The 71,879-nt window shown below is 39.9% G+C and overlaps 2 protein-coding genes across 5 annotated transcripts; both read right to left on the reverse strand.

Moving 5' to 3' along the window:
• Nucleotides 1-10,300: 10,300 nt before the first annotated feature.
• LOC110312629 (uncharacterized) lies at nucleotides 10,301-30,744 on the reverse strand. Its single transcript, XM_029471113.2, has 4 exons — nucleotides 28,697-30,744; nucleotides 21,073-21,164; nucleotides 16,314-16,440; nucleotides 10,301-13,596 (listed from the first exon to the last, which is right to left on the reverse strand). Exons 1-4 carry the CDS (start codon nucleotides 28,833-28,835, stop codon nucleotides 11,918-11,920), a joined length of 2,037 nt encoding a protein of 678 aa, XP_029326973.1. The 5' UTR covers nucleotides 28,836-30,744; the 3' UTR covers nucleotides 10,301-11,917.
• Nucleotides 30,745-53,087: 22,343 nt separating this feature from the next.
• Nucleotides 53,088-68,587, reverse strand: LOC110312601 (uncharacterized). 4 transcript variants are annotated; one of them, XM_029471108.2, is made up of 5 exons: nucleotides 68,532-68,587; nucleotides 66,416-66,499; nucleotides 62,311-62,402; nucleotides 56,866-56,992; nucleotides 53,088-55,288 (listed from the first exon to the last, which is right to left on the reverse strand). In XM_029471108.2, exons 2-5 carry the CDS (start codon nucleotides 66,441-66,443, stop codon nucleotides 53,187-53,189), a joined length of 2,349 nt encoding a protein of 782 aa, XP_029326968.1. In that variant the 5' UTR covers nucleotides 66,444-66,499; nucleotides 68,532-68,587; the 3' UTR covers nucleotides 53,088-53,186. The 4 variants fall into 4 exon arrangements, with proteins under 4 accessions (XP_029326968.1, XP_021041981.1, XP_085688889.1 ...); XM_021186322.3 differs by having other exon boundaries at nucleotides 68,518-68,587; XM_085832763.1 differs by having other exon boundaries at nucleotides 66,416-66,586; nucleotides 68,518-68,573.
• Between the last annotated feature and the right edge of the window lie 3,292 nt (nucleotides 68,588-71,879).

The raw sequence follows: 71,879 nt of genomic DNA on the forward strand, positions 1-71,879 counted from the left end.
GACTATTCTATACTCAGTTGTATAGTGTTTGGATTTAGTTAATTTCAGTGTGAGATTTTGTTTCCAACATGCTTTATTTATAATTAAGTTAAAAATTAACAGGAATAATTAAGTTAAAATTATCAGGAATAGGAAATTAAAGGATTGTAATGTCTGAAAATATAACATTTCTAGAGAAGAGGAAGAAGAAGAAGAAGAAGAAGAAGAAGAAGAAGAAGAGGAGGAGGAGGAGGAGGAGGAGGAAGAGAGAGTGAGCGAGGGAGCAAGAGAGAGAGAGAGAGAGAGAGAGAGAGAGAGAGAGAGAGAGAGAGAGAGAGAGAGCGCATGACTACTGACCACTACTGAGCTGGAACATGCTAATTAAAGAATCAGCCATTTTTTCTGTTTCTCTTCTTTGAGTTTCTTCTTCAGGAACAATGAACTTGCTGCCCTTTTATATCAAAGGTTCAAAAAAAGCAATAATTAATACTGAAAGCTGTTAAAGAACAGTTTTAAACCACATAAAAAGATCCAAGCAGCAGAATACTACTAAGTGTCCTGTCAATGATCACATGGAACCACATTTGAAACCTGGAGAGAAAAATCACTGCCAACAATATCGTTGCACCAATAAATATAATCTCCTTAAACTGATGGAGACATAAGTCCATTTGAACATAATCACAAATTAAGACAATTCACATCATTAAAGAAGCACAGTACATAATAAATTAGAGGCAAAATGTACACAGGGGAATCAAAGGAATTATCTATGACAATATATGAACTAATAAACTTCATGTGAAAAATAGATAGATACAGGAGAACTAAAAAGTAAGACATCTCTGGGCAAGACAAGAAAATATTAATACTTACAGACAAGGAAGCAGAATACCAATAATCCAACCAGAAACAACAAGAAAAACAAAAGGATTGGGGGAAAAAACATGAACAAAAAATCTAGCCACAAAAACTCAAAAAATCAATTGATTTTCTAACAAAACCACCATCAGACATGAGAAGCCTTTGAAGTTGTTGGTTATGGTGTCTAAGAGACTCCCAATACATTATAAGCTATTGTTGTTGTCTATGGTTGTCTTAGAGTTAGAAGGTGAGTCTTTCTTGTTGAAGAAGCCACGAGCTACAGATACAGAACCCAGAGACCTTGAGATGAATTTAATCTAAAAGTATTCTCCCTGGGGACTAGTTTTCATAGCACTAGAAGGCAGCATGCAAACTTCCAAAGGAGAGAGATTATTACAGAAAATGACTATCAGTCAAAATGCAGAGTTGTGGTCATCTATCTAAATGACATATAAGCAACACAACTCCTGCACTAAGGCTCAGGGATCACTGAGAAAGGGGATTGGGGGTAATGGATATTGTTAAAGCCAGGGGAACAAGAGTCTGCTGTGACATTGTGTCTCCTAGAAATGTCAGAGAGGCTACATGCATGAAATCTTACAAACATGGCTACCCAAATGGTAGCTGAACAAGGACAGCAGCAAGATGTAGAAAGGAGAAGTCTCCTTAATGTTTGTGTAGGTCTCAACTCTACACAAACATTAAGGAATTCTGGAAGCTGGAGAAACAGTCTTCATTAAGAACTTCCTTAAGAGTACATGGGACCTCATTAAATTGCAAAGCTTCGGTAAAGCAGAGGACACTGTCAATAGGAAAAAACAGCAACCAAGAGATTGGGAAAAGATCTTTACCAATCCTACATCCAATAGAGTGCTAATATCCAATATATACAAAGATCTCAAGAAGTTAGACTCCAGAGAATCAAATAACCCCATTAAAAATGGGGTACAGAGTTAAACAAAGAATTCTCAACTGAGGAATACTAAATGACTGTGAGGCACCTAAAAAAATGTTCAACATCCTTAATCATCAGGGAAATATAAATCAAAACAACCCTGAGATTCCACCTCACACCAGTCAGAATGGCTAAAATTGAAAACTCAGGTGACAGCAGATACTGGCGAGGATGTGGAGAAACAGGAACACTCATCCATTGTTGGTGGGATTGCAAGCGTGTACAACCACTCTGGAAATCAGTCTGGCGGTTCCTCAGAAAATTGGACATAGTACTAACGGAGGATCCCACAATACCTCTCCTGGGCATATATCCAGATGTCCCAACTGGTAAGAAGGATACATGCTCCATTATGTTCATAGCAGCCTTATTTATAATAGCCAGAAGCTGGAAAACATGTCCTTCAACAAAGGAATGGATACAGAAAATGTGGTACATATACACAATGGAGTACTACTGAGCTACTAAAAACAATGGATTTATGAAATTCTTAAGCAAATGGATGGAACTAGAAAAATATCATCCTGACTGAGGTAATCCAATCACAAAAGAACACACATGGTATGCACTCATTGATAAGTGGATATTAGCCCAAAAGCTTGAAATACCCAAGATACAATTCACAGACCACATGAAGCTCAAGAAGAAGGAAAACCAAAGTGTGGGTACTTGGGTCCTTTCTTAGAAAGGGGAACAAAATACTTATGGGAGCAAATACAGAGACAAAATATGGAGCTGAGACTGAATGAAAGGCCATCCAACGACTACCCCAACTTGGGGATCCATCCCATATACAGTCACCAAACCCAGACACTACTGTAGATGTCAAGAAGTACATGCTGACAGGGGCCTGATATAGCTGTCTCCTGAGAGACACTTCCAGAGCCTGACAAATACAGAGGTGGATGTTCACCTCCAACCATTGGACTGAGTACGGGGTTCCCAATGGGGTCCCCAATAGAGGAGTTAGAAAAAGGAATGAAGGAACTGAAGGGGTTTGCAACTCCATAGAAAGAACAATAATATCAGCCATTCAGACTTCCCAGAGCTTCCAGGGACTAAACCACTAACCAAGAAGTACACATGGAAGGATCCATGGCTCCAGTCCAGTCATATATGTAGGAGAGGATGGCCTTGTCAGGCATCAATAGGAGGAGAGGCCCTTGGTCCTGTGAAGGCTCGATACCCGAAGTGTAGGGGAATTTGAAAGCAGGGAAGCAGGAGTGGGTGCGTGGCGGGAACACCCTCATAGAAGCAGGGGAAGGGGGGAGGGGGTTCCTGGGGTGGGGGAACCGGGAAAGGAGACAACATCTGAAATGTAAATAAATAAAATATCCAATAAATTTTTTTTTGAAAAAAGAAGAGTATACCATATGGGTTATACAATAACAAATGTTCATCCCTGAAAACATACAGACTGAACAGGCTGTAATTTTATGTTTAGGAACCCACACAAACATACAACAGTAGTAAAAGAAAACTTATTAAGAAATAGTAAATTCCCATGTAAAGTCAAGGTTTTTGATCATCTAAATAAAAAAAAAAACTACAATAAAAAACTGAACAAGAATGGCTTCATATCATTTTCTATCATTATTACTCATATAAATAAAACTTAATAGGGTGCTAGAGAGATGATTCAATGGTTGTGAGCAACTGTTATTCTTTTAGAGATATTTCAACAAGAATGGAACAGAAAATAGAAATTAGTAAAGGGAGAGATAGAGAGAAAGAAAGAAAACATAAACAAAAAAATTTAAAATCCCTGAATGGACTAACCAAGTGTATGAAAGGTCTGTACAATGAAAACTTTGAATGGTGGAAGGAACTGAAGAAGACACTAACTAAAAAATGAAAAGTTACTTCACACAGACATAATGAGACATAGTACTGGGAAATCTGGAAGTGGTATATAGGACCAGCTCAAACTCCATGACACTGTCCTCAATATACTTCACAGTTACAGTAAAGAGAGCCTAGAATTTATATTGATGCACAAATTCCCAGGTACAGAACAACCTCAAGAATATGTTACAATGCTCATGTAATCCTAGTGCGATTCCAGATCAGCTCAATGCGGTAGAGCAGCAAATCCAGAACCTGCCCAAGAGCAATGACCATGGGAATGCAATCGAAACACCACAAACGTGTTGCAGACCAGACAGCCTCTTCAAACAATGGTACTGGGAAAAGTGTCTATGGGCATATAAAATATGAACCTGGGTCCAATTCTCTCCTATCATACAAGGAATCAGACTTTCATGTGTGATCTGAAACAGTGAATTCTGTAGAGTAACAGAAATAGGCAACACTTGATATAAGAACTGACTGACAAAATATACTATGTAAAAATTTAAAATTTAGGAAAATAGTAAAATTAAGTATGAAGAGATAGCCTATCCAGCAGATATATTTACTTTATGTGTTTATAGTATCTACATATTATATTTATTATATTATATATGGTATAGTATAGTGTAGAATAATGGACTAAAATCCAGAATCTATTTAAAAGCAAATAAAAATATAATCAATAAATAAGTAAACTCTGCTTATTTATTTTGCTCAGCATCTGCTGGAAGGGAAAATGTGCACATATTAAAAAGCTCTGCAGTATACTTCATAAGATATAAAAGATATATAATATAGAGAGATTCCAGTTCTACCCAGTCAGTGTCCATACACAGTAACAAATGAATTTCTTTCAATTAATATTCCCTATACTAAACAGGTAAACAGACTACACTACTCAAAAAAGAAAAATGACAGCAGATATTAAAAGATATTTTCTACAAAAGATTTCATATCTAAAGATAAAAAATACTGAGAAAGATTTTTTTAAATGCCATGAATATGGAGTTCAGTAAAGATGGTTAGTGATCATAACTATAGTAGTGACAGAAAAGTCAAAAGTATTAACATACAAAGCAGAGAGTATTAGGAAGTGGTAAAGAGTTCGTTAGATAAAAAGTCCTTGATCAAGAAGGGTGCATCCAAACACAGAATGCATATATCCGCATCAGACAGTAACAGAAAAGTATGTAAAACCTAAAAACTGGTTCATTGCCTCTTGTGCTTTTCAGACATAACTAATATCTAAAAGTTCTACAGGGATGCCAAGTCACTAAGTATATATATATATCCCCTGGTATAACATGGGAGTTAGTGTGGATGAGTGTAAATTCCAAGAGCTTGGTCCGTTTCACCTCATCAAAGAGAACTGATATTCTCTTAGAGTATTCTAATAAGAATATTTTGGTAATCAGAAGATCAAAACAAAAAACAAGCAAACAAACAAAAACCAGGATTACTCCACTTTATATGAGCTAAAATGTATCCACAAGGGAAGACATCCACTGCAGAATTTCAGAGCCAGCTTCCTCAGGAACAGTAAAGAAACTGCTTCTGCCTGTTTCCTCGCCCAGCAGCACTGGTAGCCTGGCTGCAGTTCCAGCTGCGTTGCTGATTGCTGACTCTCCCAGGATGCCCCGCGGCACCCGCGGCTGCCAGGAATTTTAGCTTCCCCCAAGTCCACCGTGTCTTCCGACCCCTGGTCTGCACCACGCGATTACCCACGGTGCAGGCCCGCGTGCTCGGAGGAAAGCTGTCGAAGCGACTTCTGGCTTTGGCTCTAGGTAAAACTTCTCTAACCTCAGTAATTTAGCGTCCCAGCTTTCACCCACGTCTTTCTCCTAATTCCTCGCACTCTACACAGTTCCCCTACACATCTCCATTAAGTTGAAAATCCTCCCAATGTGCTTCCGGATCTCCAAATATGTTTCCGGGTGAGCATCTGCGCCCCCATCAGAGACCAGTCCTTCCCACTTTGCCTCAGGCTGCCTTTCACACAGCTCCAGCTTTCAGGCTGCTCCGGCTCTGCACAGCCTCCACACACTCTTGCTGTGAGCCCAGACCACAAGTGTTTTTGGTAGGACGCTGCACCCGGTATCTGAACCCCACTCGGGGTTCTAAACCCTTTAGATAAACGACAGCTCCCCTCCCCCCAAAACTGGAGCAGGAGCTGTCCCTGAATTAGTTGAATGCCTGTGGATTCCTTCCCCTAATCCAGTCGCCAGGATGTGCTTAGTCCTGCAGTGACTTATGTGCTGCGCGGGAGGGGCTGGGGGGCGCTAGTGAATACAGGTGTGGTGGGAATCCCCCTTCTCAGAGGAGAATGGGAGCGGGGAGGGGAAAAGCTGCGAGGGACTGGGGGAACTGATTTGGGTAAGGTGAATTATAAAAAAGACAAACAGAGCCGGGCGTGGTGGCGCACGCCTTTAATCCCAGCACTCGGGAGGCAGAGGCAAGCGGATTTCTGAGTTCGAGGCCAGCCTGGTCTACAAAGTGAGTGCCAGGACAGCCAGGGCTACACAGAGAAACCCTGTCTCGAAAAACAAAACAAAAAAAAAAAAAAAAAAAAAAAAGACAAACAGCCTAACATCTCCACTGGATTACCAACCTCTGGCTTATATATTTCATAACAAACAATAATAGACTAAATTCAGAAGCGAGAGTCCCATCCCCAACATATAAACATTAAAAAGCCAAAACAAAGTTCTGAAATATCGACTTGGGGAGAGATATTTAAAGAACTTGGATTTTGCTAACAGCCTAGGGGTGAATTAATCCCGCGCTGTACTGCTTTCCCCATTAGATGGCGGTCTTGTCATTTAAGTCTTCTGTGACAATGGTGCTTTGAGAGGAAAAAAGAGAACGTTCTGTTTTCCTTCTTTTTTTTAAATGGAGTGGTGAATGCAGACTCTTGGCTGTCGCAGATGCAGAAAATAAGTGAAGTATGTGTTCCCAGGCCTAAAAAAGTCAGCTACACCATCCCATCTCTAGCTCTGGGAACAAGAAGAGGTGGTTAGAAAATAAGGGAACGGCTAAGACACACCATTCTCTAGACTCCATACAACTTTTGTAATCAGTAACCAACAGCAGCTGTCTCTACCTGCACTGGCCTCACACAAGACCACAGTCAGTCTAGGAAAGGGAACAACAGCTCACTTTACCTCTCAAACATTGGCTATGGATAGACTGTAGAAGAGTCACTGTCTTTAGTTGTTATCCTGTGCTGAGCACATCAGGTTCCAATACATAGCTCCAAACCCAGTCTCACAAATGGCTCTGGTTTATCTCAGTGCATCACAAGCAATATGAATAGAGATGAACACAGTAGAGTGGCTGTTGGAATTGTGGACCAGGATAGTGGAGAGGTGGGAGGTGAGAGTGGGCAGTATTAGATATGCCCATATGCACACACACATTCTGTGTGTATATTCATATGAGTATGAAACAGCTAATAATAGAAATTGGGGCTCATTCATTCATTTATTGAATGTAGACAGGATTTTCTGTGTAATCCTCTGTTTAATGGTATGTGCTACCATGCCCAGCTCAAGTTTCTTTGAAAAGACATGAGTGTGTAATTTTTGTTGTTGTTGTACCAGTATCTGGTGGGATTTTTGTTTGTTTGATAATTAATTGGTGTGTTTGTCCATGAGGGAGATATTCCACCATACCAGGATCATTATTTAGTTTAATGTAAAGGAATAGTTAGAGTAAGGAAGTCTTGATTTTTGTGTGTGTTTCAAGAAGTATTAAATGTTAAGTAGCTTTGTGGTTAGCTCTTCTTTGCAGTTCTGATAGAATCCTGTTGATCTAATTGTGGGGTTAATTTCAGGGTTACATTTTATTTATTTTTTTTATTTTTTTTTAATTTTTAATATTTTTATTACATATTTTCCTCAATTACATTTCCAATGCTATCCCAAAAGTCCCCCATAGCGCCCCCCACTTCCCTACCCACCCATTCCCATTCTTTTGGCCCTGGCATTCCCCTATATTGGGGCATATAAAGTTTGCAAGTCCAATGGGCCTCTCTTTCCATTGATGGCCGACTAGGTCATCTTTCGATACATATGCAGCTAGAGACAAGAGCTCCGGGGTTCTGGTTAGTACATCATGTTGTTCCAACAATAGGGTTGCAGATCCCTTTAGCTCCTTGGGTACTTTCTCTAGCTTCTCCATTGGGAGCCCTGTGATACATCCAATAGCTGACTGTGAACATCCACTCCTGTGTTTGCTAGGCCCCGGCATCGTCTCACAAGAGACAGCTATATTTGGGTCCTTTCAGCAAAATCTTGCTAGTGTATGCAATGGTGTCAGCGTTTAGAAGCTGATTATGGGATGGATCCCTGGATACGGCAGTCTCTAAATGGCAGGGTTACATTTTATAATTGCTTAAGTCACATTGCTACTCGTCATCTTGTTTATATTATTTATTTCATGTTATTTACATTTGGTGTCTTATATGCACCTGGAACCTCATCTATTTCAAGTTAGTGATTTTGTGCAATAGAAGTATTTAATGTGAGTAGAAATAAGATCTACTTGTTAACTCATTCCTATCAAGTGAGTTGTGCCTTTACTTTCTGGAATTGTCAAGACATTAAAAGCTGGGCAGTGGTTGTGCAAGCTTTTAATCCCAAGGACTCAGGAGACAGGCAGTCAGATCTCTGTGAGTTCCAGGTCAGTCTCTGTGTGTCTCTTCAAACAAGCATACCAACAAACAAAGTAATCAGAAACAGTTATGTTTCATTGGGCAAGGTCATGCAAGCCTTCAAACCTAGAACTCAGGAGGTAGAAACAGGGCAAGTCTATGTTCAAGGCCAGCCTGGTCTACATATGGAATCTAGGCCAGCTAGTAATACAGACAGACCCTATCTCAAAATACACCAAACTCCTCTCAGAGAATTAGCTTGTGTGATACCAGAAGAAGCAAGTAAGGCTCTAGAGGAAGAATCTCATGAACAGTCCTACCCAGCTATAATGCCCTTGAGCCACATTGATGATCATCTTGTCAGGAGAGCTCTAGAGGTTCAGTAATGGCAAGTTCACCTTGGTGAAAACCAACAGCTCTCTAATTGGACTTAAGATACTCATAACAACAGGGAAACTGACTGGTACTGGAAAGCTAGCTAACGTCTCACTGCTGGTGAAGTTACGAATCTTGGAGGAGAACCAACTACCACCAATTTACTAATTCAGATTTGTTCCTAATAAAATTTAAATATTTTTTTCTCGTATCCACAAATAAATATAGTTTTCTTCCCTCAGTAAGGAAACTTCCCTTCCAACAGAGAGACCACTACAAAAAAAATCTACAACTGCAAAATGTAGAGTTGTTGAGCCCACATATGATGGATATATCTACAAAACACTCATGCACCTAAGGCTCAAGGAATGTTTTTGAAGATGGGCTATTAATATTCAAGAGGCAGAGGATCAAGGAGTTTGCTGTGAGATTGTTTCACCTAGTAATGCTAGGAGCTATATCCATAAAATTTCAAAATCATGACTGCTCAAACAAGAACTGAACAAAGACAACAACAATGGACATGCCAAAGTGGATGGGGAAAAGCCCACAAGGCCTTAATCACTATGGACTGAACTACAGGCAACTGCACAATGCTGGGAACCGGAGTCTCCCTCGGGGAGAGCATACCAACGAGTTATCCAAAGCTAAATGGTCAGCACTGGAAACATATACACAAGTAGCATAAGATAGACAGACAAGGTTAGATTTAGGAATATATATCAGTTATACATAAATTATACATACATACACTCATACATATTATACACACAACAACAATGAAATGACAAGCCATGAATTTAAAAGAGAGCAGGAAAGAATATATGCAAGAATTTGGCAGTAGGAAAGGGAAATGAAGCATGATGTAGTTACACTATTATTATAAAATTTTACAGTACAAAAAAAAAAAGAACAGAAATAAAACAAATACAAGAAACCCAGACAAAAATTTTAAAAAAAAGTTTGTAAAATTATCAGTGGAATTCAGACAAGGATTCCTTTAAGCTAACATCTTTATCACCTTTAGTTTCTGGTGAATTTTTGTAGGATAGAATGTATCATCTCCCATAAGAACATCCATTTATTTACCTCTGTTTTAATATCCTATATTTTAAGGAACTTCCTCCACATTGGAAGGTTTAATCTCAGTAGAAGCTGATGTATAACCATCACTCCTGGGCACAACCTCCAAGGCCTCTCCATCTTTACCAAGGAGCACTTGCCCATCATGCTCATTGTACCTTTATTCACAGTATCTAGGCAATGGAATCAACTCCGATGTTTCTCAACTGACACATGCATAAATAAAACTGTGATACTTATGTTCAAAGGTGTATTACTCAGGTGACAATAAAATGAAACTGGGGAATCTGGAAGTAAAAGTAGATTACTAGAAATTATGATGAGTGCTGCTGCCTAGTCCCAGCAGTCAAACATCACATTTCCACTCATGTGCATCTTAGCTTCAAACTTTTGTTTTGTGTGTCCTAGTGAGACTTCATGTGGAGGTCAAGATGCTAGAAATGCACCTGTTGTAAAGGGATTCAGGGAGAGAGGGTGGATATTAGAATATAGGTGATGTGAAAATAGAGTGGGAACACTGGGTGCATAATGACTTAAACATATAGTGGAGTGATGGGGAAGAAAGGGGGCTGCTAAAGCTCCACTCAAATGAGAGATCCAGGAATAACTACATGGAAACTTACTGTTTTGCATCCCATGTAAAAAATGTAATCAAAGGGGAGAGCAGGACACATGTGCTATAAAAGAATGGGGCACTGGACAATGTGTAATGTGTTTAGCTGGAGATGAGGACAGGAAGAAAGAAGAGTGGGTGGGTTATCCAAAGTAAGGCTTTATGAAGAAGCCTTATGAAACAAAACTATCTTACAGGTTATAAAGGAAATATGATTTTAAAGCCATTGAGCAGCTGTGTCACACTTAGTTAAATAATGCTACTGCCAGATGCCAGGGCTATTAAATGGAGCTCTCTGTACCAGATATTTGTATCTGCTTAGGACTTACTCCTCAAGGAGGTCATAGAGGCACCCCAAACAAAACAGGTCATTGTCAGTTCTCTTGCATGGCCATCGTAAGCACATGGTGCTATTGATGACAACAAACACGTTGGTTTCGAGACAGACAGAGAACAATCTTGAACTTACCAGGAAACTCTCCGAACTGGCTAGCTTTTGTAGCATTACAAGGTCTAGTACAGGCTGCTGGAAGAGAAATGATGTCATGGTCTTACCCTTGAACCATGTACCCTAAAGTACCAATTCACTATCCAAGATGTGTGAACTCATACAGATGCACCTACCTCTGTGTACAGAGCATTGCGATGGACGGTGTGGCATCATCGTATCCTTAGCCTTTGAGGTATTTCTAAGTTGTATGTCAGCATTCCAGCTATCACTTGCACAGCCTATCTCATTACAGTTTGTCTCTTTCTTGATATTTGTAAGGATTAACTCTATTATGAAGATTTTGTAAGTGAATGAAAGATGAGAATTAAAACATTTTCCTTCATGATGAATTTTCTTTAATCTCTTCAATTTTAGCACTATTTTGTAAAGCATTTGTGCAATTCAAAATATCTGTGTGAGATGTAATTTCCAAAGAGACATGGGAATTATATAAAATATACTTTAACATGGTTTCTCAGAACTATGAACTTTGTGATATACACTTTAATTACATACATGTTTGCCAATTGCTTATGTTATCATATGTTATTCTTATTTACCATTTTTTTATTTTGATTTTTAATTTTTTTGAGACATGGTCTATATAATCCTGGTAGTCCTGAAACTCACTATGTAGACCAGGATAAGTATATCTTTGTTACAGTTCTTTCCAGGGATGGGAGAGAAAACTCAGTGGTTAAGAGCACTGGTTGCTCTTACAGAGAACAGGTCCAATTCCCAACATATAAATAGCTACACAGAACTAGGTGTACTGCCAACTTCAGGGGATCTGATGCTCTCTTCTGGCTTCTACCCACACCAGGCATACATGTAGTGCACAGAGAATACTTCCAGGCCTGGCAAACATACACATTAAAAAAATAAATAAGAAGCTTTTTCCACAGTTGTAATTACAGAATTTTTATGTTAATATAAACTTTTATTTATTTATTTTTTAAATGTAAACCTTAACTAGAAGCTTTCAAAAGCTTGTTATTTTTATGTTTCTATGACTTACACTGTTGTGATTTGTAAGCAGGGGACACCAAATAAATGCTATGTCACAATAGTTACAATGGTATGTTTCTCTCCAGTATGAACTCTCTGATGTCTTCTCAGATTTGAAATCTGGATAAAGGATATGTCACAGTCTTTGCATTTGTAAGGTTTCTCTCCAGTATGAATTTTCTGATGTGCTCTAAGATATGAGCATCGAGTAAAAGATTTGCCACATTCCTTACATCTGTAAGGTCTCTCTCCCGTATGAACTCTCTGATGTGTTCTAAGATGGGAGGCCTGGGTAAAGGATTTGTCACATTCCATACATCTGTAAGGTTTCTCTCCAGTATGAATTTTCTGATGTATTTGAAGAGTTGAACATTTAGTAAAAGATTTGCCACATTCCTTACATATGTAAGGTCTCTCTCCCGTATGAACTCTCTGATGTATTCTAAGATTTGAACGCTGGATAAAGGATTTGTCACATTCTCTACATTTGTAAGGTTTCTCTCCAGTATGAATTTTCTGATGTGCTCTAAGGGTTGAGCACTCAGTAAAAGATTTGTCACATTCCTTACATCTATAAGGTTTCTCACCAGTATGAACACTCTGATGCCTTCGAAGATGTGAGCACTTGGTAAAAGATTTATCACATTCCCTACATTTAAAAAGTTTCTCTCCCGTATGAATTTTTAGATGTGTTTTAAGAGTAGAATTAACAGTAAAAGATTTATCACATACCTCACATTTGTAAGGCTTTTCACCAGTATGAATTCTATAATGCCTTTTAAGATGTGATAATTCAAGAAAGGACTTACCACATTCTTTGCATTTGTAAAATTTATCTAGAGAATGAGTTTTCTGATGCCTTCTATATGATGCATAGTGGGTAAAGGATCTGTCACACTCATTGCATTTGTAGGGCTTCTCTCCAGTATGGAGTCTGCGATGGCTTCTAAGGTGTGAAAGCTGATGTAAGACTTTGCCACACTCTGGACAAGTATAGTGTTCCTCAGCACTATGGGTTTTCTGATGTCTCCTGAAACTGGAACAGTGGGCAAAGGATTTGTCACACTCCTTACATTTGTAAGGTCTCTCTCCAGTATGCAATTTCTGATGGCTTTTAAGTGCTGACAACTGAGGAAATGACTTTCCACATGCATTGCATTTGTAAGGCTTCTCCCCGGTATGAAGTCTTTGATGTGTTTTAAGATTTGTGCACTGGGTAAAGGATTTGTCACAAACACTGCACTTGTAGGGTTTCTTTCCAGTATGAATTCTCTGGTGTACAGTTAGGCTTGAAGCGGTACTGAAGCATTTCCTGCATTTCTCACATTGGTGTGGTGTCTCTCCAATGTCGATTGTTTGTTGCATGAGACTGTACACAGAGCTGAAATCATCATCATATTCTCTCTGACTTTGCAGTTTGTTTGCAGCATCGAGTCTCTGATCTTCACTAAGGTTGGAAGACAAACTTAAAGATTTCTCACAGTCTTCAGATTTGCAAAGTTCTTCTCCAGTGTGTGTGCTTTTATGTCGATCTGGATTTAACAAGTCAACAGAGCCATCCCTGTCCTTACAGCATCTGTAGTTATTAGAGGTTTCTGTAGTGTCACGTTTTATATAAAGTGCACAGTTGGAGGGTTCATGAAGCATTTCACCAAGCTCATTACACTGACAAGACTCCTTTTCAGTCTTCACATGTTGATGGACAGTATCACTTATGCAGTAGTTCTCTGAAAATAAGTACAATTCAGATTAATAGGAATTGTCTCCAGATGACACTTGATAAATGACTATTTCTGTAAGTTCTCTATTAAAATAAGTCAACCTGCAACTATTTAAAATAGATCTCCCAGTAGCTGACACTTTTAATTCACTGTAGCTGTATGGATCATCACAAAAACAGCATGTCAGCCTTCAGTGTCAGTGATTTCTAATAGAAATCTCATCTTTACTAAAAATGTCTAACTTGGTACAAGATGGAACAAACAATTCTAAGTATGTAATTAGCTTTGGGATGGAGCTCACTCAGTAATTATATTTAGAATACATCTCTATCTTTTTTTTTTTTTCAGAAATAGATTACGACTTTAATCCAATCCCAGGTCAACAGTGTTTGTAATGTATGGCAATGAAGATTACTGTTCGGACGACCCATTTCCTTTTAAGATAAAGGTGTACCGAAAATCACGAAAGGGTCTGTTGCTTTTCTTTAAAAGAAAAAAAACAAAAGGTGTTAGATTCTTTAAAAATAATGGATGTCAAGCAAGTATTTTGCCAGATATCCAAAGCTCTAGATCATTTGAGGCAGGGTTTTCACAAGCAGCTATTGCTCATATCTTTTCCTCCATTGTCTAAGCTCCACACATGTTTCTTAACTTTCCTTATATGGTTATTCTGAGGCCTAATCTGTACCAACTCTTAAGATTGTTTTCTAAAAGGATGTCTCTGCATCCTCCACTGGAATGAAAATCAAACATGAAGACATACAAGCAAGTTAGGCGATTACAGAATAACCCTACTTCATGGACTCACATTAGACTTATAATTTGTAAAAGTAATTCTAACCTGATGGCTGCAGTCAAGAAAAAAATGCACATTGTACTAGTATTAAGTTCCAACACAGGTCTACAGGTCTAATAAGTCACAACAACTTCTAAGAGTTACAACAGGCGGGATGCATCTTGAGGACAGGAGACTGTAGTAAGTGCAAGGATCGGGAATCCTTTCAAGTAGGATTGGATACAGCAAAGGCAGTTTCAGCTCTTGCTTTCTCTTTCACTTGAATCCTTCACTGTTGTCCTGCCCATTTACTTGCCCTCCCTGGTTTTGGCTACTACAATTATCAGTCTTCCAGGGCAACCTCATTTGCTCCACGCAGGTGACCAGGCCTACTCTGCACTCAATAATCCATGTTTTCTGTGAGGAAACCTATGACCAATGCTAGAATTTTTAGAAACAATACAGATGTGTGAGACAGCGCTGTACTCAGTACATGAGAAGAACACAAAATAGAGGAATCTAGGAATGAATTCCCAAGTACTATTTCCAGTCAGCATCTCCAGCATATTCTGGGAGAATTTTAAGTTTGCACATCTTAAGTTTTCCTTATAATTAAAACAGTGTGAACTGCAATGATGTCTTTGGAGCTTTAAGACATGGGTGGAAATAGTATATGCTACTGAATTTCTGAGTACATACTGAAACCAAAATTAAGGGTGCATGGCACCTCTAAAATGAAAAATAAAAATAAAAATACTATGAAAATGTTCTTTTTTTCTCCTTAACATTTTTTTTACTGACTCTTTGTCAATTTCACATCATGAACCTTAATTCCACTGATATCCCAGTCTTTCCACCTTTGTAATCTACCCCTAAAAAGAAAAGAAAAAATGTAAATTTAAATTTAAAAAATTCTCTTTAACCCTTATGGAAAACTATGTGCCCTTGTATCAACTGCTATCTTCTCTCACTGCTGTGCATGTACAAGTCCACTCTTCCAACACATATTTGTCATAGTGACATTGGAAGCTGTGGTTTGTCACACTGTATACCCTTTTACCCAAACATTTTTAACTAGAAATGTTTGTTGCAATGAGTCATTAGCTCATTCCTGGCCTTTGGCTTCTCCAATGCCACCAATACTAGACCCTAACCTAGGCTGCTCTTGGATATACTGTTGTTGCATAACATATAACGTGTTATGGAGATCCCTGCAGCTTTGGTTCACCAGGACTGGCCTCTTTGTGTGCTCCAACAGTTCATAGATGGTATACATGTTGGGGTGGGTTAACTCAAAGTCCTGGAACTGAGCCTTGGTGGTAGTTGAGTTGGCCTGCCTACCACATTTACTGCACCCATGCCAACAGTGTTAGCTCTCCAGTGCAGCCTAAGCAACAGATGGGGTCAGCTTCCCCATGCTCAAGTCACAGCCTGCTCTACCATGTGGTAGCTGATGAGGGGTAGGGCCAGCTCAGGGAGTCCCTCAGTCATCAACATGGACTCAGGCAGCAACCAAACAACAGACATCCACATGGCCTTTGGTGGTAACATGGGCCACAGACATCCACGTAGACCCCTGCTGCTAATAGGGACATGGACCCAACATGGTCATGGATGAAAACATAGGCTGGATATCAATATGGCCTTAGGTGGCAGTGTAGGCCTCTCACATGTGGCTGTTCCTTACTATGGTCTTATCTCAACTTCCACTGCTTCTTCATAATGCACAAACCACTATGGTTCTCTTTGTCCCAGTCTCTCTACCACATACTTGCTCATACTAGTGGTGTCCTTTGGCTGTCTGCTAGCAGACATCTTGGTAAAATTCTTTTTTACTACCAAACTAGTCTTCTGGTTTTTCCATGACAGCTTAATAGAAAGTTTACAACCTATAAAGTCAGTACTTACAAAGAATGAGTTAGGAATTGTACAAGAAGAATATTCTCACCCACAGAGACCAGGTTAGTGTAATTCTCCAACATCACATCAATGTACAGAGCCCTCTGAGCAGAGTCCAGGCATTCCCACTCCTCCTGGGGGAAGTCCACAGCCACATCCCCAAATGTCAACAGACGCTGAAAAAAATTATATTTTGATTTGGGGTTACAGGATACTTTTTGTTGTTACTTATATCCAGGATACTTTTCTGGATATGAGGAGATGGCCTGTTGATGAGTGAAGACCATTATCATCACACTTCATCAGAAAAGAAAAAAAAAAAGAAGATAACTTGTAATATAGTCTCATTCTATAATGAATTTTTAAAAAGATTTATTTATTATGTACACAGAGTTCTGCCTGCATATAGGCCTGTACACCAGAAGAGGGAGTCAGATCTAATTATAGATGGTTTTGAGCCACCATGTCATTGCTGAGAATTGAACTCAGACTTGTAGAAGAGCAATCAGTGCTCTAAACCTTGGCTCCAGCCTATAATGAATTTTCCAACTGTGAAAACAGGATGACACAATAGTTTAACAAGCAATCTACATGAAACAAGATTCACATTTAAGGTCTGAACATGGTTCTCTATCTGTTATGTACACAGTATACATATCTCAGCAGAACAATTTGTGATGAGGACAAGTGCTTTTTAATGCTTTGACTGAAGATGATCCTAAAATATAGACAATGAGTCAATCTTGTCTGTACCAGGTCTTACATAACGCTATTCTAACAGGCTCAAGTATGATTTTTAAACTCTAGGTATAATGCCACATCATTAAATAGCAAAGGGGTATGGAAGGCAGAACGCATGACTGACTTTTTTGGCAAAGAGTTTTTTTTTCCATAGTAGCAAGGATTGGAATGACACTACATACTGACATCTTTCTTTTTTTTTTTAACTGTACCATATTAAAAAAAAAGCAGTAGTTTGCTCAATTAATGTTTTAAGAATATGTAGGCCACTAATATGAAGAAGGAAATTTCTGTATCAGCAACATTTAATATAATCTAAACTTTTCCTAAGAAAATACAAGCGCCACCATAGATAAATAACAGTTTCAGTACAATGCAGCTGCAGGGTAGGCATGGAGAGTTGACTTTCAAACAAAGTATTTAGAGCAAGGCCATCATGAGGGATAGTCTCTCTGCATCAAATGTAACTGCTTATGCACATGTCAGTCAATGCCCACAAGACATCTGTATGGATGCATTCCACATAATTCTACACAATGAGTCCAAGCCCAAGTTCTCTGCACAGTGGCAAAAAAAAAAAAAAAAAAAAAAAAAGAAAGAAAGAAAAATAAAAATACTGATCTCTCTGCTTTGGGAAATTACCCCTGAGCTTCTTAACCAAGTGAGTGATTCTCCTGAGACAAACAGATTATCAAGTGCCAACAAACACATGGACACATCACCACCATCATGATATTAAACCCCAAAGAGAAATACAAGTAGACTACTATCTCAGTCTATACTCAAGAACGAAGCTTCATGGCACAATTAAGCCACATATGCCTGTCATTTTCAGCACTCTACAGTGTGCTTAAATCATTACTAGTAGGATCCAAGTTTATTTATGATTAAGAATCAAGATGCCCCAGTACAGGGAAATGCTGGGCCAGGAAGTAGGAGTGGGTAGGTTGGGGAGCAGGGCAGGGGGGCGGGTAATAGGGGGCTTTGGGGATAGCATTTGAAATGTAAATGAAGAAAATATCTTTAAAAAAAAAGAATCAGGATGTCTCTTTTAATTCCACATGTTGCTCATACATTGTAACAACTATTCCATGTGTTCCAATATGCATGTTTAGGACCACGATTCAAGGAAATATGACAGATCCCATAAATAAAACCTGCACAGCACAAGCTCTCACTCCATCCATTACACCAAATTGATATCAGCATACTTTTTTGTTAATGTGTCAAAGTCTTTTAAAATTACAAGTTCATATAGAATACTTGTCCTGAAAAATAAAAAATCTTGGGAGAAAGAATAGAGAAAAGTTCTATACGTGTAGATTTTGGGTATTATACTGTATAGTTGTAGACATAAAGACAGCCTGGTGCAGTCTTAAAATAAGAAAGGAGTATGACAAAATAGAATAAAGGGCCCAAAACTAAAATTACAAATGTATGCCTATTTTAAAAATCTCAAAAATATGGTTCTCTCAACAAATTGTGCTGCCAAAACTAGATCAAGTAGTAGAATAAAATTAAATTCTTATTTTCCATTTTGTACAAAAATCCATTCAAAGTGGAAAACCAGACACACAAGAAAGAAGCCGAGAAAATATAGGGATTACACATCAGGATATTGGGACAGAAAAGAACTTGTTGAATAGAAAGAAAACAAACAGCACAGGAAGTAACCCCAAGTATCAACAGAGGGCAGGGCCTGAATATAAAGTTTCTGTCCGTCAAAGGAAATAAGCAGAAGATCAGAAAGGTACCCACAATGTGGGATAAAATTTGTAATGGCATCATTGTGGACAGGTGCTTTTTTTCTTTTTCTTTTCTTTTTTTTTCTTTTCTTTTTTTTTCTTTTTTCTTTTTTTCTCCAGAGCTGAGGCCTTATGTTTCCTAGGCAAGCGCTCTACCACTGAGCTGAATCCCCAACCCATGGACAGGTGCTTATATCTAGAATTTACAAAGAATACAGAGATAAACTCCAAGAAAATAAAACTGCCAATGATCAAATAGGCAAATATACTAAATAGACACTTTGAGTAGATAGGAACACGAATTGCCAACAAACATGGAGAAGGTGTTTAGGATTCCAAAAATGCTATCAAGGGAATAAAATTTAAACCACTCTGAAATAGTGGCTCACCCCAGGCAGAAGGGCTGCCTGTCATCTACTCTGACAACAAATGTTAGCGAGAATGTGGAGAAAATGGAAGCCCTATTCACTATTGGTGTGTGGGGTGTGTGTGTGTGTGTGTGTGTATGCCATTATAAAAATTAGTTTAGAGATCATTTAAAAAAATAAAGCTACAACTAATCTATAATTCAGCTCTTTCCTTCTTGGTAGCATCCTGGAAAACTCTACACCACACAAAAGAGATATTTCTATACCTATGGGTTGCTGCTTACTCACCATAGAAAAGTATTGGAATCAACCTAATTGTCAACAGATAAATGGATAATGAAAATGTTATAAAATGAAATACTATTCAGATGAAGAGAAAAATGTAATAATTTGCAAGAAATGAAACAGATGGACTCAGAATGTGTAATATTAAGTGAGGACATACTGGTAAGAAAGAAGAGATGACATTTTCCCTCATATGCAGAATCTAGCTTATAATATGTGTAGGCTTCAATTTTTCAAAACTTACTAAGGGTTATTAAATGCTTCAACCTCCCTTCTAGCACACTACCCACCAGAGGAAGCAAACAAGAAAGATTAATAGAAAGCAGGGGTTGTGGACATGTTTAGAAATAGTTCTCTGGGGCTATTCCAATCCTTATTGTCAGCAGTCCAGTCCACTAGCAAAACACCAACAATAATCAGCAGCAGCCATCCAGTCCCCTCACAAGCACCACTCACAAATCAGCAACTGCAGTTAAATACAGAAGAAACAGCAAGGCTCTGCTAATCTCTGACAATTGGCCTGAGACCACGGATGCCACAAGAAGCTGCTGGAATATCACAAGTTGTTTGGCCAGTTATTCTCTACAAAGTCACAACGAACATAGATAAGCAATGTGATACAAGGCAAACCAATATAGGAACATCATCAGCAAAGACCAGTGAGGCTGAGTAAGGCAAACCAAGGCCAGAGCCTCCTCTCACTGTCTGTGGGGTCATATTTATATTCTTTCTAAACATCACACATCCTCTCATGCATCTGCTTCACCAAAACATTCTCTCACCTGTGTCTGCTTTTATTATTATTATTATTATTATTATTATTATTATTATTATTATTATTATTTTGGTGTTTTTGAGTTAGGGTTTCTCTGTGTAGCCCTGGCTGTCCTGGAACTACTCTGTAGACCAGGCTGGCCTCGAACTCAGAAATCCACCTGCCTCTGCCTCCCGAGTGCTGGGATTAAAGGAGTGTGCCACTACCACCTGGCTTCCTGTGCCTGCTTTAGGAAAACATCCTTAGTGTCTGCTTCAGTAAAATATCCTCTCACCTACGTGCTTAAGTGAAACATTCTTTCACATGTCTGCTTCAACATTCTTTCATGTGTGTCTGCTTCTGTAAAACAACCTTTCACCCATCTGCATCAGCAAAACATCATATGATATAACTGAGTTTCCAAAGAAACCAGAAATTTCCACTTCTGATATGTATAGATGGAAACAATGCACATGTGGGTACTGTAGAACACAGAGAAAAGAGAACTTGAAAGGTTAAATATGAGGTTGAGTTAGTACTGAATGCAGGTAACAGTCACCAGTTATGAGAAAGGATAAAAAGGACATAAAAAGATATAGAATTTTCTAGTTCTAATTCTGACACAGGTATTTTGTTTTTTGGTGGTGGGTCAGTTCATAAAGATATATTTGATTGTGAAAACATAAAATCACATCTGAGGCTCCAGAGCTTCTGTTACCAAAGAATACTGTAACTGCAAAAAAGTGCATTGACTTGACGAGTCTCTGAGTTCGGTGAATTGCAATGTGATTTTCTTTATCTGTTTGTAACAATTTTCAGAATAAAAATTTTAAAATTTTCAGAAGCAGAAAATTAAAGGCTTACAATGTATCAGACTACAACATTTTTAGAAATAGAGTAGACATGGCCACTGACCTGTGACATGATTAATGGAGAATCAGCCATTTCTTTCTGTGTCTCTTCTTTGATTTTCTCTTTGAAGAACAATGAATAGCTGGCTTGTGGTCCTTTAATATCAAGAGGTCAAACAGGAAAAGTAAAATTAATACTGAATGTGGATAAAGAAAATGTGAAAACAACCAAGTAACAGAATTCTATCTGTGTCTGGTCAGTGATTCCAAAGCCAAGAGAGCATGGAAAGACATTTAAACTGTGGAGAGAAAATCACCATCAACCATATTGTAGCACTCAGAAAAATACTCTTGGGCTGGTGAGATGGCTTAGCGGGTAAGAGTACTGACTGCTCTTCCAAAGGTCCTGAGTTCAAATCCCAGCAACCACATGGTGGCTCACAACCACCCGTCTAATGCCCTCTTCTGGTGTGTCTAAAGACAGCTGCAGTGTACTTATTTATAATAATAAATAAATCTTTAAAGAAAAATACTCTTTTGAAATTGATGGTGAGTTAAGTGCATTTGAAGTGAGTCACAAATTAACACAATTCGTATTACAAAAGCAACATAGCACATAATAAATTAGAGGTAAAACATGCAGGAGAATTGAAGGAATTATCTATCAGAACATGGGAAATAATACATTACATGCAAAAAATAGATAAATACAGGAAACTGGGAATGTTCAAGACAGCAAACCACTCTTTCACACAGTAAAGATAGAAGAATAATACAAATAATCCAGCCATCAACAACATAAAAAACAAAATCATAGGGAATAAGCACACTATGAACAAAAACAGGTGCCTACTCTAGAAATCACATGGCTGTTCCACTCGTTGGCATATGCTCAAAGGACTCGACATCCTACTCTACAAATACATGTCAAATACTACTATATTCATAACAGGGACAAAATGGAAAAAATGTAAATGTCCTTGAACTGACAAATTACAATGTACATATAAACTATGGAATATTATTTAGCTGTATAGAAAATTGAAATCATATTTGCAGGTAAATGGATGGGCCTAGAAAAGATCATACTGAGTAGAGTAATCCAGACCCAGAAAGACAGACTCTGAATGTTCACCCTCAAATGAAGGTCCTAGCTCCAACTCTTCAGATGTGAATTCACAACCTGGAGTAGCGCAGTAACCAGAAAAGTAAAAACAGACCACGTTGAAATGTAGAGGAGTGACAGACAGTCAATAACAGAGAACGAGTGATCTTAAGGGTAAAACTGAAAATGTATTAGGGGTCTTTTGGACAGATATAACTTTAGGAGGACAGTAAAATAACAGTAAAGATTTCTAAACAGTCATAAGGCACCATAATATTATCCATCTACTACAAAATGCCTACCATACATATAAGACTGTGAATGCATATACATTTGGAGTGTGAAGGAAAACTTCCCATAGGGCTGATAATGCTCCCTATAAGAGCCATATACTTTCTAACAAAACCACCAACTAGAAGCTTGCTTTGAAGTTGCTGTCACAGCTGTCCAAGAGACTCCCAAAACATTACACACACTATTGCTATTGTCCATGGTCATCTCCCAGACATAGAAGATGAGTTACTATTGTTGAGAAGCCATACACTTTGGACATAGATCCCAGGAGGATTCAAGAGATGGATCTGACACTAAAACCTCCTCTCTAGGGACTAGCTTACTTGGTAATGAATGCAACATGCAAGCTTACCAAAGAGGGAGCTAACCTGCAATCCTATTCACATAAATAATGCTTAACTGGCAGCAAGATAGATGGCTCAGTGGTTATGAGTTCCCATTGTTCTTGAAGAGACCTGGGTTACACTCCTAGAACCCAATGTGTGGCTTCCAACTCTTCATAACTCCAATACTAAGATACACATGATTTACAGTCGTACTTGTAGGCAAAAATATGCAAAAAATATATGAATCTAACTTTAAAGAAACTGAATAGCAGATAAATGTTAGTAAGATGATGGAGAGAATAAAAACTCTGTAAATGGAATATCTTGGTTTCTCCATCTATGGTAATTGAGAGTTTTGCTGAGTATAGTAGCCTGGACTGGCATTTGTGTTCTCTTAGGGTCTTGGCATTTGTGTTCTCTTAGGGTCTGTATGACATCTGCCCAGAATTGTCTGGCTTTCATACTCTCTGGTGAGAAGTCTGGTGTAATTCCAATAGGTCCGCCTTTATATGTTACTTGACCCTTTTCCCTTACTGCTTTTACTATTCTTTGTTTTATGAATTTGGTGCTTTGATTATTATGTGATGGGAGGAATTTCTTTTCTGGTCCAATCTATTTGGTGTTCTGTAGGCTTTCTTGTATTTTCATGGGCATCTCTTTTTTTGGGTTAGGGAAGTTTTCTTCTATAACTTTGTTGAAGATATTTACTGGCCTTTTAAGTTGGGAATCTTCACTCTCGTTTATACCATTATCTGTGGGGAATTGCAGGCTGGTATCCAGTCGAGCTGAGGTCTGAACCCCGATGGTCATAATTCACCTACATGACAAGGTAGGCCCTCCCTCATGCTCCTGGAACTCTGGCCCCTGCCTAAGTTACTGCCCACCACAGCCCCCACAAGAGAAGCATGGTCAGTAGTCATGAAAGCAATGGCCCAAGCTTCTGACCTTCAGGCTAAACTCCTCCCCAGTTACCTAGCAACAGTAAAGACCATAAAAAGGGGTGCTCAGCCCCCACCTCGCTTTCTTACTCTTCCGCTCTTACATCTTACCCCTTACTCTTACCCTCTCTCTTCCCTCTTTTTGTCTTCTCTCTCTCTTCTTCCCTTTCTCTTTGTCCTCTCCTTTCTTCTTCCCTCCCCTCCCTTCCCCTCCCCTCCCTTCCCCTCCCCTCCTCTCCCCTCCCTTCCCCTCCTCTACTCTCCCCTCCCCTTTGAAGAATCTAGTGGCTCTCTCTCTCTCTCTTCCTACCTTCTCTCTTTCCCCCTGCATTTCTATAATAAAGCTCTTAAACCATAGACAGTCTCTGCTCCTTCAAGGCCCGCTGCACACTCTGGTCGGTGTTGGGAACTTCTTCCCCCATTCCCTCTCTCCCACAACCCTGGGGCTCTAGCAAGGTAGCTCTGGGGGGGGGGGTCCCCGGTCGGGGGCTGCCCCTTTCTCACTCCCCCCCCCCCACCGCGTGGGTCAGGCATGCTCACCGGGGGCCGAGTGGAAAAGCTCCTGGCAGTCTCCCCAAGTCCACTTGCCCAGAGTACAGGAACTCTGACTGGACGTGGCATATTTTTCCTCCCAACTTTTCCACAGCCCCCCTCCCCCCACTTTATTTTGTTCCCAACAATGATCCTTAGGTTTCATCTTCTCATTGTGTCATGGATTTCCTGGATGTTTTGGGTTAGAAGCATTTTTCATTTTCTTTGACTAATGTGCCAATGTTTTCTATGGTAGCTTTTGCACCTAAGATTCTCTCTTCTGTCTCTTGTATTCTGTTGATGATGCTTGCATCTATGACTCCTGATCTCTTTCCTAGGTTTTCTAATTCCAGGGTTGTCTCCCTTTGTGATTTCTTTATTGTTTCCATTTCCAGTTTTATAACCTGGATGGTTTTGTTCAATTACTTCACCTGTTTAGTTGTGTTGTCCTGTAATTCTTTAAGGGATTTTTGTGTTTCCTCTTTAAGGGCTTCTAGCTGTTTACCTGTGTTCTCCTGTATTTCTTTAAGGGAGCTGTTTATATCCTTCTTAAAGTCCTCTATCATCATCATGAGATGTAATTTTAAAACAGAGTCTTGCTTTTCTGGTTTGTTGGGGGTAGCCAGGGCTTGCTGGGGTAGGAGAACTGGGTTCTAATGATGCCAAGTTGCCTTGGTTTCTGATGCTTATGTTATGCCTTTGTATGTTACTTGACAATTACTACATAGCAATAGTAATGAAAGTGGCATGGTATTGGTATAAAAATAGACTGGATGATCAATGGAATCTAATTAAGGACCCAAAAATAAATCCACATACCTATGGAAACTTAATTTTTGACAAAGAAACCAAAACCATATGTCATAGTTAGGGTTGTACTGCTGTGAACAGATACCCTGACCAAGGCAACTCTTATAAAGGATAACAAACAATTGGGGCTGGCTTACAGGTTCAAAGGTTCTGTCCACTATCATGAAGTTGGGAGCATGTCAGGATCCAGGCAGGCATGGTGCAGGAGTAGCTGAGAGTTCTACATCTTCGTCTGAAGGCTACTAGGAAAAGACTGGCTTTTAGGCAGCTAGTACAAGGGTCTTAAACACTCACAGTGACACATTTCCTCAAACAAGGCCATACCTCCTAATAGTGCCACTCCTGGGCTAAGCATATTCATTCTAATCCCTACCCCTGTAGGCTTGTTCAAACACTTGAGTCTGTGGGGGCCTTACCTAGCTATAGCATAATAAAAAATACATTTAGTCCAACTTCCAAAGTGCCCACTGTCTATAGCCTCAACAACATAAGAAGTTCAGTCTCTTCTGAGATTCATTCAATCACTTAACTGTAATCCTCAAAGCAAGACAGAAAAATATCTTGGCAAACTCCAAACTCTACATCACTATCTAATGTCAAAGCCCTCTGCAGTTCTCCAACTTCTTTTTTATCTTTGTTGATTGCATCAAACTTCTTTCTCCTGGACTGGTTACACTCCCTCCTAGCAGCTTTCCTTTGCAGATAACTCAATGCTTTGGTAACCTGAACATCTTGGGGTATCCAAGGCAATTTCAACCTCACAGTTTCTTGTTTCAGTGTTTGGGATCCACACATGATCTTCTGGACTCCTGTAAAGAGGAGCTGGTTCACATCTCCAGCTCTGCCCTCTGTAGCACTATTGACTCTGGTTGACTCTACTCCACTGCTGCTGCTGTTCTTGGTACTGATATCTCCAACACACTGGGGTCTTCTGCTACAATTAGGCTTCACCAATAGACTCTCATAGACTCTTCATGATGTGAAGCCTCAACTTCTTTACATGATCCCTTCAGTCTAGGATTGTAAACTGCAACTGAGGCTGCATCTTCACTAATGGCCTTCCTTGGCCTTTCACTGTGCCAAATCTCAGCTGCTCTGTTTGACCCCTTCATACCTTCAAAACCAGTACCACCTGAGTGATTCTCACACATTACCAAGTTCAGCTGCAGCATGAGGTACATTTTGGCTATCTCTGGAACACAGCTTCTTGGTTCTCTCAGAAAACATTTTTCAGAGATTTTCACCTCAGGGAGGCTGGTCTATTCTTTTTTGTTTGTTTGTTTGTTTTGTTTTGTTTTGTTTTGTTTGTTTTTTCGAGATGCCAGGATGGTGCAGGAGGAGGCTGAGAGTTCTATATCTTCATTTGAAGGCTGCTAGGAGATAACTGGCTTCCAGCCAGCTAATTCAAGGGTCTTAAAACCCACACCCAAGGAGACACACTTCCTCCAACAAGGCCACACCTATACTAACAAGGCTATACCTAATTGTACCTATTCCTGGGCCAACCATAGTCGAATGACCGGAAACTTGATGTACGATGGGGTAGTGATAGTCCCCCTTATGAGAGGAGAAAGGGAGGAGAGGATGGGGGAAGGAGTATCACCTGTATGAGGGGGTACTTGGTGGAGGGGGGCTAATATTGGTTGTAAAGTAAATAAATTAATTAATTTTTAAAAAGAATGGGGTATATTATTGTGTAATTTGCTGTATATGTGAAAGTGATTTATATCTTCATTTCAAATAGCATTATATTTAAACTTCCCACAAAAACCTTCAGAGAATTAGAAAAGAGAAACCCTGAATTTATATTGATCCAAAAATTTCCTGGGTACAGAACAACCCCAGGGAATTGTTGAAATGCTTTAGTTATCCCAGTGTGGTTACAGATCAGCCCAATGGAGTGGAGCAGCAGACCTTGTACCTGCCCAATAGCAATGACCATGTGACTAAAACCAAAATCCCTCAAGCATGGGTTGCAGACTAGACAGCCTCTTCAAACAGTGGCACTGGAAAAATTATCTATTCATTTATAAAAACATGAACCTGGGTTTAAGTCTCTCTTAGAATCACAGACCTTCATGTATGATCTGAAACAGTGAATATTGCAGAGTAACAAAAAGGGGGAAACACTTGATATAAGAACAGCGACTAACAAACAGTATTGTGTAAAATGAAAAACATCCAGGGAAATAACAATAACTAAAAGTATAAAGAGACAGAATACACTGTAGATGCACTCATTAGCTACCTATTTACAGAACAATGAATAAGAATCCAGAATCAATCAAAACATTAGAAAGGAAGCAAATGATAATATAACCATTAAATAAGCAAATGAATTGAACCCTCCATGCTCAACAGCAGCTGAAGTAGCCAATATGTACCTATTAAAAAGCTCTACATCGGCTGGGTGTGGTGGCGCACACCTTTGATCCCAGCACTCGGGAGGCAGAGGTAGGCAGATTTCTGAGTTTGAGGCCAGCCTGGTCTACAAAGTGAGTTCCAGGACAGCCAGGGCTATACAGAGAAACCCTGTCTCGAAAAACCAAAAAAAAAAAACCCCAAAAAAACAAAAAACTCTACATTACAGGCCATAAGATCCTATAAATTTAATATATATAGATTCCAATTCTGTCTAGTCAGTGTCCACACTCCTGTTCCTAAACAATAACAAATGTATCTTTTCAGCAATTTCTTGAAATGTAAATGGATAACATTTCCTAAGCTAAAGATATAAACAGTATTCAAAAAAATTGAAAGCGGAAATTAAAATATATTTTTTCTACCAAAAAATCCATTTCATATCTAAAGATACAAGATACTGAGCAACTATATATATATATATATATATACACATTTTTTTTCCAAGACAGCATTTTTCTGTGTAGCCATGGCTGTCCCGGAACTTATTTTGTAGATGAGGCTGGCCTAGAACTCATTGAGATCTGCCTGCCTCTTCCACAAAAGTGCTAGGATTAAAGGCCTGCACTACCACAATCTGGCCTACAAAACCAATTCCTATTAAAACTAATTCCTATTAAAAACTCTATTTTCATATTTTACTGAAAATAAGCCTACAGTACCAAGGAACAGTAAAGAGCTAGAAAGAAATATCTCACCTAGAGGTTATCTCAAAGTATATTAAAAATACAGCAATGGAAACCACTTAGAGCTGCCAGGACAACAGACAATAGGAAATGTCCATAGGAAGACAGAACAGACACAGCTTAATAGTCTGTAAATAATCTCTTGATTCTTATCAAAAATAATCTCTTGATTCTTACTAAACCTCAGTTGGCATTATCTTCAGAATGAAGAAAATGTAAAGAATGCGCTAGAATACTAAAAGCTCAGAAATTCTTAAAACAATAAATAAACCTAGAGGCATTAGTTTTCATCATTCTATAATATATTGAAAACACTGAGATGAGAACTATTTAATATTGGTATGTAGACATGATCAGTGATGTACATGGGATAAGGACAGCATTATTCACACGCACAGTCAAATAAATTTTTATTTCCCTTCTAGTATCAGTTCTTCTGTAGAAAGTCTTCTCACTTCTAAAATAGGATAATCCTGAATTATTTCTAGTGAAACGGAATGTGGCAAAACTAATTTCATGGCCAACTTTCACATTCACTTGAATCCCTTGCCATCACTTCACCAATCCTCCAACAAACCTGGATCCTTAGCTATTGTCTCCTGTCTCTCCATCTTCCAGGTCTCTTTGTTCTGCTCCACAGGTGAGCTGGTCTGGGTAATCAGTGAGCCCTGCACATGAGAAAGAGATTCCTCAGAAAGCACCTGGATTTCTAACATGTGCTCAGATGGTTACGAGAAATCAAATTGAGGATTCTACAGTGAACCCTTCTCACTGTCACTTAGTGTTGGAGTACTGAAAATATTTAAAAAGTATTTTCAGTTACCACAACTTGAACCACACATTCAATCACAGCCCAGTTTAATCTCAGAGGCAGAAATGGAACTGAATAACTGGGATGAGAATATTATATACTAGTGAGGTTCTAAATTTATCCTGGACTAAAAATGATGGAAGCCTTATACTCACAAAGGAACAACCCAAAGAAGAGAAAGCATTTCCTGAAATCTGTCTTTGTTCCTGTGAGGATTTCACCTTACTCAGTAGAATGTGAGACTCATCCACACAAATCTCACATACCTGGAGTCTAATTTGCCAAGAACCCTAAGGAGGAGCAAAGGAGACAGCAAGAAAACTATTCGCACCCACAGAAATCAGAGAGTTCCAATTCTGCAACATGCAGTCTGTACAGAGCCCTCTGAGCAGAGAACAGGCATTGCCCCTCCTCCTGGGAGAAGTCCACAGTCACACCACTCATTGTCAACAGACCACAAAATAAAAGACAACAGTTTGAACATTCCTGCTGGTGCACAACTTTAATGTGAGCACTGAGGAGATAGAGGTGGGTGGAAATCTGTGAATTCCAGTCCAGCCTGGTCCACATGGTGACTTTTCCATAACAGTTTAGTCATGTGTCCATGGGCAGAATGCTTTTCTTGAACCACTAACAAAACAAGATTGCAGATATTTTTCTGATGTAGATGAGTTATCATAATTATTCACAAGATTATTTCTAATATTGTCATATACTATAATTAATGCCTTTTAATTTTGTTTCATTCTCTCTGTCTCTCTTTCTTTTTGCTGCAAAACTGGGTTTCTCTGTTCAGCCTTGGGTTTCCTTAAACTCATTCTGTAGACCAGGCTGGCAAAGAACTCCAAGATCTACCTGCCCCTGCCTCTGGAGTGTTGGGAATAAAGGTGTGTACCACCACCAAATGCTAGTTTATAATGCCCTGTCTAACTGTGAAAATCCTGTGGCCTGATTCCCTCAAACAGCATACTGTGATTTTCCAGGCTCTAATTTGCAACATTAAGAACTCAGAAGAAGACATTTTTTTTTTGTCTGACTTGCTTGCCTTCCTTACTTTTTTTTCTCTCTCCTTCCTATCCATCCTTCCTTCTTCCTTCCCCTTGTTTTTCTTGTTGTTGTATTTATATTTAAGTTTTTGGAGACAGGGTCTCACAATGTAGCTGTGGTAGTCCTGGAACTCACGATGTAGACCAGGTTGGCCTACAAACTCAGTGAGATCCACCTGCCTTTGTCTCCTGACTGCTGAAATAAAAGATGAGTGTCACCAAGCCTGGCAGTACCCTTTTCACAATGCTATATTTACATCACAGAGTGCACACACGGAGTTTTAGATGAAAAATTAATGGTGGATAAAACGTTGACATTTAAAAGTTAATGTTTACATCCATACCTGTGGGACTCACAACAAATTGTACTCTCAATTAAATTTGCAGGGGTTCCTTTCATGACTAATATCTAGAAGCTTTCAGGGAATCATAGACCCTAGGTCCATATGCCACTCTCTTGAATAAGGAAGTGGCAGCACACGGAAGTTAGTATGGATAATCGTAAATCTCAAGAGCTTTGTCTTTTCCACCATAGCAAAGAGAGCCGCGTTTGCAAATATCAACTGATAAATTTAAATGTTCTACTAGGTTATTCGTAGGAGAATATCTAGAGGCTAGAAGATCAATTAAAAATAGCACTATTCAGTCAATATTACTAAAAAATGTATCGACGAGGGTAAGACATCCACAGCAGTTTTGAGGGCTGTCATCTTTATGAGTTGCGGAGACACTGATCATGCTCCACTCCCGCCCGTTCTGTAGCCCTGCAGCTCCTCTGACCTGGGAGGTTCCAGAGCCGCCAGGCTGCTGTTCCCGCCGCGGCGCTGCTGACTCTCCCAGGACGCCCCGCCTGGCACCTGTGGCTTAGGGGGGTTCACGGGTCCCGCGAGACCCCGGTCGTGTGCTCTGCAGGCAAGACTGCTCCACGCGACTCCACACAGTGCAGACCCTAGGCCGGAAACGGGTTCTTGACACTTCAGGCTCTGACTCTTTAGCCTCAATTTCTTAGGCTCACACACAATTACATCTCAGTATCCCTGCTGGTCACTCCTCTAAACTCGCCCACTCCACACCCTTCCTCTACACCCAGCCAATGTGTAACATCCTCCCATCCTCTGCTTCCGGGTGAGTGGCTCCGCCCCACGGAAATCAGTCCCTCCCACTCGGTCTCAGGCTTCCTCCCACGCAGATCCAGCTGTAAGGCTGACCTGGTCTTGATCTGCACGGTTTTCCCACCTGCTTGTTGTGAGCCTGGACCAGAACTGGATCTGATATGACGCAGCATCCCGGTATCTGACCCCCATAGTGAGTTCTGAACCCATTGGACTATGAGCCTCTGGGCCATATAATGTATACCAAAGAGCAACAAGCTAAATTCAGATGCCAGAGTGCCATCTATTAAAATGCAAACGTGAGAACTCAAAACCATATACTGCAATTTTGATTTGGGGAGAGACTTTTCAGGAACGTGGAACATAGTCTTCGTCTCAAAATAAAGAAAAATCCTACCTGAAAAACAGCTTAAAGGAAGAAGCCATTGAAAAGTCCTACCTGCCTATGATGTCTATGAACCATATCAATGGTCCCCAGTTACTTTTGCATAATTTTAGTTTAATATAAACTGCGGTGTTTTAAGATTTAAACTTCATTAAAAGCTTTCGCAAGTTTCTTAACTTTATGTTTCCATTACTTACACAGTTGTGATTTGTAAGTAGACCTCTGGGGAGTTAACATTTTCTTATACTATAATTGCATGGATTTTCAGAAAAACCGAGTGACAGTCTTCAAGGAAGATGAAACAAATAATTGAGAAATCAGTAATCAGCTTTAGGGTGCAGCTCAGAGTACATGTTTCTGTTTTTAAAGATTTTTTCTCAGAAATTGATGAAGAATTTAATGCAACTCAGATTCACAATACTTGTGTAAACTAATGTACCGTAGACCCAGACTTTGTAATATTAAACGCTCCATTTAAAGCATCAAAAGCCTTTTTTTTCCTTTCTGACAGAGAGAGAGAGAGAGAGAGAGAGAGAGAGAGAGAGAGAGAGAGAGAACCACTAGACTCTTCAAAAGTTATTGATGTAAAGCAAATATTCTGCCAGATGTCAGTTTCTAGATGATTTGAGTCAAGTCTGCAATGGACAGCTATTGCTTATTTCTTTCCTCCATTGTCTGAGTTCCACACACTGTTGTGTTTCTTAACTTTCCTTATACAATTATTCTCAAGTCAACTCTCTACACTGACTCCTGAGATCACTTACCAGGAGAGTTTCAGTGTATCCTCCAGTGAGAAGAAAATGAAGGATGTAATATGATGAATACCTACATATAAGGAAGGCAATCACAGAATAATGCTACTTCATGGACTCACATTAGGCTTATATTTGTAAAAATAAATAAATAAATTCCAATCTGACGTCGGCATAGTCAAGTAACTTTTGTTTTATACTAGTGTTAAGTAACTGTAATTCAGATACAATAAGGTGCAATGTCTTCTAACAGTTAAAACAGGCAGGACGCCTGTTGTGTCCTGCTCATTCACTTGCCCAACATGGGTGTGGCTACATCATCTCCATGTTTCTGGGCAATCTCATTTGCCTCAGAAAGTTGACCAGATTATTACATTCTAACTTGAATGTAATAATCCATGTGTTCTCTGAGGTAGCCCATGACTAATGAAAGAATTTTTAGAAAGAACACAAACGTCTAACACAGTACTGTACTCAGTATATGAAGAAAAGACAGAATAGAGAAATCTAAGGAATGCTTTTCCAAATTCTATTTTTGATCAGATCTTCACTATATTTAGGGAGAAATTTCTGTTTGCATATCTTGAATTTTTCCTCACAATTAAAAAGTATGTGAAATGCAATAATGAAATGGAGCTTTAAGGTATGACTGCAGCAGCTACAAAACTTGTGACCTACAATCTGACCTGCCCACAAGATGGCATGGCAGTGGTGGAACAGAAATTATGGAAGTAGCCAAGCAATATTTGATTTTGAGTTAAGGTTCACTCCAAAAGGTGAAAGTCATACCCAACCTGCCTGCATAACCAAGGACCGGAGCCTAGACAGCCCAGAAACCTAGGATAAAACAAACACTAGTCATGTAAAATGAGAAATAGAAGTATGGACAAAAAGACTACTAATTCTGTTGTGCTGTACTAATAGGTCAGTGCTTTATTCAGTCATCATGTGAGAAGATTTCTACAACTGCAGATGGGAACAGATGCAGAAGCTCAAAGTCAGACATCAGGAGAAGAGAGAGTCTACATGGAGGTCTCCATCAAATGCTTCCCCTCAGAGCTCAGGGAACCGTGCAGAGGATGAGGCAGAAAGAGTGTATCAGCCAGGAGAGATAGAGGACACCAGGACAACAAGACCCTCTGAATAAGCAAGTGCAAGTGAACTCACAGGGACTGAAGTAGCAGGCACAGGGCCTACACAGGTCTGCACATATATACTATAGCTTTACGCTTAGCATTATTATATGACTGCTGAGTGTGAGGACAATGAGGAAGAAGAGATGGTTGGGAACTCAGAAGAGAAAGACATGTCATTCTCCATACCATACAACTATTATAATCAGTAACCAACAGCAAATGTAGTTACCTGTACTGGCCTCACAGAACACAACAGTCTAGGAAAGGGAAAGGGCTCACTTTATTTCTCAGACGTTGGCTATGGATATATTGTAGGAGAAGAACATTGCCTTTAGTTGTTATCCTGTGCTGAGCACATCAGGCTCCAGCACACATCAGACTCCAAACCCACAGTCTCACAAATGGCTCTGGTTCATCTCAGTGGATCACAAGCAATATGAATAGAGATGAACTCAGTAGAGTGACTGTTGGAATTGTGGACCAGGATAGTAGAGAGGTAGGAGGTAGATAGGCAGTATTTGAAGTATACCTGCCCATGTGCACACAGACACACACACACATACACACATACACACACTCACACACATACACTGTGTTATACATTTATATGCCGGTGTGAAATAGGCAATAATAGACAATCGGTGGGAGATATTTACTCGTTCATTCATTCATTGTAGACAGGGTTTTTCTGTATAAACCTGGGTTTAAAGGTACCCATGACCAACTCAATTTTCTTTTAAATTACCACATCAGTCTGTAATTTGTTTTTAGTTGTACAAGTATCTAGTGGTATTTATTTATTTGTTTATTTTTGTTTTTGAGAAATCACTAAGATCAGCCTACCTCTGCCTCTGGAATGCTAGGACTAATGGGATGTTCCACCACGCCCAGCTCAGTATCTGCTTTAGCACCAAATAATAATTAGAGTCAGGAACTGTCTCATTTTATGTTAAGAAGTAAGTCAATGATAAGTCATATTGCTGTTAGTTCTATGTAGTTCTGATAGAATTCTGTGAACCAGGGATTATTTTAAGGATGGCATTTTATACTCCTCAGTCACATTGTTACTTGTAGTCTTGTTCATATTATTTATTTCATATTGTGTGCTATATACATCTGAAACCTCATCTATTTCCATTAGAGTTTCCAGTTTAGTGCAATAGAAGTCTTTAATGTCAGTAGACACAAGCTCTAATTGTTAACTCATTTCTAGCAAGTAGGTTGTACCTTTACCTTGGGTAAACTGTTAGGTCATTACAAGCTGGGCAGTGGTGGTGCACTCCTTAAATCAAAGCACTCAGGAGGCAAAGGCATGTAGATCTCTGCGAGTTCAATGCAATCCTGGCCTACAGAGTGAGTTTCAGGTCAGCCAATGTTACACAGTGACAAATAAATAAACACATCGGAAAATGGTATGTGTAAGGTATGGGCAAGGTCATTCAAGTCTTCAAATCCAGCACACAACCGACAAAAACAGGGCAAGTAGGTGTTTAAGGCCTGTCAGGTCTACATACAGAATCTAGGACAGCTGGCAATACAGAAGGAAGCCCTGTCTAAAAAGAAAGCCAATTTCTTCCAGAGGAATAGCTTTTTATGATATTAGGCTCGAGGAATATTTTGCAGATGGAATAGAAATATTCTAAGAGGCAGAGGATCAGGAAGTTTGCTGTGAGATTGTTGCTCCTAGTAATGCCAGAAGCTGTTGTAGATTTTGATTAAGAGGCATGTCTACTCCTGACAGTACCCCATTCATGGTTCAAAGGAGACATTAAACATCATAAACTCTATATAGAGTTACTGCAGTTGTGACAAGGTAGCCACTGGGCAAGAACTGCCCTAATTCATCTACAGTCAAAATACTGTCTAGGAAAGGACACAAGAGATGGGATAGTTGACTGCTTAACTGTGCCAACACAGAGCAAGCTAGTCCTCAAAAAACCTACTTTACTTAGGAATTACAAAATTCCTACTTTACTGAAAAACTCATGATTTACATTTTTTACAGCTCAATAATATTTTATACATTACTGTAGAGATGGCTCAGTGGTTAAGAAACTGCTCTTCCAGAGCCATATATTGTCCAACAAAATCACCAATGAGAAGCTTGTTTTGAAGTTTTTGGTTACAGCTGTCCAAAAGACTCCCAATATATTACATGCCATTGCTTTTGTTCATGCTTGCCTCCCAGATGTAGAAGGTCAGTCCCTATTGTTGAAGAAGCCATCAAGAGATGAATATGACATTAAAGACTCTTCCCTGGGAACTAGCTTTCATGGATAGAACAAGAAGGCAACATGCAAGTTTACCAAAAAGGGAGCCAACCAACAATCCTACTCAACTATGACACCTATGAACCAGAACAAGCTGCCCTACATGAATACCCTGAAGTTACAAGAATGGCAACCACACCCTACTAGCAACCAACAGCTTCGAATTGACTTAAGACCTTCTTGACAGGAAGGAAATCATGCTGAGACCTGGAAATATAGGTAGTTTCCCCAAGGCTAGTAAAGTAATGTATCTTGGAGGAGAAGCTACAACAACTACTTTACTAAATCAGAATAAATCCTAATTTCATTCTAAATATGTACGCTACTTTCCACACATACATTTTTTGTTTTTGTTTTTTTGTTTTTTGTTTTTTTGTTTGTTTGTTTGTTTGTGTTTTTTGAGACAAGGTTTCTCTGTGTAGCCCTGGCTGTCCTGGAACTCACTCTGTAGACCAGGCTGGCCTCGAACTCAGAATTCCTCCCGTCTCTGCCTCTCAAGTTCTGGGATTAAAAGCATGTACCACCACTGTTCAGCTCACAGATAAATTTAATATTCACCTTCCATCAAGGAAATGGAGATAATTGCAGAAATCCACAATCAGTCAAAGTGCAAAGCTGTAATGGATATTATAACTGACACATAAGCAACATAACTCTGGCATCTAAGGCTCAGCCATCACTGAAAAAGAAGGGGCAGGAATATTCTAAGAGCCAGATGAACAGGAGGTTTGCTGTGACATTTCTCCTAGAAATGACAGAGAAGCGACATACATAAAATCTTACAATCATGGCTGTCTATACATGAAAGCTTACTAGTCTTTAAGCCTAGTCAAATAATGAGGAATTCTGAGAGCTAGAGAATTAAATTTCCCGGAGAATAGTATACCATATGGTTATTCAATACCAAGTGTTAATATCTGAACACATACAGACTGAATAGGCTGTACTTCTTTGTTTAGGAATTCACACAAAAATACAGCAACAATGAAAGAAAAGGTTAAGAAATAATAAATGCCCATGTAAAGCAAAGATTTGACATCATTCACATAAAAAATGACCAAAATGTGGGGTTTTTTTGGTCATTTTGTATTATTGCTACTTATATAAAGAACACTTTATAGGCAACTAGAGAGTTGGTGCAATGATTATGATTGCCTGTTGTACTTGTAGAGACCAAAGTTACATTCCTAGAACCCACAGTGTAGCTCCCAACCCTTCATAACTCTAGTACTGTGGGACCATGAAAGGCAGCCTGTTTTCTAGTTGAGCTAGGATTAAACCCCGGAGACCCAGCAGATAATTCTGTAAGGGATGGAAGGCCTGTTTTCCATGCTTCCAGACACTAGGTTCCTGACACAAGGCCCCAGCTCCATAATGCTGTGGCCATCAGTCAAGTAGGGCAATGCCCCAAGCTCCTGGTATTCTGTCTGGACCCCACCCCACAGTTACCTGTAACAGCCAGGTAGGCCTGCCCACTATAAAAGGGTCTGTTTGCTCCCTCCTCCCTCTCTTGCTCTTACTCTCTTACTCTTGCCTCTCAGCCCCTTGCTCATCCTCTCTCTGTACTCCCTTCCCCCCTCTCTCCAGGTGGCCATAGCCAGTCACTACTTCTCTAGTCTCTCCCTCTCTCTGCCTTTCTACAGTAAACACCTTAAAACCATGGATTGCCTCTTCTCATCATGTTCCACTGTGCTGGAGCAATGGAGCAGGTCCTCCCCTAAAGAGCTGCACATCTAATCTCTGGTTTAGGCCTCTGAGCAAGACAAGGACTCTTGTCCCCATGGGGCCCAGCTGGATTTCTCTTCTTCCACCCTTTTCCCTTCGGCCCACGGGCCCCCACTCCATTCTCAGCTCTTTCTCTGCATTCAGCGAAGTCTGTGGTGCCCAAGAGCTAGAACCTGCCAACCCCAGCCTCCATGCAGGCCAGTTAAACTTCCCAAGTCCACCTTGCCCAGTGACACCAGATACCACTTTTAATCCACATTACTAGGATGCACACGATCATTAGTCATACATTCAGGCAAATCACTCAAAGTACTCAGATATCTAAAATATATGAATCTAAATTTAATGAAACTGAATATAAGATAAAAATTAGCAAGGAGAGATAGATAGATAGATAGATAGATAGATAGATAGATAGATAGATAGATAGATAGAATAGCAACTCTTTGAAAGAAGCAAACATGTAGGTGAAAGATGTCTACATGAAAATTATGATTCCTTGCTTGTGTTATTTTGGTTATATTCACATGGTCATTGCTACTGGATATGTTCAGCATCTGCTGCTCTACTGCATTGGGTTGATCTAGAATCACATTTTCTTGGGTGTGTACTGCGCCCAGAGAATTTCTAGGTCAATTTAAATTCTAGGTTTCTCATTACTAATTTTCTGAAGATTATTTTGGGAAGTTTAAATGGTATGGTGTTTTAACTGAAAATATAAACCACATTCAAAAATACTGCAGATTTTACAATAATATGTTTCATTATATTTCTCTGAAATACCTTTCCATGTTAGTGTCTTCAAACAGTAGAATTATCTATCCACATATAAAAACATGAACCTGGGTCCAACTTTTTCCTAACCATACAAGTAATCACAGACCTTCATGTATGAACTGAAACAGGGAATCCTGCAGAGTAACAGAAAGGGGCAATGCTTGATACAAGAGTAGTACTGACAAAGAGTACTGTGTACAATTAAAAGCATCTGGGGAAATAATAATAAATAAAAGTATGAAGAGACAGAATATCCCATACATACATTCACTGGTTATCTACAATACAATGGATTAAAACACAGAACCAATTGTGATGGTTTGTATATTCTTGGACCAGGGAGTAGCACCATCTGGAGGTGTGGCCTGGTTGGAATAGGTGTGTCACTGTGGGTGTGAGCTTAAGACTCTCACCCCAGTTGCCTGGAAGTCAGTCTTCCACCAGCAGCCTTTGGATGAAGATGTAGAACTCTCAGTTCTGCCTGGGCCATGCCTGCTTGGATACTGCCATGCTCCCACCTTGATGATTATGAACTGAACCTCTGAACATGTAAGCCAGCCCCAATTAAATGTTGTTTTTATAAGACTTGCTTTGGTCATAGTGTCTGTTCACAGCAGTAAAACCCTAACTAACACACCGATCAAAAATTACAAATAGGAAAATGATAAAATAATCAATAAATAAGTAAATGAATTGAACAGACCATTGTTAAGAACAGACGAAATGTCTAGTACATTATATTAACATATGTCATATATATATACATATATATATATATACATGTATGTGTGTGTGTGTGTGTGTGTGTGTGTGTGTGTGTGTAATTTTGCACACTGAAAGTCCTAGGAACAGCAAATGCATTTCTTTCAGTGATTTCACGAAATGTAAGTGGAGAGTATTCTGTAAGGTAAAGATGTAAAGAGACAATAGCACACACACACACATACACCCACACCAAAAAACTAAAACCAAAACACCCCAAAATGGCAGCTGAAAATAAAACATGCTTTTTTTTTTCTTCCAAAAATGAATTTCATTGCTAAGGATACAAGATATTGAGAAAACAATTAAAATTTAACTGGGCTTGGTGGCTCATGCCTTTAATCCCAGCACTTGGAGGCAGAGGCAGGTGAATTTCTGAGTTCAAGGCCAGCCTGGTTTACAGAGTGAGTTCCAGGACAGCCAGAACTATACAGAGAAACCCTGTCTCAAAAAAACAAAAAAACAAAAACAAAAACAAAAAAAATTAAAATTTTTTAAAACTACCCTCACTGTGAGCTGCAGTAAAGAAGACTGGAGATCATAGTTATAATAGTGATAGAAAAATCAAGTAAAACTGACAAAATACAAAATAAAGAGTTTTAGCAAATGATAAAATGGTCCATTAAATAGAAATTTATTTGGTCTAGATGGGTGCATTTCATTAAACCTGGAACACAGACATTCACAGCAGACAGAAAACAGAGCAAAACATAAAACATATGAAAACTGGACCATTGTCTCATGCACTATCCAAACATAAGACAACCTAAAAGGAGGCTAACCAATTCCTATTAAAATCCACAATACAGCACAGAGCCGGAAAATACGAAGAGGATCACACCTAGAGGTGATCTCACATTATATTACAATTACAGCAACGGAAAAGATTTGGAATTGTCATGACAACAGAAAATAGGAGATATCCTGGGATGACAGGATAGACAGTGTGTACCTGTCTACAAATATAGCTCCTGATCTTATCAAAACTCTGTTGGCATTATTTTCAGGAATGGATAAATTAACATTAAAGGTAAAATACATGCTAGAATATCAAAAGCACCAACATTCAGAAAACAATAAATATACTGAAAGGTATTAATTTTCATCATTTTATAGTACATTAAGATCATTGGAATGAAAACCATTTAATATTTGTATGTAGACACATTGAGTGATGTGCATGAATAAGGACAGCATCATTTGGATGCACAGTCAAGTAGAAATTTGTTGCTTCCTAGTATCAATTCTTTTATAGAAACTTTCATTTCTACATACCTATTCTTCAGAACTTTAATAGGATAATTGTGAGATTTTTCTCAGTGGAAGTCTCCAGAATTATTTCTAGTGACACAGAATGTGACAAAACTGACTTCATGTCCCACTTTCACATTCACTTGAATCCCTTGCCATCCTTTCACCAATCCTCCAACATACCTGGATCCTTAGCTACTGTCTCCTCCCTCTCCATCTTCTAGGGCTCTTTGTTTTGCTCCACAGGTGAGCAGTCTGGGTGATCAGTGAGCCCTGCACATGAGAAAGAGATTCTTTAGCAAGCACCTTCATTTCTAGCACAGCACTGTGCTCAGGAGATAAAAAGAAAATTCTACAGTGATCCCCCAGTTCTCATGCAGTGTCAGAATACTGAAAATATTTAGCAAGCATTTTCAGTTAGTGTAACTTGAACCTCACTTCCAGTCACAGCTCAGTCAAGTCTCAGGGGCACAAATGGAACTGAATGACTGGGATGAGAATATGATACACTAGAGAGGTTCTGAATTTATTATGGACTAAAAAAGGATGGAAGCCTTACACTGTCAAAGATCTCACAATTGCAGAATAACTTGCCTCTTCCTGAGGAGAAGCAAGGGAGGTTGGAAGCAAACTATTCGCACCCACACAAACCAGAGTGCTGTAACTGTGCAACATCCAGTCTCTGTACAAAGCCTCCCCAGCATGGTCCAAAAATTGCCCATTTTTCTGGGATATGATCATGGTCAGAGCAGTGGCTATGAACTGGCCACAAAATACAAAAGAACTGTTTGAATAGTTGTCCTTGTGCACATCTTTAATCCAAGCCAGACAGAGCAACACAATGGGTCCAGGTCTAAAACACAGCAAACACAACAACCAAAAATAACAGTTAGTGTGTCCATGGACAGAGTGTTTTTCTTTATCCAAGGTTAGACTAAAGACTATTGCTGATATTTTTCTGATGTAGAAATGTTACACTATTATTCATAAGATGCTTATACTACTATATATACAACAATCCTTTTAATTTTATTTCTTTTCCCTTCTACCTTTTGTCTGTGTGGCGCTGGCTGTCCTTAAACTATTTCTGTGTATGAGGACAGCAGGAAACTCCCAGATCTATGTGCCTGTTTTACAAATGTAGGGATGCAGGGCGTGGTGGTGCGCCTTTAATCCCAGCACTCGAGAGGCAGAGGCAGGTGGATTTCTGAGTTCGAGGCCAGCCTGGTCTACAGAGTGAGTTCCAGGACAGCCAGAGCTATACAGAGAAACCCTGTCTCAAAACAAACAAACAAACAAACAAACAAACACAAAAAACAATCCCCCCCCCAAAAAAAACCAAAACAAATGTAGGGATAAAGGCCTGTGCCAACATCATCTGGCTTATAATGCCCTACTATCTAAATGCTGTGACCTGATACCCTCAAATAGCATACGGTACTTTTCAAGACTCTAGGATTTCAGCACAAAAAGACACTTTTGTTCTTTTTTTCTTTCCTTCTATTTGAAAAAAGACAAAATTTGGAGCTGTGACAAAAGGATGGACCATCTAGTGATTGCCATATGCAGGGATCCATCCCATAATCAGCTTCCAAACGCTGACACCATTGCATACACTAGCAAGATTTTGCTGAAAGGACCCAGATATAGCTGTCTCTTGTGAGACTATGCCGGGGCCTAGCAAACACAGAAGTGGATGATCACAGTCAGCTATTGGATGGATCACACGGCCCCCAATGGAGGAGCTAGAGAAATTACCCAAGGAGCTAAAGGGAACTGCAACCCTATAGGTGGAACAACAATATGAACTAACCAGTACCCCGGAGCTCTTGTCTCTAGCTGCATATGTATCAAAAGATGGCCTAGTCGGCCATCACTGGAAAGAGAGGCCCATTGGACTTGCAAACTTTATATGCCCCAGTACAGGGGAACCCCAGGGCCAAAAAGGGGGAGTGGGTGGGTAGGGGATTGGGGGGGTGGGTATGGGGGACTTTTGGGATAGCATTGAAAATGTAAATGAGGAAAATACCTAATTAAAAAAAATTTAAAAAAAAGAAAGAAAGAAAGAAAAAAGACAGTGGCTCACCATGTAGGTCTGACTATCCTGAACTCAGTATGTAAACCAAGCTGGCATCCAACTTCCTGAAATCTGCCTGTCTTTCCCTTTGATGAGATTAAAGGTGTGTGCCAACAAGCTTGATGTATTTACATAAGGACTCTCTATTTGTATACAGATGAAAAATTAATGGTGGATAAAAAGTTTACATTCAAATGTCAATGTTTACCCTAATGAGGCCAAAGCAACAGGACGACTCCATCTTGTCCTCCAAACTCCATTTTAAGTTGCTTGTCCTCAGAGTGACATGACCCCTACATCTCTGGGAAAGAGATTACAAAGTGTTCTCACAGTCAAAAATAGACATAACAGCTGTGGCCAGTCTGTAAAAACAGGAAAAAACTGGTCACAACAACAGTTAAGAAAACATGAATCATCCCCAGGTCAAGATGCCCCTTTTAGATGTCTGTCCTCTCCCTATGGTTTGAACAAATGCTATGCACCAATCAATTTAAAGGTTAACATTCTTTCACCCATTTACCCAATCATGTAACAACAAGGCCTGAAAGCCCCTGCTTGCAATTTTTCCCTATATAAACCCTAAGCCCCTAGAACCTAGTGTCAATGTCTTATCAGGAAGGTGTTCTATCAGAAAGGTTTGTAACCTGATTCTGAACTCCAATAAAGACTCTCATGTGCTTATATTGGAATTATGGTCCTAATGGTCTCTTGGAGTGGGGGGTTGCCTTGAAATCTGGGCATAACAACACCATACCTATGGAACTCACAAAAAAATAACTTCCAAATTAAATTATATCTGCAGCCACTTTTTTCCAAGATTATTATCTACAAGCTCTTTGGGGATGCCAAATCAATCACCAAGTAAGTTCCTGGGTGTTAGTTCGAAGGCGGCTCGTTTCTGGACAGATCACACCAGGCCAGTAAAGTCCCACAAGAAGAGGTTTTTTTTTTTTTTTTAAATTGGATGAGAGGAGAGGGCAAGAAAGAGAAAAAAGAGGAAAAGGGGGGCAAAGGATCTCAGCCTTTTTTCAGGGCTGTGACATAGATGCCAGGTAATGAATGATGCTCACAGGTGAGGTGTAAGACAGGAGTGTGTGGTTGTTTCCATAGCAACAGATGAAAGAGGGTCCTTGTCACCTAGGGATGATGTCATCACTAGATTCAGGGGCTGAGTAAAGCTGCTTCTAATGCTTACACTGGATATAACACGGGATTTTAGCATGGATGAAAGTAAATTTGAAGAGCTTTTCACTTCAAAAAAGAGAACTGGCCGGGCGTGGTGGCGCACGCCTTTAATCCCAGCACTCGGGAGGCAGAGGCAGGCGGATTTCTGAGTTCGAGGCCAGCCTGGTCTACAAAGTGAGTTCCAGGACAGCCAGGGCTATACAGAGAAACCCTGTCTTGAAAAACCAAAAAACAACAACAACAACAACAACAACAAAAAAACAACAAAAAAGAGAACTGGTCACCAAATATCAATAGATAAATTCAAATATTCTATTAGAGTATTCTAATAAAAAAATAAGGTTGGAAATTATAAGATCAATCAAAAAAAAATCACTGACTTCAGTTTATATGAGCTAAGATTTATCGACAAAGGGAAGATATCCCCAACAGAATTTCGGTGTCAGATTCGCCATTAATAGCGGATAAACTTGGTTGCAGCTTGGTTCCACCTGGTTCCTTCCTGCTGATTTTCCAGCTCTTCACCTACATTGACTTGGGAGGTTGCAGGGCTGGCGGCTCGGCTGCTGACTGTTGACTCACCCAGTAAGTCCCCAAGCGGTCCCTGCGACCTAGGGGAGTTTTCACGCACCAGAAATATATGGCTGGATATTCCAGACCCACTTCCAGACCATGCAGATACAGAAGTCCCACGGGGAATGGCTGAATTTCCTGTCACTTAGGCCTCATTTTTTTCCAGCGACCCTCACTCCCCACCCCCATACACACCTGCTTCCAGTTCTGGAATTCTCTAAAAGCACCCCTAAACTTATCTGATCAAACAGGTGTGCTCACCCTCCCAATCAGAAACAAATCTTGTAATTCAGTCTCAGGCTTCCTTCCCTGCAGCTCCATCTGTCAAGATGCTCTAGACCTGCAGACTCCCCACATGCGTGCTGCCAGCCTAGAACAGAACTGGATCTAGTAGGATGCTGCACCCTGGTAGCTGACCACCATAGTAAGTTCTGTAACCCTCAGATAAAAGACAGGTAGCCTAACACCTCTACCTGACTACCAACCTCTGGGCTACATACTTTATAACAAACATTAACAGGCTAACTTAGAAGTCAGAGTCCTATTCCCAACTCACAAACATGAGAAGCCAAAACCAAATTCTGAAATTTTGATTTGGGGAGATACATTAAAGAATTTGGTTTTTGAAAAGAAATGTGCCTCACGAAGTCAGTGGTCAGGCCTTTGCTAACAGCCTAGGATAGATTTCATGCCGCAGTATACTGCTTTCACCACTACATGGGGATGTTATGCCCATATGTTATGGAGATCTAAAAATCCCAAAGACCACTAGGACTCACTTCAATGCTCAGGCAGCAAACCTTTTGTGATGCAGGAGGGTAGGTGAGCTACCACAAGGTCTGAAGGAAGGGATTCTTAAAGGAAAAAAAAAAAAACAGTAAGTGGGGGTTTCTAAGTCTTGACATTACATGATTGGGTAAGATGTTTATGGGCAAATTGACTTTTGAAGAGGTTGGCCCTTTTTAGGCACCAAGTCCCGCCATCTGGAGAACATTTGGTCAATAATTAATAGCTGCTTCGGAAGAGGAGTGACTAGCGCCCCTCTTGTTCCCCAAGAGGTGTTGCTAGAGCTGCTAAGGGAAAATATGCAGGAGAGAATGTAGTAGGGCAAGTAGCTCCCTGAAGGAAAGTATGCAGGAAAGGAAGGTTGCTAGGTAACACCAGGCCCTTTAGGCAGAAAAGAATGTCGTAGGACCAGTAATTCCCAGCAGCTGTCTCACCTTGGGACCTTATTCTCCATCTAAATAGGAGGTCTCCAGACCTCCAATTTGGTTTCTTAGTTTCTCAGGGGTCATTTTGGAGTTAGTGCTCTGTGATTCATGCACAAGGTGCTTTTCTAATCAAACAGAATTTGGTAGATTCAGAAATTCATGGCTTTCCTAGATGTAGAAAACAAGTAAAGTATATAGTTCTAATTCTAAAAAAAGTCAGCTACACCATCCATCTCTAGCTCTGGGAACACCAAGGAAGAAGAGGTGGTTAGGAAATAAGAGAAAGGAGGAAAGGCTAAGATACACCATTCTCTAGATGCCATACAACTATTGTAATCAGTAACCAACAGCAGCTGTCTTTATCTGCACTGGCTTTACAGAAGACCAGACAGTCTAGAAAAGGGAAAAGGCTCACTTTATTTCTCAGACATTGGCTATGGATATATTGTAGGAGAAGAACATTGCCTTTAGTTGTTATCCTGTGCTGAGCACATCAGGCTCCAGCACACATCAGGCTCCAAACTCACAGTCTCACAAATGGCTCTGGTTCATCTCAGTGGATCACAAGCAATATGAATAGATATGGACACAGTAGAGTCACTGTTGGGATTGTAGATCAGAATAGTGGAGAGGGAGGAGTGAGAGTGGGCAGCATTTGATGTGTGCACACTAATGCACACTCACATTCTGTGTATATATACATGTATATGTGAAATAGCTAATAATAAAAAGTTGGGGGGTTGTTCATTCATTCATTCATGCAAGTTAGGCTTTCTGTATGTAAAAATGTGTTTAAAGGCATGTGGTACTATGCTCAGCTCAATTAAAAAAAGACTACATTGATATGTAATTTTTTGTTTGGTTGCACCAGTACATGGTGGGATTTTTTTTTTTTTTCGAGACAGGCTGGGGTTTAACTTGCTGAAATCAGCCTACTCTGCCTCTGGAAAGCTAGGGTTAAAGGTATGTGCCACCATTTCCAGCACCTTATCTGCTTTAGTACCAGATCAAAGACGCAGGAAGTCTTGATCTTTTATGTCAAGAAGTAGCAAATGTTAAATAACTTTGCTCTTAGTTCTTTGAAGTTCTCATAGAATCTTGTCATTCTGCTCATGGAGTTATTTTAAAAATGGCATTTTGTAATTGCTTCAGTCACATTGTTTGTTAGCATTTTGTCTAAGCTCCACCCCATAGTTGCCTGGCAACGGCCAGGTATATCTGACTCACTATAAAAGGGACTGTTTGCCCCCTCCACTCTCTCTTGCTCTTGCCTTCTTGGTCCCCCTCTGCTCTGTCCTCTTGTGATATCCAAAATGAATTCAAGACCACCCAGTACTTTCCCCCTTCGAAAAGGACTTTCCAAACTGTACTAGCAGGCCAAGTGAAGAGCCAGATAAGGAAGCTGGCTGACTAAACAAATGCAAAAACATAGTTTTAGCAGTCAAAATAATTAAGCCTGCAGCTGCCAAAATAATATTAGCTGTTCTCAGAAAGACAAGCATAACAAAAATAACAGTTCTCAGAAGAATTCTCTTACCCCTGTCCCACACTGAATTCTGAGAAAAAAAAAATCACGAACTGTCCTGACCTTGTTGATAGGTGTGACGTTAATAACTGTGACGTTAATAGCTGACCCATAAGTTCAAAATGTACTATTGCTTTGCTGACCAAATCATAATAACCCACCATAGGGCAGGCAAAGTGAGTCACTAGGCCAGAGGTAGTCACTATGCAAACCAACCAATGCCTGAAAAGGTTACTTGCTACACCAATTAGAATAAGCCAGCTACCCTGTTGTCCAAATCCCTTACAAAAGTATAAAAAGTTTGTTATTTCTTTGTTCTGGGTCTCTCCACTGGCTTGTGTGCTGAGGAGGGTCCCCAACATGTTGGAACAATAAAAATCCTCTTGCAGATTGCAGCGATGGCAGTCTCTGTGGTCTTTGTGAGTGAAGGTCTTTTGACACACTTCAACACTCTCTCCCCTTCTCCCTCCTCTCCCCATTCCCCTCCCCACTCTATTTCTATGTGCTCATGGCAGGCCTCTGTTCCTCTACTCTGTCTGCCTTTCTGTCTCTACTACCCTCTCACATACCACCAACAAGATATACATTATCATTCCAAAATTTCATAGTGGGGAAATACTGGACCAACACAAGACCAAAAAAACAGCAGGGCAAATGCCAAACTGTGTCTCCATGTATGATGTCCATCTTCTTTCACCTTTGCTGACTATTACAAATTCTGTCTCTTAGGTTGGTTCTACTCCCTGTTAGCTGTAATCCTTGTCATGTATCCCACAGCTCTGATATCTCTAATATTTTGGGGTCTCCAAGCCAACTACAACATCACAGCTTCTTGTTCCGGTGTCTGGGATGCACATATGATCTCCTTGACTGCTCCAAAGGGCTTGGGTCACTTCTCCAGCTCTGTACTCTGGAGCACTCTAGGTTCTGGTTGACTCCACCATATTGCTGCTGTTGTTCTCAGTGGTCATCTTATGGTACTTGCATCTCCAATATGCTGGGGGGGGGGGTCTTTCACTGAAACTAGATGTGGTGGTTTGATTATGTTTGGCCAGGGAGTAACACTCTTAGGAGGTGTAGCCTTGTTGGAGGAAGTGTGTCACTGTTGAGGTGGGCTTGGAGAGACCCTCCTCCTAGCCACCTGGAAGACAGTCTACTCCTGGCTTGCTTTGGATGAAGTTGTAGAACTCTCAGATCCTCCTGCACCATGCTTGCCTGGAAGCTGCCATGCTCTTGCCTCAATGATAGTGGACTGAAGTTCTGACCCTGTAAACTAGCCCTAATTAAATGTTGTCCTTTATAAGAGTTGCCTTATTCACAGCAATGAAAACCCTAAGACACTACACTTCACCAATAGCTTCTCATAGGCTCTCTTCAGAGTGTCAAGCTTAAACTTCTTTGCACAGTCCATTCAGTCCTGGGCCATCACCTGCAACTGAGGCTGCACTTTCACCAATGCTCTTTCCTGGCCTCACACAGTGACAACCCTCAGCTGCTCTTCATGACCCTCTCATGCCCTCAAAGCAAGTACCATCTGGGTGACTCTAAGACATTAAAAATCCAGCTGCAGCATGCGGTACCACCTTGCTTGTTTCTGCAACACAGCTTCTTTGTGCTCTCAGAAAACACTTCCCAGATTTCACTTCTGTAAGACTGGTCTCTTCTTAATCAACACTAATTACTTAGTTTCATCATTGTCTCAGTAGTCTCCTTCTACTTTTGACTCTAAAGCCAGAGCCACTTGGTCAAACCTGCCAAGGTCTGCTGCTTGCCAGGCTCCCTTTGTTCTATTACATCCCTGACTGTTTAAACTTAACTGTCCTGGAATTTGCTCTGTAAACTGACTTTGGACTCAGAGATCTGCATGCCTATGTCTCCAAAATTGTTGGATTTAAGTCATAAATTACAATAATGGGACTAAAACTTTTTTTCTTTTTGTCTGGAACTTGCTCTGTTCCAGGCTGGCCTTGAACTCAAGATCTGCTTGCTTCTGTCTCCTGGGATTAAAGGTGTGTATCACCATGCCTGGGCCTAAGCTTTTCATGGCAACAATTCATCAAGATATGGGTCAAATGTGCGTGTCAACCATTTCTGGATTGTGGTTCATTCCAGATTAAAAGTCCAAATGAAAACAATGACCAAGTAATAATAATACCTAACATGATATAAATATTCCTTGTTCAATGTTGAATGCATAGCCAATAAGCTTAGGTGGACTGGATCTTGCCCCAAAGTCACTGTCTTAGTTAGGGTTTTACTGCAGTTAACAGACACCATGACCAAGTCAACTCTTATAAGGACAACATTTAATTGGGGCTGGCTCATAGGTTTGGCGGTTCAGTCCATTATCATCAAGGCAGGAGCATGTAGGGCAGGCATGAAGCAGAAGGAGCAAAGAGTTCTACATCTTCATCAGAGGCTGGCTTCCAGGCAGCTAGGATGAGAGTCTTAAAGCCCACACCCTCAGTGACACACATCCTCCAACAAAGCCATGCCTACTCTAACAAGGTCACACCTGTAAATAGTGCCTCTCCCTGGGCCAAGCATACCCCAACCAACACACTCACATTTCCCTTATTTTATCTCCTGTAACACAGGATTTAGCTCTGTTGAACTTCCTGGTCCCTTTTAATCTTTGAACCATAAGTCTTGAATTTTTCCTTTCTAAGCTTGCTATGCTTCATCAAAATGTTCTTCATGAAAGTAAACTACAGCACAGAGTCTGGGTTGTTTTGAGACCTCCTTTGACAATGCAATTATTTTGACTCTTCATCTTAACCTAAGGCAGACACTTCAGACATGCAGCCACATTCTTCACTAAAATATCACAACAGTGTCTTGGCCACATACTAAAATTCTTCTCTGAAACCTATAGAGCCAAGCTTCCATAGTTGTGCTCATCAACAAAGTATTCCATATTCCTACTAGGATAGCCCATTAAACCCCACTTAAAGCATTCTACTGATTTCCAAATCCAAAGTCCTCAAATCCACTTTCTTACAAAAGCATGATCAGGCCTGTCACAACTATAACCCACTCCTCATACCAACTCCTGTCTTAGTAAGAGTTTCCATTGCTATGAAAAGACACATGACCAATGCAACTCTTACAAAGGATACTAGTTGACTGGGGCTGTCTTAAGGTTTGAGTCCATTATCATTATGGCAGGAAGTATGGCAGAATGCAGGCTGACTGGTTCATCTACACTGGGCAGAACTTGAGCATAGGATTTCAAAGTCCACTGCAATAGGAACTCATTTCCTATAACAAGGTCACAATTCCTAATAGTGTCACTTCCCATGGGCTAAGCAAATTCAAACTGCCACATATCATTTTGTTTTTTCTTAAAAGGGTTTTTTTCTCTGTAGCCCTGAGTCTTAGAATATGCACCATAGACCAGGCTGACCTGAATTCAGAGATCCACCTGCTTCTGCTCTAGATAGCTGGGATTAATGGTTAGTACCACTGAGCCCAGAACCCTTGAAGACTTCTAAGCTTGGTGTGAGGATGCCCATGACGTCATATGCACAGCTTATCTATCTCATTAGTTTCTTACCTTCTTACTATTTGTAAGGTTTGATTCTAGTATGATAATTTTGAAGGTGAATGTAAGATGAGACTTTATTAGAGTGCGTTTTGTTTTTAATCTAATGATGAATTTGCTTTTGTAACAGCAATTTCAGCATTAGATAAAGGCTTTGTCAAATTCAAAGCAGGTGGTTTGTAATAACTAATGCAGAGCAAGACATGTCCCTTAACAGAGGAATGGATACAGAAAATGTTGTATATTTACACAATGAAGTACTATTCATCTATTAAAAACAACGACTTCACAATATTCTTAGGCAAATGGATGGAACTAGAAAATATCATCCTGAGTGAGGTAACCCAGTCACACATGGTATGTACTCATTGATAAGTGGATATTAGGCAAAAATTCAGAATACCCATGATACAACACACAGACCTTATGAAGCTCAAGAAGAAGGAAAACCAAAGTGTGGATATTTCAGTTTACTTAGAAGGGGGAACAAAATTATCACGGGAGGTAGAGGGAGGGAGGAACTTGGGTGGGAAAGAAGAGGGGGAGGAAAAAGGGGGGCAGGACCAGGTGTGGGAGGAGACAGGGAGATGTACAGTGGGTCAAGAAATTGAACAGAGAGATATGTAGCAGTGGGATAGGGAACTGAGGGTAGACACCAGAAAGTCCCAGATGCCAGGAAAGCAAGAGGGTCCCAGTATCTTATAGGGATGACATTAGCAAGAGGGTCCCAGTATCTTATAGGGATGACAAATATCCAACAAAGGGGAGATAGAACCTGTAGAGACCATATCCAGAGGTTAGGCATGCTCCCCACTCCGGGTTGAATGATGAGGCCACCCACACATCTCAAAAATATTAACCCAGAATTGCTCCTGTCTAAAGGAAATATAGGGACAAAGAGTGAAGCAGAGACTGAAGGAAAGGCCATCCAGAGACTGCCCCACTTGGGGATCCATCCCATATGCAGCCACCAAAACCAGACACTATTGCTGATTCGAAGAAGTGCTTGCTGGCAGGAGCCTGATATAGCTGTCTCCTGAGAGGCTCTATCAGAGCCTGACCAATAAAGATGTGGATACTTGCAGCCAACCATTGGACTGAGCACAGGGATTCCAATGGAGGAGTTAGGGGAAGGACTGAAGGAGCTGAAGGGGTTTGAAACCCCATAGCAAGAACAATATCAACTAACCAGACCACCCAGAGGTCACAAGGACTAAACTACCAATCAAAGAATACACATGGAAGGACCCATGGCTCCAGATGCATGTATAGCAGAGGATTACCTTATCTGGCATCAATGGGAGGGAGGCCGTTGGTCCTGTGAAGAATGGATGCCCCAGTGTAGGGGAATGCTAGGGTGGTGAGGCAGGAGTGGGAAGGTAGGTGGGGGAGCACTCTCACAAAAGCAGGGAGTGGGGGGATTGGGATAGGGCGTTTGCAGAGGGAAAACAGGGAAGGGGCATAAGATTTGAAATGTAAATAAATAAAATAACCAAAAAAGATAAAAAGTTAATAAATAAGAAGACATGAAACTGAAAAAAATGTGAGTACAGATTAAAAAAAAAAAAAAGAGCAAGACAGGGGCTGGAAAGATGGCTCAGCAGTTAAGAGCACTGACTGTGCCGCGCCGTGGTGGTGCACGCCTTTAATCCCAGCACTTGGGAGGCAGAGGCAGGCGGATTTCTGAGTTCGAGGCCAGCCTGGTCTACACAGTGAGTTCCAGGACAGCCAGGGCTATACAGAGAAACCCTGTCTTGAAAAACCAAAAAAAAAAAAAAAAAAAAAAAAAGAGCACTGACTGCTCTTCCAGAGGTCATGAGTTCAATTCCCAGCAACTACAGGGTGGCTCACAACCATCTGTAATGAGATCCGATGTCCTCTTCTAGTGTGTGTGAAGACAGCTACAGTGTACCCATATAAATAAATAAGTTAAAAAAAAAAAAGCAGCTGTTTTCCTCCCTCCTTTCTCTTGTTCTTGCCTTCCTCTAGCTTTCTCCCGATTCCCTTTTCCCCTCTCCCTACATGCTCATGGCCAGCCTCTACTTCTTTGCACATACTCTCTGACTTTCTCTGCCTCTACTATTCTCTCAACTTCCCTTCCCATGCTCTGAAAAAAGACTCTATTCTATACTATACCTTCAAGTGGCTGGTCCCTCAGCGGTAAGGGATGCCTCAGCATAGGCCCACCAAGGCACCCTTTCCCACATTCCTGATTACACATCTCCCTTCTCTTCATCTTTTTATAAACACATCATATGGCATACCTTTATATGGTTTCTTAGAAGTAGGAACTTTATGAATCACAGCAAAATTAGAAGTCTTTGACACATATTTAATGATATTACATTTTGTCATTATTATTTTTTGATAGGGTATATGTAGTTCAGGCTGTCCTGGAACTATTCAGACTAGGATGGCCTCTGATTCACAAAGATCTTGCTTTGGCCTTTTGGGTACTGAGATTACTGGTGTATACTACCTTACCTGGAATTATATATTTTTAGATGTTGAACAAAGGTTTTATTGTACTTTTTCGCAGGGCCTAGAGAGATGGCCTAGTGGATAAAACCACTGGCTGTTCTTTCAGGGTATTGGGTTCAATTCCCAACACACACACACAAAAACACACACAGCAGTTCACAACTGTCTTTAAATCAAGCATCAGGGAATCTTAGGCCCCATCTGAGGCCTCAGGCATGCATGTAGTGCAGAATAATAAAACCATGTGTGCATCGTGTATACACACACACACACACACACACACACACACACACACACACACAGAGAGAGAGAGAGAGAAAAGCTTTTGACATAATAGGCAAATTTTTATTTTAGCATTATTTTATGAGATTTAAAAGTTCATTAAAGGATTTCCCATGTTTCTTATTCTGATGATTTATAAGCAGATAGAATACTGGATAAATACTATGTTACATTATTTACAAAGGTATGTTTCACTTCAGTATGAACTCTTTGATGTCTTTTAAGATTTGAGTCCTGGGTATAGGATTTGTCATATTCCATACATTTGTAAGGTTTCTCTCCAGTATGAATTTTCTGATGTGCTCTAAGGTAGGAGCACCTAGTAAAAGATTTGTCACATTCTGTACATCTATAAGGCTTCTCTCCAGTATGAACTCTCTGATGTGTTCTAAAATTTGAGTTATGAGTAAAGGACTTGTCACATTCCATACATTTATAAGGTTTCTCTCCAGTATGAAGTTTCTGATGTCTTCTGAGATTTGAAATCTGATTAAATGATATGTCACAGTCTCTGCATTTGTAAGGTTTCTCTCCACTATGAATTTTCTGATGTTCTCTAAGGTGAGAACACCTAGTAAAAGATTTGTCACATTCTGTACATCTGAAAGGTCTCTCTCCAGTATGAACTCTCTGATGTGTTCTAAGATGGGAGGCCTGGGTAAAGGATTTGTCACATTCTATACATTTGTAAGGTTTCTCTCCAGTATGAATATTCTGATGTGCTTTTAGAGTTGAACAGCTAGTAAAAGATTTGTTACATTCCTTACATCTGTAAGGTTTCTCTCCAGAATGAACTTTCTGATGTGTTCTAAGATATGAATTATTGGTAAAGGATTTATCACATTCTATACACTTGTAGGGTTTCTTTCCAGTATGAATTGTCTGATGTATTCTAAGAGTTGAGCAGGTACTAAAAGATTTGCCACATTCCTTACATTCATAAGGTCTCTCTCCAGTATGAACTCTGTTATTATGATTTCTAAGATATGCACGCTGGGTAAAGGATTTGTCACATTCTCTACATTTGTAAGTTTTCTCTCCAGTATGACTTTTCTCATGTTCTCTAAGAGTGGTGCTCTCATGAAAAGATTTGTCACATTCCTTACATCTGTAAGGTCTCTCTCCAGTATGAACACTCTGATGTCTTCTAAGATGTGAACTATGAATAAAAGATTTGTCACATTCCCTACATTTGTAAGGTTTCTCTCCAGTGTGGATTTTCTGATGTGTTTTAAGAGTTGTGGTCGTAGTAAAGGACTTGTCACATATCTCACATTTATAAGGCTTTTCACCAGTGTGGATTCTGCAATGCCTTTTAAGATGTGATAATTCAATAAAGGACTTACCACATTCTTTGCATTCATAATGTATCTCTGGAGTATGGGTTTTCTGATGCCATCTTAATGATGCATAGTGGGTAAAGGATCTGTCACACACATTGCATTTGTAAGGCTTCTCTCCAGTATGGAGTCTGTAATGTTTTCTAAGGTGTGAAAGCTGATGAAATTCCCTGCCACATTCTGGACAACTACAATGTTCCTCTGAAGTATGGATTTTCTGATGTGTCCTGAAATTGGGATAATGGGCAAAGGATTTGTCACATTCCTTGCATTTGTAAGGCTTCTCCCCAGTATGCAATTTCTGATGACTTTTAAGTGCTGACAACTGAACAAATGATTTTCCACATTCTTTGCATTTGTAAGGTTTTTCCCCAGTATGACGTCTTTGATGTATTTTAAGATGTGTGCACTGTGTAAAGGATTTGTCACAAACATTGCACTTGTAGGGTTTCTCTTTAGTATGAATTCTGTGATGGACAGTGAGGCTTGAGGAGGTACTGAAGCATTTCCCACATTTGCCACACTGGTGTGGTTTCTCTTTAATGTAGACTGTTGTTTGCATGAGACTGTATGCAGAGCTGAAATAGTCATCATATACTTCCTGTCTGTGCTCTTTTTTTGCGTTGTAGAGTCTTTGATCCTGACTAATGTCAGAACACAAAGTTAAAGATTTCTCACAGTCTTTAGACTCACAAGGTTCTTCTCCAGTATGCGTGCTTTTATATCTATTTTGATTTGACGAGTCAACAGAGGCATCCTCGTTGTTACAGCATCGGTATTTGTTAGAGGCTTCTGTAGTGTCACTTCTATTATAAAGTGCACAGTTGGAGGGTTCATGAAGCATTTCACCAAGTTTATTACCCTGACAAGACTCCTTTTCAGTCTTTACATGTTGATGGACAGTATCACATATGCAGTAGTTCTCTGAAAATGAATATAATTCAGATTAATAGGGCTTGTTCTATGATTAAACATTTGATAAATGACTGTCTCCCTATGTTCTCGCTTAAGTCAGACAGCAACTACTTAGACATGCTTCCTTCATTGTAATTTTATGGATTACCACAAACATATCCTGACAGCTTTCAAGGGTCTGTAATATATAATAGACATGGCATCTCATGGAAAATGTTTGATGGCTCAAGATGGATCAAATACTTGAGTCAGTAATTACCTTTGGGATGAAGCTTACTGACTGATCGTCTCTATTCAAAAATTGATGAAAAAGAGTGTAATGCAATCCAGGTTCACAGTGTTTGTGTTCAATGAAATGTACAGTTCAGAAGACTACAATCCTTCTAATATTAAAGGCCTACGCAAAACCATCAAAGGGTTAACATTTTTTCTAAAAATACCATATCAGATTTCTCAAAAATAATGGAAGCAAAGAGAGTACTTTGCCAGATATCTTGAATACAGAGCCTAGAGTCTAGATCATTTGAAGCAGGGCTATCATGGGCAGCTATTGCTTATTTTTTTCCTCCATTGTCTGAGCTACACACACTGCTGTGTTTCTTAACTTTCCTTAGAGGGATGTTCTTAAGCTTACACAATACACTGTTTCTTGGGATTGTCTTGCAGAAGGGCTTCTGTGTTTTTTTCCATATACGAAAATGAAGGATGTAAAGGAAGGCAATTGCAGAATAATGCTACTTCATGGACTCACGTTACACACATAATTTTGTTAAGTAAACAATCTGATATCAACATAGTCAAGTAAAATTGCATTTTATACTAGTATTAAGTGGCCACAATTCAGGTGAAGTAAGTCACAACGTCTTCTAACAGTTACAATGAGCAGGATGCATCTGGGGCCAGGATATTATAATAAGCTAAATGATTGGGAATCATTTCAAGTGGAACTGAATACAGAAAAAGTATTTTCTGTTCTTGTTCTCTTTCATGTGAATCCTTCCCAGTTGTTCTGCTCACTTACTAGCCTACCCTAGCTGTGGCTCCTCTCTCCTCTCCACCTTCCAGGGAAAACTCATTTGCTCCAGACAGGTAACCAGGCCTACACTGTATACAGTAATCTATGAGTTTTGTGAGGTTGACCCATGCTACAATTTTTAGAAAAAATACAGATGTCTAAGACAGTACTCTCCTCAGTACATAAAGACAACACAAAATAGAAGAATCCAGGAATGGATTCCCAATTGCTATTTCCTGTCAGAATTGTCACCATATTTAGGGAGAAATTTCAGTTTGCATATCTTAAGTTATTTTTTCTACAATTAAAACCATGTAATTATAATGATAGACATGGAACTCTAAGAGATGAAGATAAATGTTGCTGATTACATTGTGGAAACAAAGCATTCATGAGACCTCTAAAGTTCAAAATGGAAAGCAAATATAAAATATCATGAAAAGTTCTTTTCTACTATCCAAATTTCTCTATTCTCATGTTGTTTCCAAAGAGCTTTAACAAAGACTTTTACTGTGTATAGTCAGTACATACAAAAGAAGAGTTGATAGTTCCTAAAGCAAAATGTTCTCACCGACAGAGACCAGGTTTCTGTAATTCTCCAACATCACATCAATGTACAGAGCCCTCTGAGCAGAGTCCAGGCATTCCCACTCCTCCTGAGGGAAGTCCACAGCCACATCCCTGAATGTCAACAGACACTGAAACAAAAAACAGAGTGACCATGTGATGCTGGGCACAGTGCTTTTCTGGAAATAAGGAGGTGGAATGTAGATGAATGAAGACCATAACTCAAAGAGATGAGTTCTAATATAGTCACACTCTATAATTAATGGTCTACCTTTGTAAAAACAGGATGACATAATAGTCTCAGAAGCATATCCATGAAACAAGACATACATTTGATGATTATCTATCTGTTATATAGACTTTATGTCCCATAGAATCACAGTGTATAATCTAATAACTAAAAGGCACAGAGACAGTATCCAAATTAACAAAATCAGAAAGGAATAGGGAGACATAACACTGAACATTGAGGAAATTAAAAATACTATTAAGGCTTACTTTAAAACCCTGTACTCTACAAAACTAGAAAATCTAAGTGAAATGGATGATTTTCTAGATAGATATCACTTATCAAAGTTAAATCAAGATCAGGTAAATTGTCTAAATAGTCTGATAAGCCCTAAGGAATTAGAAGCAGTCATTAAAAGTCTTCCAACCCAAGAAAGGGCAGGGCTAGATGGGTTAAGCACAGAATTCTACCAGACTTTCAAAGAGCTTATACCAATACTCCTCAAAACTATTCTACAAAATAGAAACTGAAGGAAGATTATCAAACTCAATCTATGAGATCACAGTTACCCTGATACCTAAACCACAGACAGACTGAAAACAAGAACAACAAAAAACAAAAATGGATTTCATATCAATGTCCCTTATGAACAATGATGCAAAAATATTCAGTAAAATACTTGCAAACGGAATTCAAGAACACATAAAAAAACCCCACCATGATCAAGTAGGCTTCATCCCAGGGATGCAGGAATGGTTCAATAATGCACCATATAAACAAAGTGAAAGAAAAAAATCCACATGATCATCCCATTAGATGTTTGCTACATCCACTCCAGTAGTGACTTGCATGACAGGCCTAGAAACCTGGAAGCAATCCTGAGGCAAAGAGTTTCACGGAAACTTAGTCTCCTGGAACCGTAGCATCCTGGATAACGAATGCTCCAAACTTGTCCTTGCAAATGTATCTGTGTGCTTTCCTTCAGTGTTGTTTTATTATAGGTCCCTCCAAGCAATGACTTGCCAAATACTTAAGCAAAATCGAACTTTGCTTCCTGGCCTTCACCAATGCCCTAGGTAGTCCTTGAGCTGACCCTGGGCTTGGAATTCAGTAAGAATGTTACCTATTCAGAAACAGTCAGAATTGCCTCTAGTATTGTAAGAGAGATAGAGGAACTAGAATATTACATTATTCATGAGAAGGTTAGCTAGAGCAGAACTCCCTAATTAGAACTATGATTTGGGCGTGAGAGCCCTTGCCCCCAGAGTGCAAAGACATCACACCTGGCTTCTAAGAATATAGCTGACCTTAGATAGAGTTGACTTTGTCTCAGTTGTTTTATTGCCCAGTTCCTGCCAGTCTTTATGTTTGCATTTCTCTGTTTTGTGTAAGAGTCATTAAGCATTCGGTAACCTCATAATACCTTGGCTGATGTGTCACCTAACTTCCCTATTTTCTTCTGTATTAAAAGTCTGATGCTTGATTTGACAAATTACATTCAGATACAGACAGCCCTTGTGGGTGTGTCTGTTTGTCACCCCTCCGCACCAACTCCTTGCCTGCCTGTCTGAGACCCTGATTTCTTCCGCAGATTGAGGGAGGCCAACTGAGGCTGGTCGGCGGCAGATGTTGAAAAGGCCTTTGACAAAATCCAACACCTCTTCATTTTAAAAGTCTCAGAACGACCAGAAGTACAAGGAACATACCTAAACACAATAAAGACAATGTATAGCAAGCCAAGAAATAACATCAAATTAATGGAGAGAAACTTAAGTAATTCAGTAAAATTGGACAAAGTAAAACTGTCTATTCTCTCTGTATCTCTTCAATATAATACATGAACTTCTAGCTAGAAGAATAAGACAACGAAACATGATTAAAAGGATACAAATTGGAAAGGAAGAAGTTAAAGTATCACTAGTCAAACATGATGTGATGGTATACATAAGTGACTCCAAAAACTCTACCGAAGAACTCCTACAGCTGATAAACACCTTCAGAAAAGTGGATAGATACAAATTTAACTAAAAAAAAAAAAAAAAAAAAAAAAATCAGTACCCCTTTCTTATACAAACAATAAATGAGCTAAGAGAGAAAGCAGGGAAACAATACTTTTCACAATAGCCACAAATAACATAAATATCTTGGTGTAACTCTAATAAAGCAAGTAAAAGCCTTGTATGACCAGAACTTTAAGTCTCTGAAGAAAGAAATAAAAGAAGATATTAGAAGATGGAAAGGTCTCTTATACTCATGAATCAGTAGTGTTAATGTAGCGAAAAGGGACATCTTGCCAAAAGCAATCTACAAATTTAATGTCATTTCCATCAAAGTTCTAACATAATACTTTACAGACTTTGAAAAAACAATTCTCAACTTTCTATGGAAACACAAAAACCAGGCCTGCTAAAGCAATCCTATACAATAAAGGACCTCTGGAGGTATCACTAACCCTGATTTCAAGCTGTGCTACAGAGTAATAAAAATGACATGGTGTTGGTATAGAAACAGACAGTTTGATCAATGGAATCAAACTGAAGACCGAGAAATAAACATACATACTTATGGACACTTGAATTTTGACAAAGAAGCCAAAACCATAGAATGAAAAAAAAAAGAAAGCATCTTTAAGAAATGGTACTGGTCTAACTGGATGTCTGCATGTAGAAGAATGCAAATAGATCCGTATCTATCACACTGCATAAAACTTAAGTCCAAGGGATCAATGACCTCAACACTAAGTCTAATAGAAGAGAAAGTGGGAAATAGTATGGAACTCATTGGTACAGGCGATAACTTCCCGAACAGAAAGAACATCAATGGCTCAGGAACTAAGATCCACAATTGATAAATGGGACCTTATGAAACCGAAAAGCTTATGTAAGGTAAAGGAAAATGTCAATAGGACAAAATGGTAGCCTACAGATTGGGAAAAGATGTTCTTTAACCCTACATCTGGCACAGGGCTAATATACAAAATAAAGAAAGAACTTAAGTAGTTAGATACCAACAAACCAATAACCCAATTAAAAACTGGGGTACAGAGATAAACAGAATTCTCAACAGCAGAACACTGAATGGCAGAGAAACACTTAAAGAAAAATTCAATGTACTGAGTCATCAGGGAAATACAAATGAAAACGACCCTGAGATTCCACCTTACACCAATCAGAATGGCTAAGATCAAGAACTCTAGTTACAGCTAATACTGGCAAGGATGTGGAGCAAGATAAACACTTCTCCATTGCTTGTGGGAAAGCAAACTTTGCCTTCAGAACAAGATGTTCAACTCTCAGTTCCTCCTGCACCAAGCCTGCTGGGAGCTGTCATGATCATGACTTGATGATAATGGGCTCAACATCTAAATCTGTAAGCTGGACCCAATTAAATGTTGTTCTTATAAGAGTTGCCTTGGTCATGGTGTCTGTTCACAGCAAGAGATCCCTAACTAAGACAGGTATGTACTCATTTATATGTGGATACCAGCCATAAGGTACAGGATTACCAGGATACACTCCACAGATTCAAAGAAGCTAAACAAGAAGGAAGACCCAAGAAAGGATTCTTGATTCTCAGGAAGGGGGAATAAAACAGTCATAGGAGCCAGATGGAGGGAAGTAACTGTGTGGAGGTGAGATAGGGAAGGGTTTGGGGGAGGGTCAGGATCTGGTTTGGAGAGAAAAGGAAGAGAGAGCTAGAGGGCAGGGAGAATGAATGGAAATCAGTGACTGGTGAGGATGGCAGAGGGGGCATCTATAAAATGTGACAGAGACCTGATATGGGGGAGCCTCCCAGGAGTCTATGGGGGTGACTTTAGGTGAGACTCTTAGCAATGGAGATATGGAACCTGAATTGGCTACTTCCTCTACCCAGACAGAAACCCCAGAGGAGTGATAAGGACACGAATGCACCCACAAAACTGTAGACACAAATGTGTCCGGTCTGCAAGAAATTCAGGGACAAAGACGGAACAGGAAATGACCAACCAATAACTGGCCCAATTTGAGACCCATCTCATGGCCAAACACCAGTCTTAGATATCTATTAATGATACTCTGTTATGTTGTAGGCAAGAGCTTAGCATAAATGTCCTCTGAGAGGCTTCACCCAGCAGCTGACTGAAACAGATGCAGAAATTCACAGCCAAACATTGGACTGAGGTTGGGAAGAGCTGGGGGAAGGACTGAGGGATCCTTAGAGAATAGAAACTCTATAGGAAAACAGAGCTAATTAACCTGAACCCCTGGGGGCTCTCAGAAACTGAACCACCAACCAAAGAGCATACATAGGCCCCCTGCACATATATAGCAGATGTGCAGCTCAGTCTTCATGTGAGTCCTCGAACAATTAGCACAGGGGCTGTTTATAAATCTGTTTCCTGCCTGTAAATCCCATTCCCCTAACTGGGCTGCCTTGTCTGGCCTCAGTGGGAATGGACGGGACTAGCCCTGCAAAGCCTTGATGTACCAGGGTGAGGGAAAAATCCCAGGAACATTCTACCCTCTTGGAAGAGAAGGGGAAGGGGGATGGAGGGAGGGACTATGTGATGGGGGAAACAGGAGTGGGGATGCAGCAATTGGGATCAAAAGGTAATAAATAAATAAGGTAATGGAAAAATGGAATACTATTCAGCCAATGAGAAAAATGTAATAAGAAGTTGTAGAAAATGGCTACGTTTAAAATGTGTAATATTAAATGAGGTCATACAATGTCAGAAAGAAGAAACCACATTTTCCCTTATAGGAATATTCATATTCATATCATATGAATAATTTAGTCAATAATATATCTATACAGAAACAATGTACATGTGAGCACAGTAGAATATGGAGAAAAAAATGAAAAGTTAAATATGAGGGGATGAGGTAGAACTGAATGCAGATAATGAAAATGCAGTTATGAAAGATATATTAAGTTGACTGCTTTTTTAGGTCTGTCACTGGTTTTGGGGGCTTTGGTGGAAGATAAATTCATTAAAATATATTATATATTGAAACTATTAAGTGAGTGTCTCTAGAGTTTTAGTTCTCAATGACTAATGTAACCACATATAATTTCAATCAGTTCTATAATCAGTCTGGTTAATTTCAGTGTTTGATTTTGTATGCGTTGTCAACATGTTTTATAATCAAGTTAAAGCAAATTATTAGAAGGAGAAAATTTAGGTTTGCAATGTTTGAAGATAAATTTCTAGAAAAAAAAGTAGACATGACCACTGACCTGGGGCATGTTTATTGGTGAATAAGCCATTTCTTTCTGTTTATCTTCTTTGAATTTCTCTTTCAGGTACAATGAATGTCCAGCTTGTGATGCTTTCATAGAAGGGGCCAAAAAAGAAAAGCAAAAATTAATACTGAAAGATATTAAAGGACAGTTTTAAACTATATTAAAAAGACCCAAGCAACAGAATACCACCTGATGTTCAATCAGCAATCCCAAATCCAGAACAGCATGAAAAGACACTTAAAACCTAGAGAGAAAATCAACATCAACCATGTTGCTGCACTCAAAAAAGTTACTTTAAACTGATGGAGGCATAAGTGTACTTCAAGATTGTTACAAATGAACAAAATTCAGTTCCCTAAAGCAGCACAGTACATAATAAATTAGATGCAAAATCTACACAAGTAAAAGAAAAGAACTATCTAAGAACCTAAGAAATAATACACTGCATGTGAAGAATAGTTAAATACAGGAGAACTGAGAAGTGATCATTTATGGGCAAGACAGGAAAACACTAACACAGAGAAGAAATAAGAATACTACCAATATTCCAAACAGCAACAACATAAAAAAACAAAAATAAAAACAACAAAACCAAAAGCATTGGGAATAAAAACCCCATGAACAAAAAATGTGCCCACTGTGGATATCAATATGGGGAATCCTCAATGAAGCAAGTGTAGGAGATGAGACAGCAATTCCATTCCTTGGCATATGTTCCAAACACTCAAATCCTACACCAGAGATACATGCTTACTCATGCTCACTGGTACTATAGTCACAACAGCTACAAAATGGAAACAACCTAAATGTCCTTATCTGAGGAATTTCCATTCCATACTGAAAATGAGGTAAATATGCAGTATGGAATATGATGGAGATGTAAAGAAAATTGAAATCAAGAGATTTGTAGGTAAATGGATAGAACTAGAAAAGATGATTCTGAATGGAGTGACCCAGACCCAGAAAGACAGATACTGCATGTTCGCTCTCATAGGAAGTTCCTATCTCCAAATTGTCAGAAGTGAGTTTATAACCTGGAGTAACTGCAGTAACCAGAAAGGAAAGCGAGACCTTGGTGGGATGTTGGGGAATAATAGAGAGGGAAATAACAGGGAAATGTGATTTGAAGGGAGAAATTGAAAAACCGTGGCAGGGATATAATTATGGAAAAAGGCAAGACATAAACATAGAAGAAATAGGGTAAAATAACTGTAAGCTTGTTAAGAAAGTCATCAAGAATCATACTGCCAAATCCATCTGCCAAAAAGGCCTATATAATAATATAATCAATAAAGAAGCATATGGATTGAACAGACCATGCTTGTACTGGATGATTTTGTGTGTCAACTTGACACAGGCTGGAATTATCACAGAGAAAGGAGCTTCAGTTGGGGAAATGCCTCCACGAGATCCAGCTGTAAGGCATTTTCTCAATTAGTGATCAAGGGGGAAAGGCCCCTTGTGGGTGGTGCCATCCCTGGGCTGGTAGTCTTGGGATCTATAAGAGAGCAGACTGAGCAAGCCAGAGGAAACAAGCCAGTAAGTAACATCCCTCCATGGCCTCTGCATCAGGTCCTGCTTCCTGACCTGCTTGAGTTCCAGTTCTGACATCCTTTAGTGATGAACAGCAATGTGGAAATTGTAAACTGAATAAACCCTTTTCTCCCCAACTGCTTCTTGGTCATGATGTTTGTGCAGGAATAGAAACCTTGACTAAGACAATGCTCAACAGGTGCTGGAAGGGCAAATGTACACATATTAAAAAGTTTTAAGTGTAGGTCATGGGATAATGTAAATTTAATATACAGAGGTTCCCATCCTCCCTAGATACTACCCACATTCAAATTCCTAAACAATAAATGCATTTCTTTTCAGTAACTTCTTGAAATGTAAATAGACAATATTCTCTATGCTAAACATGTAAACAGATTACAGCATTCAAAAAAGGAAAATGATAGCAGAGATTAAAACATATTTTCTACAAAAAATTATTTCATATCTAAAAATACAAAATACCAAGAAAGAAGGAATCTTTTTTTAAATGCCATGAATATGGACTGCAGTAAAGATGAGATGATCATAATTACACTAGTGAAAGAAAAATCAAGACGAAAGTATTAAAATACGAAATAAAGAGTATTAGCAAATGATAAAATGCTCCTAGATACAAAGTCCTTGATCATCACAAGTGCATGTTACAAAACCCAGAATGCACACTGTCATGTCAGAACTCACTGGCAGGAGTCTATCTGTCCCTAAGGGCAAGTGAGGATTAAAGAAAGGGGAGGCAGAAAGATGATACAGAGGTAAGAGATCGATTCTGGAGGAGTGTTAATGAATACTGAAGCAGCCCTGAGTGTATTTTGCATAACCTTTTTATACTCCACAGTGCCACAGGAAGCAAAACCACAAGCTAGCAGAAACAGTTGGTGACATCTACACAGTATATCTTCTCATCCATTGGCCTCCCTGTTCCTTTCACCAAGGACCATAGAATCATTCATTCCTTGCCTTGAGCCTGAGGTGAATGTCCTCCTAACTTTCTATGCAACAGCAGGCCAGGAAATCTTGACAGCAGACCCTGACCTGCCTTGACAGAAAACAGGAGACTGCAGAAAATGTGAAAAGTGGCACTCTGCCTCACGTGCTTCTTACACATGAGAACACAACCGAGAAGGAGGTTTGTCTTCTCCAAGACTCCAAGCAACTCCTATTAAAATTCCATTTGCATATTTTACAGAAAGTAATCCTGAAATTACCAAGGAGCAGCACAGAGCTAGAAAATAGGAAGAGGATCACACCTAGAGGTGATTTCACAGTATATTACAATCACAGCAATGGAAACCACTTGGAATTGACATGACAATAGACAATAGGAGATATCCCTGGAAAGATAGGATAGACAGAGTTTACCTGTCTGCAAATATAGTTCCTGATTTTCATCAAAACTCTGTTGGCATTATTTTAAGGAATGGAGGAATTAACACTAAAAGATAGAGAATATCAGGGGTAGAGAGATGACTCAATGGTTAAGATCAATGTCTGCTCTTCCAGAGGTCCTGAGTTCAATTCCCAGCAACCATGTGGTGTTTCACAGTGATCTGCAATGGGATTCGATGCCCTCTTCCGGTGTGTCTGAAGACAATGACAGTGTACTCACATAATATAAAACAAATAAAGAAATCAAAAAAAAAAAAAAAAAAAAAGGCACTGACTGCTCTTTGAAGGTCCTGAGTTCAAATCCCAGCAACCACATGGTGGCTCACAACCACCTGTAATGAGATCTGACACTCTCTTCTGGTGTGTCTGAAGACAGCTACAGTGTACCTATTTATAATAATAAATAAATCTTTGGGTTGGAGTAAGCAGGGCCAACCAGAGCGCGTGGGGCCAACCAGAATGAGCAGAGGTCCTAAAAATCCAATTCCCAACAACCGCATGAAGGCTCACAACCATCTGTACAGTTACAGTATACTCATATACATAAAATAAACAAATCTTTTAAAAAAGGAAGAGAATGTGCTAAAATACCAAACGCTCCAAAAATCATTAAACATTACATCTAAAAGTATTAATTTTTATCATTTTATAATACATTAAAATCACTGAAATGAAAACCATTTAATATTGGCATATAGACATAATCAGTGATGTGCATGGAATAAGGACATCATCACTCACATGCATGATCAAATAAATTTTTATTGCCTCCTAGGATCAGTTCTTTTGTAGAAAGTCTTCTCATCTCTACAATAGTACAGTCCTGAGGAGATTTTTCTCAGTGAAAGTCTCCAGAATTATTTCCAGTGAAACAGAATGTAGCAAAATGGATATCATGTCCATAAAGGAACTCCCAGGTCCAACTGCCTCAGTTTCCTAAGTGTAGGCATTAAAGGCTCGTGATTAAAGGATTAAAGGGTTATAGGATACAGGGATTAAAGGATTATAAACTGGTTTATAATGTCCTTTCTAACTGTGAACTGTAACAGATGTGCAACTTGGTCATCATGCTGGTCCCCTAACAACTGGAGCAGAGGCTGTCTCTGACTTTAACATTCACTTGAACCCCCTGCCATCCCTCACCAATCCTCCAAAATACCTGGATCCTTAGCGACTGTCTCCTCCATCTAGATCTTCCAGGGCTCTTTGCTCTACTCCACAGGTGAACAGGTCTGGGTGATCACTAAGCACATAAGAAAGAGATCTTCAGCAAGCACCTGCATTTCTTGCACAGTACTGTGCTCAGTAGATGTTATGCAGTGTCAGAATACTGAAAGTATTTAGAAAGCATTTTCAGTTACCATAACTTAAAACTCTTTTCCAATCACAGTTCAGCCAAATCTGAGGGGCAGAAATGGAACTGAATGATTGGGATGAGAATATTACACACTAGTGAGCTTCTAAATTTATCCTGGACTAAAAATGATGGAAGTCCTATTCTCCCAAAGGAGCTCATGCTTGCAGAGGACTTGCCACAAAACCCTGAGGAGGAGCAAGGGCGGCTGAAGCAAACTATTCTCACCCACACAAACCAGACTGCTGTAATTCTACAACCTCCAGTCTCTGTACAAAACACTCCCAGCATGGTCCTGACACTGCCCCTCTTTCTGGCAGAAGTCCACAGTCACACTGGTGGCTGTGAACTGACCACAAAATACAAAACAACAGTTTGAATAGTGGTCCTGGTGCACACCTTTAACTCTAGCACTCAGGAAACAGAGTCAGGTGTAACCCAGTGACTTCCAGTCCAACCTAGTCGACATGATGAGTTCTGGGCCAGACAGAAGAACACAATGGGTTCAAGCCACAGACAAAACAAACACAGGAACTAAGCCAAACTAAACCAAACCAAACCAAAAAAACCAGTTTGTGTTCATGGACAGAGTGGTTTTCTAGAACTGAGGAGACAAAAGACTCTTGCTGACTTTTTTCTGATATAGAAGAGATAAAGTAATTATTTGAAAGATGATTTATAGTACCATCATATACAATATAATATAATACTTTTTCTGTTTTATTTCTTTTTTTCCTTTTCCTTCTCCCTCTTCCCACTGACATTTCTCTGTGGTTCTAGCTGTCCTTAAACTCCCTTTGTGTACCAGGGTGGCAAGGAACTCCCAGGTCCAACTGCCTCAGTTTCCTAAGTGTAGGCATTAAAGGCTCGTGATTAAAGGATTAAAGGGTTATAGGATACAGGGATTAAAGGATTATAAACTGGTTTATAATGTCCTTTCTAACTGTGAACTGTAACAGATGTGCAACTTGGTCATCATGCTGGTCCCCTAACAACTGGAGCAGAGACTGTCTCTGACTCTGTTGACTGCCTTTGGATCCCCTTTCCCTAACTGGGCTGCCTTGTCTAGCCTCAAAAGCCTCAATGCAGTGCCTAATCCCACTGCATCTTGATATGCCAAGGAGATGGATATCCACAGGAGGCTTTCCCTTCTCTGACAATAAAGAGAGGAAGGTGTAGGGTAGGGGGAGGGAGGTAGTGGAGGAGTGAGAGATTAGGAGGAGAGGAAGAAGTGATGACAATGTATGGCAAATAAAATAATGAGAAAAAAGTTCGCTTCTAGTTACATTTACAACTATATCTATGAAACTTGCAACAAATATACGCTGAGATTCAGTTACATTTCCAGCCATTCCTTTCATGACTAATAGCTAAAAGCTCTCTGGGGATGTCAAGTCACCAAGTATGTCCTTGGGTATAACAGAGGAGTTAGCATGGATATAAGTAAATTTAAAGAGCTTTATCCTTTATCTCAACGAAGAGAACTGGTTTGCAAACTTCAATAGATAAACTCAAATATTCTACTATTCTACTTTTTTGAATATTTTGGCAATCATATGGTCAATGAAAAAACACATCAGGATTATTTCAGTTTATATGCGCTAAAAATATATCGAGCCAGCTTACGTATGAACACCAGAAAAACTGATCACGCCCTGCTCCCTTCTGTCCCCTTCCCAGCCCCGTAGCTCCTTTGACTTGGGAGGTTTCAGAGCTATGGTTCTAGCTGCTGTGCTGCTGACTCTCCCAAGATGCCCCGCGCGGCACACGGCTGGCCGGCGTTTTACCTTCCCCTAAATTCCTCCCTGTTCTGCTACCCCAGGTCTACACTACGCGATTCCCTGCAGGGCCGCGAGCTCTGGACGTGAACAGGTCGTTGACACTTTTGGCTTTGGTTCTCAACTTACCTGGCTTCACTCACCTAGTTTCCCAGCTTCCGCTCACGTCACTCCTCCAACTCCTCCCACTCAGAACACTTCTACACTTCCTGATAACGTCCAATGTCCTTGCATCCTCCGTTTCCGGGTGAGTGGCCCTGCCCCGCGGAGACCCGTCCCTCCCACTTTGTCTCTGGCTGCCTTCCACACAGCCCCAGTTGTCAGCTCGCCCAGCCTCCCCTCATGCTTGCTGCCAGCTAGACTAGAAATGGATCTGGTAGGACTTTGCACCCCGATATCTGAGCTCCATAGTGAGTTCAGAACCATTTAGATAAATGACCGGAAGCCTAACACCTCCTGGACTTCCAGCCGCTGGAATACATATTTTGTACCAAACAACAGCAACACAAGCTAAATTCAGAAGCCCGAGTCCCATCCCCAAAACACAAACATGAGAAGCCAAAAGCAAATCCTAAAATTTTGACTTGGGAGAGACTTTTAAAGAACTTGGATTTTGAAAAGAAATAGGTGTCTCAAGAATCCAGTGGCCCTTTGCTATCGGCCCAGTACAGAATTCATCCTGTGCTGTACTGCTGTTACCACTAGATGGCGGTCTGTCATTTTACTAACTCAGAAAGCTAGTCTTGTGACTCATGCTTAAAGTGAGAAAACCAATTCTTTTTCTTTCTTCCTTCCCTCCTCCCTTCCTTCCTCCCCCTCTATTCCTTCCTTCCTTCCTTCCTTCCTTCCTTCCTTCCTTCCTTCCTTCCTTCCTTCCTTCCTTCCTTCCTTCCTTCCTTCTTTTTGGAGTGTTGAATGCAGAGACCTTAACTTGCACAGATGCAAAAAATAAGGTAATGGTTCTAGTCTTAATATAGTCAGTTACTAGTTAGTTCATCTAGCTTGGTGAACACCAAAGAAGAGGTGGCTAGGAAATAAGAAGGAAAAGAGGAGGGGATGGGCTAAGACACACCATTCTCTCGACTCCATACAATTATTGTAATCAGTAACCAACAGCAGCTGTCTTTATGTTCACACAAGAGCTCAGTCATTCTAGGAACTGGAACAGCTCCCTTTACCTCTCAGAGGTTGGCTATGGATAGATTGTAGGAGAATAATCACTACCTTTAGTTATCATCTTGTGCTGAGCACATCAGGCTCCAGCACATAGCTCCTATCTTATTGGATCCCTGGCAATATGAATAGAGATGAACACAATCGAGAGGTTTGTTGGAATTGTAAACCAGAAGAGCAGAGGCTTAGGAGTGGAATATGTACTTTATATCAAAAGTATACCAAAATATTGGGCAATACTTGATGTGGACACACAAATGCAATATGCAAGTGTGAAATAGCTAATAATAGAAAGCTTGGGGGAGGTCATTCATTCATTCACTCATTCATTTGAGAAAGGTTTTCTTTGTGTAACAAAATTATTAATGAAGTGTGCTACCATGCCCAGTTCAAAAAACATTTTTTTAAAGAAACATATTTATTTCTTTTACATGAGTGTTCTATCTGTATGTGCACCTGCATACCAGGAGAGGGCATTGGATCCCATTACAGATGGTTGTGAGTCATGATGTGATTGTTGGGAATTGAACTCATGATCTCTGGAAGGCTACACAGTGCTCTTAACCTCTGAGCCATCTCCTGAGCCCCTCAAAGTTGTTTTTAAATTACATCAGTCTATAATTTCTTTTTAATTGTATCAGTATCGGGTGGAGGACTTCTATTATTTAAATTTTTGTTTGGTTGTTTTTTTTTTTTTTATTTTGTTTTTGCTTTTCAGAGCCAGGCTGTCCTTGAACTCACTAATGTCAGCCTACTCTGCCTCTGAAATGCTAGGATTAATGGGATGGTCCACCAAGAATGGCTTAGAATCTGGGTTAGTATCAGGTAATAGTTAAGAGTCAGGAAGTCTTGCTCTTTTGTATCAATAAGTAGTAACTGTTAAGTCACTTTGAAATTGGTTATTTGAAATAAAATCCTGTCAATCTTGTTGTGGGGTTGTTTTAAAGATGGCATTTTTTTTGCCCAACAGTGGGTAGAGGGAACCACCTCCAGTAGATAGAGGTGGAGGGACAGGATTACTGATCTACAGTAAAAATTTTTGACCAAGAACTGTTCCTATTTAAAAGGAATGCAGGGACAAAAATGGAGAAGAGATTGAAGACCGAAGCCTAGCATGGCTCTCCTCTGAGAGGTTCTACCAGTAGCTGATTGAGACAGACACAGATAGCTTACACCCAACCATTGGACTGAAGTTGGGGGGAGGGGGCCCTATAGTTGGATTAGAGGAAGGATTGAAGAAGCAGTTGGGGAGGACAAACCCATAGGAAGACCAGAAGTCTCAACTAACCTGGACCAAAGGGAGCTCCCAGAGATTAGCCACCAACCAGGCAGCATATATGGGCTGGTCTGAGGCTTCCAGCACATATATAGCAAAGGATTGCCTGGTCTGGTCTCAGTGATAGATGTGCCTAGTGAGGCCCCAGGGATAGGGGAGGTCTGGTTAGGGGGAGGACCCTCTCAGAGGCAAGTTGGAGGAGAAGTGGGATAAAGAACTGTGGGAGGGGAGACCACGAAGCAGGGGGGGGTGTTAATGTCTGGAATGTGAATAAATAAAATAATTTGTTTAAAAGGTGGAATTTTCTAATTGTTATGTGTAGTCACATTGCTATGTGTAGTCTTGTTAATATTATTTATTTCATGTTGTTTATATTCAATATGTTATATGTCCTGGAATCTCACCTATTTCAATTAGATTTTCCAATTTAGTGTAATAGAAGTCTTTATTATCAGTAGACATAAGATCCTATTGTTACTCATTTTTTAAATGTTGAGCCTTTAATGGTGATGGGTAATGGTGAGGACATTACAAGATGATCGGTGGTGGTACACAACTTTAACTCCTCCCTGAGGAGGCAGAGTCTGACAGATCTCTGTGAGTTCAAAGCCAGCCTGGTCTACTGAGGAGTGTGTTTCAGGTCAGCTAAAGTTACACAGTGAAACCCAGTCTCTACAGAGAGAGAGAGAGAGAGAGAGAGAGAGAGAGAGAGAGAGAGAGAGAGAGAGAGAGAGGGAGGGAGGGAGGGAGGGAGGGAGGGAGAGAGAGAGAGGGAGGGAGGGAGGGAGGGAGAGAGAGAGAGAGAGGGAGAGAGAGAGAGAGAGAGAGAGGGAGAGAAAGAGACACACACACACACACACACACACACACACACACACACACAGAGAGAGAGAGAGAGAGAGAGAGAGAGAGAGAGAGAGAGAGAAAGTTACGTGAAGTTATGTGTACATGTAAGCCTTCAAACCCAGCTCTCTGGAGGTAGGAGCAAGGGAATACCTGAGTCCAAGCCCAGCCTGGTCTATATAGAGGGTCCAGCCAGGTG

The sequence above is a fragment of the Mus caroli genome, unplaced genomic scaffold, assembly GCF_978045245.1.
Source record: "Mus caroli unplaced genomic scaffold, Mus_caroli_1 scaffold_18, whole genome shotgun sequence".
NCBI classification, from domain to species: Eukaryota; Metazoa; Chordata; class Mammalia; order Rodentia; family Muridae; genus Mus; species Mus caroli.

Bases quoted from the DNA above. Each gene is read 5' to 3' on its own strand.
- LOC110312629 (XM_029471113.2), bottom strand. From the start codon at position 28,835: ATGTTAGAAATCCAGGTGCTTTCTGAGGAATCTCTTTCTCATGTGCAG. The intron at 16,441-21,072 runs GTCAGTGGCCAT...AATTTTTTTCAG, and splicing joins CTCCATTAATCATGTCACAG to CGTCTGTTGACATTTGGGGA. The intron at 13,597-16,313 runs GTGAGAATATTC...ACTTATTTTCAG, and splicing joins CACTAACCTGGTCTCTGTGG to AGAACTACTGCATAAGTGAT.
- LOC110312601 (XM_029471108.2), bottom strand. From the start codon at position 66,443: ATGGAGGAGACAGTCGCTAAGGATCCAG. The intron at 62,403-66,415 runs GTATTTTGGAGG...CTTCTATGAAAG, and splicing joins GACAGTCGCTAAGGATCCAG to CATCACAAGCTGGACATTCA. The intron at 56,993-62,310 runs GTCAGTGGTCAT...TTTTTGTTTCAG, and splicing joins CACCAATAAACATGCCCCAG to TGTCTGTTGACATTCAGGGA.